This window comes from Somniosus microcephalus, chromosome 8 (assembly GCF_052327205.1).
Source record: "Somniosus microcephalus isolate GS21.2 chromosome 8, FLI_Smic_1.0, whole genome shotgun sequence".
NCBI classification, from domain to species: Eukaryota; Metazoa; Chordata; class Chondrichthyes; order Squaliformes; family Somniosidae; genus Somniosus; species Somniosus microcephalus.
This window is the reverse complement of record NC_140994.1, coordinates 193,763,480-193,835,568: the sequence shown is the minus strand read 5'-3', so window position 1 is coordinate 193,835,568 and position 72,089 is coordinate 193,763,480. Positions and strand designations below refer to the sequence as shown.

The 72,089-nt window shown below is 41.7% G+C and overlaps 1 protein-coding gene across 1 annotated transcript; it reads left to right on the top strand.

The window, feature by feature from the left end:
- The first annotated feature begins 26,425 nt into the window (after nt 1-26,425).
- On the top strand, nt 26,426-55,089 carry emx3 (empty spiracles homeobox 3). The gene is made up of 3 exons (XM_085994053.1): nt 26,426-27,033; nt 41,502-41,686; nt 53,287-55,089. The coding sequence occupies exons 1-3, from the start codon at nt 26,682-26,684 to the stop codon at nt 53,452-53,454; spliced, it is 705 nt and encodes a 234-aa protein (XP_085850179.1). The 5' UTR covers nt 26,426-26,681; the 3' UTR covers nt 53,455-55,089.
- The last annotated feature ends 17,000 nt before the right edge of the window (nt 55,090-72,089 follow it).

Sequence of the window (72,089 nt, the reverse complement as noted above, 5' to 3'; positions counted from 1 at the left end):
GAAGCTGTAGCTCTTTTCTGGTGCCAAGAAACGTGTCAGTGGTTAGCTGCATATCTATATCACTAGATGTAGCCTTCTTGTGCTCCATCATCTTTTGATGGGTCTCTTAGGTCCTCTGAAATAGTCAGGCTGTTGTTAGTAGTTAGATGGCTTGCCTTTCTTTAACAATTTTCTTTCCTCTTCTCCTGGAGTGACACATGTGGAGGTGCGGTTCTGCAGGAAACCCCCGGTACCTCCCCCAAATACCCATTGTTCCTGTGTAATCCCAGACACTGAGTGTTAGCAAGCTTTTGACATGGAACATCACAGATGATCCTGATCTATGTACTTGTTCCTTTTAGCAGGGATCACAGGATCGTGATCAGCATTGGTAATCCTGGCTGATTTTAACTCACTTCCTAGCTGGAGGATGTTGCAGGGGGAGGTAGTGAGCCAAAACGATTAGGGAATTTCCAAGGTTTGACTTCTGGTCTGTCCTGGGTTAGCTGGTCTCTGCTGGGCAACAGTGCAAGGATCGGAAATGCCTTAGTTTACCAGGGTCAAGGAATGGAAGAATCAACCATATTTCCAACTTCTGATCACAATCCAGTGACTTTTACTTGGGTCAACTGGACCAAGGTTGGGTTCATTGCCCGGGCTTGTCCATATAGAATGGCCAGTTCAGCACAGTCTTTGAGAGCTGCCAATGCCCAATGGAGCTGTGGCTTAGCCTGACTCGCTACTTTCAAGAGAGGAGGTAAAGGGAGACAAACGGAGAAGAAAAATGAATTGGAAAGGAGCTGTGCTATTTGAAATACTGACTTTTCATGGTTACATGAGTCACTGGTAGTTATGATAACTCCCAGCAGATGGCAGTCTAGGGCTGTACCTCAGATTCAAAACATCGCTGGGCTCATACCTCAAAATGTTTGCTGACGGTTTTGTTTGTATTTACAGCGGTACATTTTCACCAGCTGTTTCCCATTTTGTACCATTTTTCCACTGGGATATTCTTCAAACGTGGTTGTGGCAGTAACAAAGGTTGCAGGAAAGGAACAGAAAGAACCCTAAACACAAAGTGGAGCTGGTATTGAATTGTCAAAACATTTGTGGCTGTAATTGGAATATTGCAGCCACAACCACCTGGTACTGTACCTCGCTAAGTGACCATTCTTCATCAGTGAGATGGTTGATGAGTGTTGTCAGGTTTATTTGACCATGAAAGGCATCACTGCTAAACCCGGTCTGTTCACCCATCTGCAGTTCCAGCTGGAGTCATTAAATATTTGCAAAGACACTGGGAACCAGTGGAGTTACTATGTGTAGTTTGGTATTTGGGAGATTGGATCTGAGTTTCCATCAGACCTCCCAACACATGCTATTTTATTGCTTCATGTAATGTTATTGTTTATTGGCACTGCAACCAATGTGGAGGCTGTATTTTGGCTATTTTCTTCGTGTTCTAATCCCTCCATGGCATCACCCCTTCCTATCTCTGTAATCTCCTCCAGCCCTACAAAACTCCGAGATCTCTGCATTCCTCCAATACTAGCATCTTATGAATCCCCCACGTCCTTTGCCCCACTATTAGTGGCAGTGCCTTCAGCTGCCTAGGCCCCAAGCTCTGGAATTCCCTCCCTAAACCTCTTTGCCTTTCCACCTCTCCTCCTTAAAGAGGCTGCTTAAAACCTACTTTTCTGACCCAATGTTTGGTCACCTGCCCTAATGTCTCCTTCTTTGGCTCGGTGTCAGTTTTTGTTTGATAACACTCCTATGAAGCACCTTGGGACGTTTTACTACGCTAAAGGTGCTATATAAATGCAAGTTGTTGTTGTTGGTATATTTATTAAAATGATGGACTTGGCTCAGTAATGCATGAGTGATGTGGACCCTTTTCTGAGTCAACCATTCATGTGAAGTTAGAACTAAAGGACCATAAACAGGGATTCATTGATATTTACCTATTATTGAAAGGGCCGTGCTGAGGGAGGGCCTGGTTTTCTGTAATTTTCTGTACTTTTTCCTCAGTTTTCCCTCTTTTCTCCTCCTCTTTTCTTGAAGGCACTGATTGCCATTGCAGTACGCTCTCATGGATTCCAGCAGCCATCCCGTACCTCATCGCACAGCCATTCTTCACATGTGAGCCGACATAACGAGTGTTGACAGGTTAGTGCGACTATGGAAGGCATCACGACTGAGCCAGATCCTGTCCCCAGCTGACCTCTGCACAGAAACGCTTTCCGGAAGTGGTCACTGGACTGTGGTCAGGAGTGGGAACCCTGGCTGACTTTTCCCCCCTTCTCGGCCCGAGGACACTGAGGTCAATTATACCGACCAACCTCTGTCCAGGTTGAGACCAACTATACTCAATAGACCAGAAATTGAACCTGTGACCTTTTAACAGTCACTTCTACTGAAGCCAGGGACAACTAGCACAATGCATTGCACTGCGCACCTTCACAATCGTAGTAAGTGTAAATGCACCATTCGTTCTGGTACTGAGCAATATAGACCAGGAAAGTTCTGGGTTCAGTCCCTGGGCTGTGCTAAGTTAGCTGACCTCAGTTAAGGTGGTAGGTGGATGGCTAAAATTGGTCTTGGGTGGGCTTGGGTTAGGGAGAGAAAAAAATCAGCTTGCGTTTCTGCTCCTGATTGACATCTCGGGACTCCACCCATAAAGTGTCTCCATATGGATGTGAGGTGAGGACAGGAAGGGGCTTGGCATTTGTGGTCTAAGCATTAGCACAAAGTCTGTCAAAGCTCACAAATGAAGTATGCCCACTTGGAGGGTGACTGTGAGCTATGGAACTGAACCCCACCCTGTGTAGGTGCCTTTAGGAGATGTAGTGAGAAAATTAGAGAAAAACAGGTTGGTTTCCAGAGTGTGTCACATCAATTTGATACGCGATGAAGAGCAGTGGTTATTGGGAAATAAACCACATAGCAAGTCAGCACCAAACTTACTCAACCCTGTCACAGTCAAGAGTGATTCAACTTGACATCACTCAGTGGTGATGTCTGATAAATCAGCGCTTCCTGTCATGTCTCCTCTACTTAGAATGAATGGCTATTAAAAAAAAAGTCCTATCATCGGGTATGGTAGAGTAATAGTTATGTTACTGGGCTAGCAATCCAAGGGCCTGGACTAATAATCCAGAGAATCTGAGTTCAAATCCCACCATGGTAGTTTGAGAATTTGAATTCAGTTCTTTTTTTAATCTGGAAATAAAACTGGTATGAGTTTGTAATCAATGAAGCTGTTGGATCGTAAAAACCCAACTGGTTTGCTCGTGCCCTGTAGGGAAGGAAACCTGCCATCCTTACACGGTCTAGCCAACATGTGACTCCAGCCCCACACCAACGTGGTTGATTCTTACCTGCCCTCAGAAGTGGCCTAGCAAGTCACTCAGTTGCATCAGTTCAAGAAGACCCACCACCAACTTTCTCAGGGTAACTAGGGGTAGGCAATAAAATGCCGGCCTTGCCAGCAATGCCCACATCACAAGAATGACATTTTAAAGATCAGCTAATATAACCTATGACATCAAGTGGTATCTCCTGACTGTGCTCAGGTCTTCAGTGCTCTGGGTGTGCTTATGCAAACAGATGCATGTTGTTGCTGGAAGGGGTTAATGACAAAATCCTTGGCAGTTGCCCTCATTTGTTTGCCAGTTACAGGTCCCGTAACTCCTGTAATCTCCTTCTCCATGGCTTCTTGCCACCAAGGGTCTCAGTAATAGCTGTCTAAGGTGTCCTCTTTGTACAGAGACTAAAAGACAGTTAGTTCTGTGAAGCTTTGCTCATACAAGGGGAAATAATTACTTTTAACTGAACCACAGCCTCTGTTCGCCTTTACTTCCCTGCAAAGTCCAACCACTAAACCCCACATAATGCTTTCTTTCAGCACACTACCAGCTCTTCGCTTATAATTAATTGCTGGAGGCAAAAGTAATGAATGTTAATTGATGATTGGGACAATGGCTGATATAAAGCCAGCATGTTAGGTATTAATTAAATACCTGGGAATTAAGGGGATGTGGACAGAGGGAGCCTGCTAGATTGTAATCCTACTCGGTCACCCGGACAATCCCTCTCCTGCCAGGTTCACATGGGATTGCCGAGCCCAAATAGTGATCAACAGCAGGGAGGCGCTTTTCAAGGAAATCATAGCAGTTTGTTCAGAAGAAGAAAAAAAACATTAAAGAAGCCAGATTTCAGAGTGAGCCAAATTAAGGCTGGGCCAACAGATACCAGTGTTTGCTATGACTTAGAATAGTAAATTCTGGGATTGTAGATAAATACAGATTTTGGAGATGGTAGACGACCGGCAGACTCTGGAACTGTTGATATCTCTTCTTAACCAGTTGAGATTTGCAGATTACTGACGCATGCAAATTCTGAAATTGTGTATACTTGCTAGTAACTGGTAATTGCACGCACTCGATCTGAGAGGTTTGTGGTAATTGTAACTCTCTGATTCTAGGAAGTGCCTGTGATTGATCTCAAGCAGCTCAACTAATGATGCAACAATTTTTTACATAGGATTACATAGGATATATGGCACAGAAACAGGCCATTCGGCCCAACCAGTCCATGCTGGTGTTTATGCTCCACTCGAGCCTCCTCCCGTCTTTCCTCATCTAATTCTATCAGCATAACCCTCTATTCCCTTCTCCCTCATATGCTTGTCTAGCCTCCCCTTAAATGCATCTATACTATTCGCTTCAACCACTCCCTGTGGTAATGAGTTCCACATTCTCATCACCCTCTGGGTAAAGAAGTTTCTTCTGAATTCCCCATTTGATTTCTTGGTGATTATCTTATATTGATGGCCTCTAGTTTTGCTCTTCCCCACAAGTGGAAACACTCTCTCCGTATCTACTCTATCAAAACCTTTCATGATTTTAAAGACCTCTATTGGGTCACCCCTCAGTCTTCTCTTTTCAAGAGCAAAGAGACCCAGCCTGTTTATCCTTTCCTGATAGGTATACCCTCACATTTCTGGTATCATCCTTGTAAACCTTCTCTGCACCCTCTCCAGTGCCTCTATATCCTTTCTATAATATGACGACCAGAATTGTACGCAGTACTCCAAGTGTGGTCTAACCAAGGTTTGATACAGGTTTAGCATAACTTCACTACTTTTCAATTCTATCCCTTTAGGAATAAACCCTAGTGCTTGGTTTGCTTTTTTTTATGGCCTTGTTAACCTGTGTTGCCACTTTTAGCAATTTGTGTATTTGTACTCCCAGATCCCTTTGCTCCTCTACCCCACCCAGACTCACACCCTCCAAGTACTAAGTGACCTCCCTATTCTTCCTACCAAAATGTAATACCTCACATTTATCTGTGTTGAAAGTCATTTGCCAATTATATGCCCATTCTGTAAGTTTATTAATGTCCTCCTGTAATTTGTTGCAGTCCTCCTCAGTATTGACTATCCCCCCTCCCACCAATTTGGTGTAATCCGCAAATTTAGAAATTGTGTTTTTGATTCCAAAGTCTAAATCATTAATATAAATTGTGAACAACAGTGGTCCCAGCACTGATCCTTGTGGAACATCACTACCCACCTTCAGCCACTGTGAATAGCTACCCTTTACCCCACTCTCTGCTTTCTGTCTTGAAGCCAGCTAGCTATCCAACCTGCTACTTGTCCCCTGACTCTGCATTCTCTGACATTAATCATTAGTCTATTATGGGGTACCTTATCGAAGGCCTTTTGAAAATCTAGATAAATTACATCTACTGCATTACCCTTGTCTACTCTCTCTGTTACCTCTTCAAAACATTCAATGAGGTTGATCAAGCAAGACTTTCTCTTTTGAAATCCACGCTGGCTATTCATTATTATATTTTTGGCTTCTAGATGTTCTTCTATTTTCTCCTTTAGTAGAGATTCCATTATTTTTCCTACCACCAATGTTAAGCTTACTGTTCTATCTCCCTTCTTAAATATAGGTATTACTTTAGCTATCCACCAGTCCTCTGGCATTACACCTTTTTTTAATGAATTATTAAATCTGTGTAGTAATGTCTCTGCTATCCCTTCCCTAGATTCTTTTAAAATGTGCGGATGTAATCAGTCGGGACCAGGGTTTTTTTCCTCTTTGAGTTTGATTAGTTAACCCAATGAATAGTTGAGCCAATCAAAACAGTATGGGAGGAAGTGGATCCTGCACTGTACCACCTAACTGATGGTGTGGCAAATTCCTTAAGATCGGTCTTGGTAAGGGGGGGGGAGAGAATGACAATGGTCTTGGACTACAATACCAAGTTCAATTTATGGTCTTTGTTGAGTTATCTGATCTCAGCTAGGGCAGTATTAGGGATGCTACAATTGGATTCAGCACCACTGGGTTAGAGAGGGGGAGATCAACTGCTGAGGATTATCCAGAGATCCCTGCTGGAAGTATATGCCTACGGATATTGGATAAGGGCAGGAGTAGGTTCAGTTGTGAAACCCCATGGGATCAGCAGCTGAACCAAGGAGATTCTACTGATTGTCGATTACTGACCCCAGTAGGTTCTACTGATTGTCGATTACTGATCCCAGTAGGTTCTACTGATTGTCGATTACTGATCCCAGTAGGTTCTACTGATTGTCGATTACTGATCCCAGCAGGTTCTACTGATTGTCAATAATTGACCCCAGCAGGTTCTACAGATTGTCAATAATTGACCCCAGCAGGTTCTACAGATTGTCGATAATTGACCCCAGCAGGTTCTACAGATTGTCAATAATTGACCCCAGCAAGTTCTACAGATTGTCAATAACTGACCCCAGCAGGTTCTACTGATTGTTGATAATTGACCCCATCAGGTTCTACAGATTGTCAATAATTGACCCCAGCAGGTTCTACTGATTGTCAATAATTGACCCCAGCAGGTTCTACTGATTGTCGATAATTGACCCCAGCAGGTTCTACAGATTGTCATTAATTAATCCCAGCATTTTCTACTGATTGTCGATAATTGACCCCAGCGGGTTCTACTGATTGTTGATAATTGACCCCAGCAGGTTCTACTGATTGTCGATAATTGACCCCAGCAGGTTCTACTGATTGTCGATAATTGACGCCAGCAGGTTCTACTGATTGTCGATAATTGACTGCAGCAGGTTCTACTGATTGTCAATAATTGACCCCAGCAGGTTCTACTGATTGTCGATAATTGACGCCAGCAGGTTCTACTGATTGTCGATAATTGACTGCAGCAGGTTCTACTGATTGTCAATAATTGACTCCAGCAGGTTCTACTGATTGTCGATAATGGATTTGCACAGGTTCTGCTGATGTTTAGAACTGATAGTTACTGATTGTTGACATCTGACACCCTTAAGTTTTGCTGATTGTTATTGATCCCAGCCGGTTCTGGTGATTTATCATATCTGACTCCCCCCCACCCCCCACCAAGTTTTTCTGATTATGAGCCGATCCCAGCAGGTTCTGCTGATTGTTGATAACTGATCCCAACAGGTCCTACTGGTTATCAATAACTGACCCCAGCATATTCTGCTGATTATTGATAACTATAGGTAATTTGTAGTCAAATTGGAATTTTTCAACAGCAGAATATCTCAGTAATCCGTAAGGTACTGTGTTTGGTCCCCTTAAAGGGCTTAAGATGTGTTTTTTGGCAGCTTGCAGTAAGACTCAGTTCCTGGAAGAGACAGGTCTGCATTAGTCCAAAACTGAGTGCACAACCACTGTGCATAGGCCACAGCAAGTGTGCATAGCAGCAGATGCTATGCCTGGTGTCCAGTACACAGTTTTAATACTGGCTTTGTGTTTATGACATAAAATGTAACACAGTGTTACAGTGATATGATTAATGCAATTAAATATCATTCCACAGATTTACTTAAACAATTATAATTTTCTTGTTCTTATTTATTTCCCCCCACCCCCGTAATTTCCTCCCAATTTTTCCTCGACACACTGACTCAAGCTGGGGTACAATTCCACTGGTGTAAGCCATTCTGCAGTAATCTTGTGCAAGTGGTCATTATTTTACATATGAACTTTAACAGGTTACTTTACCACTGGGTTATCACAGTGTCATCTGACCCTATCCTTACCCAAGTTCTACACACAAATAGATTCCAGCAGCACATGTGTGGATTTTGGGTGAGAACAGGTTTGGTCTTGGCTTCATAGTTAAATAAACATAAAATAGATGGCAGCCATGGGGGTTGTATGAGTCAGTGCATGCAGCAGAGGGAGGGAGAAAGCTGGAGAGGATAAAATAATTGGAAAACAGAGAGCCAGCATCCATTACTAGTATCTTACTGTTGCCTAACATCAATTAACATGCAGTGTTAAGGTGTCTGCATTTGTACTTGTTGATGTGTGTCCTTGTGCCTTTGAATGTAGTGTGTGTAGCTGTGTGATTGTATGTCTGTGTTGATCTGTGTGTGTATGTATATGCAGTTGTATGTCTGTCAGTATATGCATGTGTGTATGAATAATCTCTGCATGTGTTAGTTAGTGTGTGTGCATAATAGTTTTGTGTGTTTATTAATTTCTCTGCAAATGAAAGAGTTTAATTTCCTGATAATTCAAAGCAATAAATAAACGCAATTGAAAAAAGAAAAAGGAATGGATGAAAGTAAAGTACAGGAAAGAATATTTCTGGCATAATCTGAGAATACAATAAATACGAGAAAGAAACAAGAAAAATCCAAAACAGAAAGTGTGAGTGTGTAAAAGACAAAAAAAAGCAATCAAAAGGAACAAAAACTGAACAGGAGTGGAACCAGGACCATTCCGAACTTGAGTCCATTCCACCCATCAGCGTTCAGCCAGCCTTGTGGGCTGGTGCTGCAGATAGCTCCATCCTTTCTGTTTTATCTCACAAATTAACCCGATCTGACTGCATTAAATTCACAGCTATCGTCACTTGAATGGGATACACATGGGATACACTTGCATTGGATATGTTCAGGATACACTTCTTTGGGATACACTTTCATGGGATACACGTGTGAGAATACACTTGGGGTACTTCAGTATGAGATGCACTTCAGTATAGGATATACTCAAGACACATTTTATGGAATACACTTGAGGTATACTTGTGTGGAATACATCTGTACAGGGTACACTTGGGATATGATTGTATGGGGTACATTGGTATGGGAACTTCCAAAGTCAGTTTTTATTGCTAATTTTGGGTGTTTTTTCAGTTTTACTTTGTATTGGAAATTAATGCCCCAAAAACCCCCCAAGGCAAATTCAGAAAAAAAAGCTTTTATTTTAAACATTAAAAACGCAGCGTAAAAGAAGTATAAATGTGCTCCAATGTAATATAAGTTCCTATGATCACATTTTAGCAGCAAAATATAATTATAGTCTTGGTGAACGGATTGTGTGCTGCAATGTGTTGACTGCTTGAAATGTATGTTTGAAGTAGCACATCATCAGCATAATATTGTGAAACACAAATCTTTTTAAAGTGTAGCTGAAATCTGAAATAGTGGGTGTTAAAATTTAATTTTGCATTCTGTGCTATGTACCGTGTATTGGAATCATTGTATGGATTATATTAATTTTATTAATGATATGGCTGTAGTCATTATCAAGGCTCTATACTTAATTTTACTTCAGAGCTTATCATCATTCCACAGCTCTTAACGGACTTATACCTTGATGCAGATTATTATTCCTTTCTTGTTCCATCTCCATTATAAACCATAAATGTTATTACTTTCCTTAAGTGAGTCTCTTGGATGTTGATTGGTGATGTACTTCAATCTAATGCTCAGATGGCCAATTACATAGAATTACATAGAATATACGGCACAGAAACAGGCCTTTTGGCCCAACCAGTCCATGCTGGCATTTATGCTCCACTAGAGCCTCCTCCCATCCTTCCTTATCTAACTCTATCAGCATAACCCATTATTCCATTCTCCCTTCAAATAAATGTGTATTAAATTTTGTTACCTCTTTGAATACCACCCTCATCTTCCTTTTGGCACCACAGGTAAGGTGTAATAGGCATGACAAAACACATGAACTATTGCTCTCTTTCTCAAACTATTCCAAATGCTTAAAGAAATTGACCCCTAATTTCCTTGAGTGTTCTGCTGGACTCCAATTGTAAGTCGAGCGGGAGTCCCACAGACCCACAGAAAAGGGGTCCCTGCCAATTCCGAGAAATCCTGTAAGGAGTGGAACTTCCACTCATCCTTACAAGGCAAAAATGCCAACAGAGCAGAGACTGGGGCAAGGCTCCATGTGTCAGGAGGTCCTAAATACAACAGTGCCTACACTTCAAAAATACTTCATTGGCTGAAAAACACTTTGGGACGTTCTGAGGTTGTGAAAGGTGCTATATAAATGTAAGAATTTATTTTTATTTTTATCTCCCTAGCTCAGAAGGGACCCAGCATAGGACTGGGCCCAGTACACTGACAGAGATGATCCTTTGATTGTTGCAAATGGGCCTCACCCAGTGAAGGGGACGGGGTGTCCAGGTGAGGGGAAATCACTGGATTCCCAAAGAAAGGAAAATATTTAAAACGAAAATGATTTGTCAGTCCCCATATGCAAGGGGGCAAAGGGGAGATGTTGGGGATCTTGGGGAGTGGGCACCACCCCGGATGGTGGGTAGGCAGCAGATATTCTGGCCATGTGGGGTAGGCGGATGCCAGAGCTGAACGTTTGCCTCCCAGCCCAATGCAAATAAGATGCCTGCAAACCCGAGCAGGGTGATTTAGAAGGCACTATCGGGCGTGAACCTGGCTCTTAAGCTGCGATTGTGGCCTACAAATTTTCAGGGCACTTACCTCAAGTGACTTCCCTTTCAGAATTTGGCACTGACAGTCCAGTCCTGGGGTGCATGTGAGTCGCATTAGTAATATAATTATGCATGTTGCGTATACATGTCATCATGCGACTTGTTTGATGATGTCACTAACATGTGCCCTCGGGGGTCCTATAAGTCTTTTTACAGGTTGAAATAGGGTAGAAATCAGTTTCTTACAATCCCCAATCCAGAACTATCTGGGAAGTTATGGTGGAAATTGGTTAAAAAAAACTGATTTGAGCTGTCTTACTTATATAGCATGTACTGGTATTGAATACACTCAAGATACACTGTCTGGGATTCTTATAAGGGATACACTTGGGATAGTCGTTTGGGATACAATTGGGATATACTTGCATGGGATAAAATGGTATGGGATATATATAAGAACATAAGAACATAAGAAATAGGAGCAGGAGTAGGCCAATCGGCCCCTCGAGCCTGCTCCGCCATTCAATAAGATCATGGCTGATCTGATCCTAACCGCCAATCCACTATCACAGAACCATCTCCTGAATCTAACAGAATTAGACACATGAAATAGGAGCAGGATCAGGCTACACGGCCCCTGGGCCCGCTCCGCTACCCACAGGGCCATGACCGATCCGAACCTAGACTCATGTCCAAATTCCTGCCCGCTCCCCGTAACCCTTAATTCCCTTCACTTCTAGGAAACTGTCTATTTCTGTTTTAAATTTATGTAATGATGTAGCTTCTACAGCTTTTTGGGGCAGCATATTCCATGGACCTACCACCCTCTGAGTGAAGTAGTTCCTCCTCATCTCAGTTTTGAAAGAGCAGCCCCTTATTCTAAGACTATGCCCCCTAGTTCTAGTTTCACCCATCATCGGGAACATCCTCCCCGCATCCACCCGATCCAACCCCTTCACAATCTTATATGTTTATACCGGTTTGGCATAAAAATAAACCTAAAAAGGTGACTCAACCGTGGATAACGAGGGAAAGTAGGGACAGCATAAAATCAAAAAAAAGGGCATATCAACTGGCAAAAAAAAGCACCAGACCGGAAGATTGGGGGCAGTACAGGATACAGCAAAAGAGGACAAAGGGATTAATCAGGAAGGGGAAAATAGAATACGAAAGTAAACTTGCAGCAAACATAAAGACAGACTGCAAAAGCTTTTATCGGTATATCAGGAGGAAAAGACTGGTAAAATCCCAAGTCGGTCCCTTGCAGTCCGATTCGGGAGAATATATAATGGAGAATAAGGAAATGGCAGACCAATTAAACTCATACTTTGGTTCTGTATTCACAAAGGAGGACACAAATAACCTCCCAGGAATATCGGCAAACATAGGGACTAATGAGAGGGAGGAGCTGACAGAAATTAGTATCTCTAGGGATATGGTGTTGGGTAAGTTGAGGGGACTGAAGGCCGACAAATCCCCGGGGCCTGATAAACTACATCCTAGGGTACTTAAGGAGGTGGCCCTGGAGATAGCAGATGCTCTAAGGATCATCTTCCGGAACTCCATTGACTCAGGAACAGTACCCGTGGATTGGAGGGTAGCTAATGTTACCCCAATATTTAAAAAGGGGGGTAGAGAGAAAGCAGGGAATTATAGACCAGTAAGCCTTACATCGGTTGTGGGCAAAATGCTAGAGTCCATTATTAAGGATAAAATAGCGGAGCACTTGACAAATGGGGAAAGGATCGGACAGAGTCAACATGGATTTACAAAGGGTAAATCGTGTTTGACTAATCTGCTGGAATTTTTTGAGGAGGTAACTGGTAGAATAGATGGGGGAGAGCCAGTGGATGTGGTGTACCTTGACTTCCAGAAAGCCTTCGATAAGGTTCCACACAAAAGATTATCATGCAAAATTAAGGCTCATGGGATTGGGGGCAAAGTATTAACGTGGATAGAGAACTGGCTGGCGGATAGAAAACAGAGAGTTGGAATAAACGGCTCGTTTTCGGAGTGGCAGGCAGTGACCAGCGGGGTGCCGCAAGGATCTGTCCTGGGACCCCAGCTGTTCACAATATATATAAATGATCTGGATCAGGGAATTGGATGCAATATTTCCAAATTCGCTGACGACACTAAACTAGGAGGAGGGGTGGGCTCTGATGAGGATGTCAGGAGGCTACAGTGTGATTTGGACAGGTTGGGGGAATGGGCGGATACGTGGCAGATGCACTATAATGTGGATAAATGCGAGGTTATCCACTTTGGGGGTAAAAACAGGAGGGTAGATTATTATCTAAATGGCAATAGATTGGGAGATGGGGAAGTGCAGAGGGACCTGGGTGTTCTTGTGCACCAGTCACTGAAGGAGAGCATGCAGGTGCAACAGGCGATTAAGAAGGCAAATGGTATGTTGGCCTTCATATCAAGGGGGTTCGAGTATAGGAATAGGGATACCTTACTACAGCTGTACAAGGTGCTGGTGAGACCGCATCTGGAGTATTGTGTACAGTTTTGGTCGCCCCATCTGCGGAAGGATGTTCTTGCCATGGAAAGAGTGCAACGGCGATTCACCAGGCTGATACCTGGAATGGCGGGAATGACCTACGAAGAGAGATTAAATAGTTTGGGCTTGTACTCACTGGAGTTTAGAAGATTGAGAGGGGATCTCATCGAAACATATAAAATTATGGCAGGCCTGGACAGGCTGAATTCAGAGAGAATGTTTCCAATGGCCGGGGAGCACAGAACCAGGGGCCACAGTCTAAAAATAGCGGGCAAATCATTTAAAACAGAGATGAGGAAGAATTTCTTCACTCAAAGAGTGGTGAGCCTGTGGAATTCCCTGCCACAGAGGGCTGTGAAGGCTAATTCAATAAATATTTTCAAGAGAGAATTGGATATATTTCTGAAGGCTAAGGGGATTAAGGGTTACGGAGAAAAGGCGGGGACGGGGTACTGAACTGGTAAGATCAGCTATGATCTCAGACGAAGATCAGCCATGATCTCATTGAATGGTGGAGCAGGCTCGAAGGGCCGAATGGCCTACTCCTGTTCCTATCTCTATGTATCTATGTATAATAAGATCGCCTCTCATTCTTCTGAACTCCAATGAGTAGAGTCCCAATCTACTCAACCTCTCCTCATATGTCCATCCCCTCATCCCCGGGATTAACCGGGTGAACCTTCTTTGTACTGACTCAAGAGCAAGTATGTCCTTTCTTAAGTATGGACACCAAAACTGTATGCAGTATTCCAGGTGCGGTCTCACCAATACCTTGTACAACTGAAGCAATACCTCCCTATTTTTATATTCTATCCCCCTAGCAATGAAAGCCAACATTCCATTGGCCTTCTTAATCACTTGCTGCACCTACATACTAACCTTTTGAGTTTCGTACACCAGGACCCCCAGACCCCTTTGTACTTCAGTACGTTCCAGTTTCTTGCCATTAAGATAATAACTTGCTCTACGATTTTTCCTGCCAAAGTGCATAACCTCACACTTTCCAGTATTGTATTCCATCTGCCAAATCTCTGCCCACTTACTTAGCCTGTCTATGTTCCCTTGCAGGTTTTTTATGTCCTCCTCACTCACTACTTTCCCTCCCATCTTAGTATCATCTGCAAACTTTGATATGTTACACTCGGTCCCCTCCTCCAAATCGTTAATATAGATTGTAAAGAGTTGGGGACCCAGCACCGACCCATGCGAACACCACTAGTTACTGATTGCCAGTCTGAGAATGAACCATTTATCCCAACTCTCTGCCTTCTGTTAGATAGCCAATCCTCTATCCATGCCAGAATATTACCCCCAATCCCGTGATTTTTTATCTTAAGCAATAATCTTTTGTGTGTATGAGATACACTTGCATGGGATAAGTATAAGATACATGTGATACTCTCAGGATACAGTTGCATGGGATACATTCAGGAGATAATTGCATGGGATGCACTCAGGATACAGTTACACGGGAAACAACTCCTAACTTATTGAGAAAAGAAAATTAAAGGTGAGTAGGTAAAACTGTATCCAATGAACCCAGATAAATGAAATAGTAAAAATATGAGCTGAAATTAATAATAACAAAGAACATAGATTGCAATAAAAAGAAAGGAAACAAATTGCAGGAGAGACGAGACAGGGCAAAGTAAGAGACAGAGAGAAGAACACACCAAACACAAAGAGGGAAGGAAATAAGAGCAGAGATGTGAACAGGACTGAGTTTGGTGAAAAACTTTCCTACAATACTTTGGAACTCAAGGTGTAAGTTGTGTACATTTATGAGATGCTTTGCTTTGTTACCTGTTTTACAGTATTGTCGAATCTCTCATAATAACCGACCTCATTAGTTAAAAGCTGAATTGCAGTACAGCATGTCCTCCTACCCACCAAGTGATTAAAGAAACTTCAAACAGCAGCCAGCTTTCACACCTTTAATCTGAGGCTTGAGAAATGTGATAATTTTGCTGTAATGAGAAAAGATTGTATCTGAATGTGTCATTGACTCACACAGAGACACCACTGCAATGTTCCCAATCGTAGCAGTGCTGTGATTTCACCTCCCCATTAACATTTAAAGCTAATCTGGAAAATGAAGTAACTCGGTTTTATTACTGATGCAATAAATCTAAATGAAACCACAGCTCAAGTACTTATTACTGAGACAGCTGCCGGGAATTTGTTGCTGCTGCTCTATCGGGGGCTAACAGTGGGTTGCCAAATGTTTTGGAGAAATTCTTGCCTTCCCCTTAACCCCCCCCCCCCTCTAATATTGCTGTTTTGAGAAGCATGTGGTAATTGTGCGAACTCTAACTATTGAAGTGTGGCCACGTTTAAATGGCTTAAGCAAGGGGAAATCAGGTTAATATTTCAATATTGTTGTGAAATAGAGGCTTCCTGAGCGAGATCAGTTGGCTCTGATGATCTTGCACTCGAGCTCCTAATGCAGGGAATGTGGGACAGGAGAGCTATCCTGCTACAGCCTGGTACTCTCTTGAAAAGCAGCTGGCCCAGTAAGCATGGCGGAATATAGCATCTATGGCAAGCTGCGTGATTTTACAAAGTGAAACTCCAGCAGTACTCTTGAGCGCACTTGTGGTCCTAAGCCTTGGCGCTGTCAACTTGTGACTAAGCTTGCTGGACTTGGGTAAGTGGGTTGTGTCCCGAGCAGGAGACTACACATTCAATATTGGACAAACAGAAGCCCTCCAGGTAAGGTGTAGATTTTTCAGTAGCTTGATTTGGACACTCTTAAACGTGGTGATAGGTTCCACGTGTGTCAGAGGTGGAAAATGCTACAATCTAGCGGCTCTGGACACCCGTCAAGAGGAAAGTGGTTGGGCTGAAGAAAACTCCTAAAGTAAAATAACAGTTTTCAATGCCAAGTACCTGCCCCAAGAATTATATCACAAAAACGGATTAACACTACTGCAATAAACCCAGAAAATACTAGTGATATAATTAACAAATAGAAAAAAGGCAGGAAAAGACCCTTCAGTCCATCAAGCCGACTCTACCCAAACAATGTGCAGCCAAATACGCCACTTTTAGAGTTTATTCCTGATATAGGGGATGTAAATAACGTTATTGTGCGTTTACTCCTGATATGTGGAATGTAAGTCATTTTGCTGTTTATTTTCCATACGGGGAATGAAGAGGAAGTTACAGTTCATGAGTCTATTTCTGATACAGTCTGTGTAAATGAAGATATCCCTCGCTGATAAGGTAGATGAGAATGATGTCAGTGCCCAGGTGACGATCACTGTTCCCGTTGATATGAATGATGTTACTACTCGAATTCAGAGCCCCCATGTGTGTTACTGGCACTGGATGTAAATTGCCCATGGCGCCTTATTGTTGTTCTAGTATATCTAATAAATACATCTATTAAATTCGTGTGGTCAATATTGGTTTCCCATAATAAATGACGGGACAGTAAGTTTAAGTCTTGCCGCTGGCCTGTTTGTTGCTGGTGTAAGTTTAAATGTTACCGTTCTGGGATTTATTCCAGACACAGCAGATGTGTTGTCAGTGATCTAGTTAATTTCTTCACACTTCCGTCCTCTCTGTTTCTGTTCTAAATCCCATATTATTTGCATTCCGCCCGTCTTTCTATTTTGTTATTTTCTGTTCTCCCATCTGCACCGTTTTTCATTTTCATTATTTTTTGATTTAATGGCTTCACATTTTATTTCACATTTTATTTCACATTTTATTTCTCACTTTCCCTCTTTCTCGCTGTCTTAATTTTTCAGCCATTTGTTTCGGTCTGTCTCTCCTTTTCCTTTTCCAGCATTTTCTTTTCATTCATCTCCTCGCTTTGTGCTTTTTTGCTAATCTTTTCTCTGTATGTTGTCTGCCTCCGTACTTTCTATATCATTCTTTCTTGTAATCTGTTTTCCCTTTTGTTCGCTGCAGAGTTGAATTGTTTGGATGAGTAACTTTCTCCCCCACCTCTTTTTCTCACCAGTTTTCGCTCTTCCCCTCTTCCACCAAGGGCCCTGACTCCTTGCTGGGGTAAGGCTCCAGGACGATCCCAAGTGGATATTATTGATGTGCGAGTCTTGACTAGGAATGTCAGCTCAGCAGATAATTTGACCAATATGGACATCAAATCGAGCCTGGTTCTGTCCTCGCCTGATAACCAACACGGGCCCACTTCAAGCAGCAGAGATTACTAGATAGCAATGGGGAGTGGGAAACCTGGCCGAATTTTCCTCTCTCTAACCCAGTTTAAACATAAAAAACTATTTACAGTTATATCGCACTTTTCCAGAACCCAGGACTCCTAAAGTGCTTTACAGGCAATGAAGTCCTTTTTGAAGTGTAGTCACTGTTGTAATGTAGGAAAATACGGCACCCAATCAGCTCACAGCAAGATCCCACAAACAGCAACGAGATAATGACCAGATCATCTGTTTTAGTAATTTTGGTTGAGGGATAAATATTGACCCCTCTCCTCCTGAAATAGTATCCTGGGATCTTTACCTAGGTTTAACGTCTCGCCTCCGTGCAGCACTCCCTCAGTACTGCACTGAAACGTCAGCCTAGATTATGTGATCAAATCCCTGGCTGGGACTTGAACCACAACCTTTTGCCTCAGAGGCAAGAGCGCTACCATTGAGGTAAGGCTGACACCTAAGCACTTACTTTGCTCCCAGGGCTGAGGCCATTAACCGAGCTTGGGTCCTTCTTGGTTTGGGCTGCATGGTTCAGCTACTCGCTGAGTAGATGAGTAACGTTAAGATTCAGGAGATGGTTCTGTGATAGTGGATTGGCGGTTAGGATCAGATCAGCCATGATCTTATTGAATGGCGGAGCAGGCTCGAGGGGCCGATTGGCCTACTCCTGCTCCTATTTCTTATGTTCTAAGAGCCAATGGCGCTTTTATGCTGCATTTATACTAGTTACTGGTCTTAGACTGGTAGTTACAAAACGGATTCCAGCTAGGCAGTAGCCCATTTAGGCTGACTGGCTAGAACTCCAGCTCTTCTCCCCAGCAGAGAGCACTCCCAGTATTTCAAATATTTTTTTTCTAGATTGTACTTGTGGGAGAGTCAGCAATCTGTAAACACTTAAATTAACTACATCAACTACATAAAGCATCAGGGAGGTCCAATGAACCCCCTGAACATTTTTTCAACCCAGTTTGACACTGGGGTAGTACCCCATATTGTGTCAAACTGAAGCATGCGAAGTTGGGCCAACTCTGATCTCATGCTGTAAATTTTTTATTCGTTCATGGGATGTGGGCGTCGCTGGCAAGGCCAGCATTTATTGCCCATCCCTAATTTCCCTTGAGAAGGTGGTGGTGAGCCACCTTCTTGAACCGCTGCAGTCTGTGTGGTGATGGTACTCCCACAGTGCTGTTAGGTAGGGAGTTGCAGGATTTTGACACATCGACGATGAAGGATCAGTGATATACTTCCAAGTCAGGATGGTGTGTGACTTGGAGGGGAACTTGGAGGTGGTGGTGTTCCCATGCGCCTGCTGCCCTTGTCCTTCTAGGTGGAAGAGGTTGCGGGTTTGGGAGGTGCTGCTGAAGAAGCCTTGGTGAGTTGCTGCAGTGCATCTTGTAGATGGTACACACTGCAGCCATGTAGTACATTGGTGGTGGAGACAGTAAATGTTTAAGGTGGTGGATGGGGTACCAATCAAGCGGGCTTGCTTTGTGCTGAATGGTGTCGAGCTTCTTGAATGTTGTTGGAGCAGCACTCATCCAGGCAAGTAGAAAGTATTCCATCACACTCCTTACTTGTGCCTTGTAGATGGTGGAAAGGCTTTGGGGAGTCAGGAAGTGAGACACTCGCCACAGAATACCCAGCCTCTGACCTGCACCTGTTGCCCCAGTATTTATGTGGATGGCCCATTTAAGTTTAAACAGAAATCATTTTATAGCATATTAAAGTTGTAAACGCTCACTGCCACTTCGACAACTGTACTGGATGGGAATGAGCTTACCCGTTCTATGGCATGAATTCCATTGGTGCCTGTAGTACTGAAATAGCATCTAAAATAGAAATTGTAGCAAAAGTGTACCACTATTATATTGTTAAGAGGATTAACAATATAGAATCCCCAACAGGATTCCTTTTAAAGACGGAGTCAGCCTGGGGATTCCTTTGAGAGGTAAACCAATTGCAGAGTTACATGAACCTTTTTTACTATTTAAATCAATTGCGTTATTACGTTTAAATAGTGAGGGTATTGACATCGTGCGATAAGCAGTTATTGAACTAATAATGCCTTAGAAGTAGAATCACAAATCTACAATAATTTTACCCCTTTATGTAAATTTTAACTCTCAACAGTTAAAGATTGGGGTTTATATATGACCTCAGCAAGCTTTTTACAAACGTCTCAAAGCTCTTCCGACAATGAGTTACTTTGAAGTGCCCTGCCTATTGTTATGTAGCCAAACAGGTCCAATGCTCCCAGTTGCTAACCTATTACATCACCGACTACTTAAACCATTAGAAATACAATTGGAATAGAGATCTTAAACTTAATCAGAATTCAAGCAAACAATTTAATTTTAAGATTGACTTTCCTTCAGCTTGAGATGTTTGTTTCTAAAGGTTTCGATTTATGTGATGTCAAATTTATGTATAAAAAAGTGAATCTAAGATGTTCACGCGTATCACCCTAAATGAGCGGCCCAGCCAAGGCTGGGTAAGAGCGAGTTTGCTGCCGTTTGGAATGCAGTTGCCCACTCAGAGGATGGGGCTTATGGTATCAATCGGGTGTATTTGTGGAAATTTAAATTATACAATCTCGATACTAAACACAGCATGGTGAAAAATATAACATTAAGATATAATTTTATTTTTGCTATTGCAAATAACACGTTCCACGTGATGTTTGTGTACGTTCGGAAATAATAGTACCAACAATTATAACATTTATACACTGTAATTAGATAAGATAGAAATAACTTGGGTTCATGTAGCTCCTTCTCGCATCCTCCGGACGCTCCAAAGCGTGTCATAAGCAATGAACTACAGTTAAGGGCAATTTGCGCATAGCAAGATCCCACAAACAGCAAATCGCAAAACTCAATTTTCTAAATGTCAGTTATCTATTAAATAGAAATTATTGTACTTCGTGTGTGATTTTAAAATTAACCCTTTGAAATGATCTATTTGTTTATTAATTTAGCGACACGACACTTGACAACTGAATCACAGAGAGGTCTTCTAAAGAAAATAATATTGAGCAAAGCCAAATTAATTATGCGTCACATTACTTTGACTGTGCGTGTGTTGATCCATAAAGGTAAGCCTAACCAGAAACAATCGTACATTAACCAGCTGCTACCTAAAACTATACTTCTATTGGCTTCAAGATTTCAAATAGTCTGTAGCCTGAGTTAGCCTTTTCTGGCTGCGAAGAATGTAATGCTGTTGGGGAGTATCAGCAGTTAAAAGCGCATCATTGCACGGTAGATAGTGCTGTAGCTGGCAGTTTCTCCTCTGTTATGTCCTTTCAGGATCTGCGAGTGGTGTTTCAGCGACTCGTTGAATCGCTAATTAATCATCGCTCGAAGTGCCCAGCGCCTGTTTTTAACAGCACGTTATACATTGAAATGTTGATATACAGTGAGAATATATATGCGTGTACACACTGCACCTTGTACTTGACTGTTTACAGAGCACTCACTAAATAACAAACGGCCTGATCTTCACTCAGTTCTCGATGCCCTGTATTAATGCCTTGTCAATAACTGAACTTTCGGCAGTGTTTAAGTCGGTTCCGGATGCCCAGTTTCTGATCGTATTAACCCAACCGACACACGCTTGCGCGCTCGCTCTGATTCCACTATTTATTACACTTCTGGTTCCATCATTGGATTATATACTTTCCTTCTGCCGTTGCATTTTCGAAAACCCGTCCTATCTGTTCTTAGAAACGGCTTAAGATCGTGACCTGGGGCGACGGTTAACCCAAAGTGGCAGTAATAAAGTAACACTTCAATTTGTTAAAGAACAAAACAAAGAAAGCCACGGGACCGCGGTCCAATGTCAGAGTTTTGCGAATATTGCTACACGTCAATAATATGGTAACCTGAACCCAGAGCGTATCATTGATATGTGCAGTGCCCTGACATCCGGCTTTTATATTTAAACAATTCTGACAAACAGAAAAATACAAACTACAGTCGGTTTCCATTCCAAGTGTAAGCGACGTGCCCTTTATGCAAGGATTTTCAGATCGGATCCAATTCATACAAGCAGTTACCTCCAGTATGAGTGAATCTAATGCTTATCGCAAACTCAGATGAGAAATATTCCCTCATCAAGAAGCCGTGCAGAGCTATCTCCGCGCACAGGGCGGTGGTGAATTTGGCGATCTATTTATAATCCAGTACCTATTCTTAAAATCGACTTATTTCTATAACACTATTACTTTGTTGGACAAACAGTAAACACAACAGCAGGCGTTTAGTGCACTGTACTGAAGGAGGGTGCGTGCAATTTCAGTGCGAGTGGGACAAAGGGTGCAACCTGAGCAAAAATGGATTCGCTAAAAGGGGAGTGCAGTTACCTGTAGTAATATTTCACTGAGAGGAGAGTGCAGTTACCTGTAGTAATGTTTCACTGAGAGGGGAGTGCAGTTACCTGTAGTAATGTTTCACTGAGAGGGGAGTGCAGTTACCTGTAGTAATGTTTCACTGAGAGGAAAGTGCAGTTACCTGTAGTAATGTTTCACTGAGAGGAAAGTGCAGTTACCTGCAGTAATGTTTCACTGAGAGGAGAGTGCAGTTACCTGTAGTAATGTTTCACTGAGAGGAAAGTGCAGTTACCTGTAGTAATGTTTCACTGAAAGGAAAGTGCAGTTACCTATAGTAATGTTTCACTGAGAGGAAAGTGCAGTTACCTGTAGTAATGTTTCACTGAGAGGAGAGTGCAGTTACCTGTAGTAATGTTTCACTGAGAGGGGAGTGCAGTTACCTGTAGTAATGTCTCACTGAGAGGAAAGTGCAGTTACCTATAGTAATGTTTTACTGAGAGGAAAGTGCAGTTACCTATAGTAATGTTTCACTGAGAGGGGAGTGCAGTTACCTGTAGTAATGTTTCACTGAGAGGAAAGTGCAGTTACCTGTAGTAATGTTTCACTGAGAGGGGAGTGCAGTTACCTGTAGTAATGTTTCACTGAGAGGAGAGTGCAGTTACCTGTAGTAATGTTTCACTGAGAGGAAAGTGCAGTTACCTGTAGTAATGTTTCACTGAGAGGGGAGTGCAGTTACCTGTAGTAATGTTTCACTGAGAGGAGAGTGCAGTTACCTGTAGTAATGTTTCACTGAGAGGAAAGTGCAGTTACCTGTAGTAATGTTTCACTGAGAGGAGAGTGCAGTTACCTGTAGTAATGTTTCACTGAGAGGAAAGTGCAGTTACCTGTAGTAATGTTTCACTGAGAGGAGAGTGCAGTTACCTGGAGTAATGTTTCACTGAGAGGGGAGTGCAGTTACCTGTAGTAATGTTTCACTGAGAGGGGAGTGCAGTTACCTGTAGTAATGTTTCACTGAGAGGAAAGTGCAGTTACCTGGAGTAATGTTTCACTGAGAGGAGAGTGCAGTTACCTGTAGTAATGTTTCACTGAGAGGAAAGTGCAGTTACCTGTAGTAATGTTTCACTGAGAGGAAAGTGCAGTTACCTGTAGTAGTGTTTCACTGAGAGGAAAGTGCAGTTACCTATAGTAATGTTTCACTGAGAGGAAAGTGCAGTTACCTGTAGTAATGTTTCACTGAGAGGGGAGTGCAGTTACCTGTAGTAATGTTTCACTGAGAGGAAAGTGCAGTTACCTGTAGTAATGTTTCACTGAGAGGGGAGTGCAGTTACCTGTAGTAATGTTTCACTGAGAGGGGAGTGCAGTTACCTGTAGTAATGTTTCACTGAGAGGGGAGTGCAGTTACCTGTAGTAATGTTTCACTGAGAGGAAAGTGCAGTTACCTGTAGTAATGTTTCACTGAGAGGAGAGTGCAGTTACCTGTAGTAATGTTTCACTGAGAGGAGAGTGCAGTTACCTGTAGTAATGTTTCACTGAGAGGGGAGTGCAGTTACCTGTAGTAATGTTTCACTGAGAGGGGAGTGCAGTTACCTGTAGTAATGTTTCACTGAGAGGAAAGTGCAGTTACCTGTAGTAATGTTTCACTGAGAAGGGAGTGCAGTTACCTGTAGTAATGTTTCACTGAGAGGAAAGTGCAGTTACCTGTAGTAATGTTTCACTGAGAGGAAAGTGCAGTTACCTGTAGTAGTGTTTCACTGAGAGGAGAGTGCAGTTACCTGTAGTAATGTTTCACTGAGAGGAGAGTGCAGTTACCTGTAGTAATGTTTCACTGAGAGGAAAGTGCAGTTACCTGTAGTAATGTTTCACTGAGAGGAGAGTGCAGTTACCTGTAGTAATGTTTCACTGAGAGGAGAGTGCAGTTACCTGTAGTAATGTTTCACTGAGAGGAAAGTGCAGTTACCTGTAGTAATGTTTCACTGAAAGGAAAGTGCAGTTACCTACAGTAATGTTTCACTGAGAGGAAAGTGCAGTTACCTGTAGTAATGTTTCACTGAGAGGAGAGTGCAGTTACCTGTAGTAATGTTTCACTGAGAGGGGAGTGCAGTTACCTGTAGTAATGTTTCACTGAGAGGAAAGTGCAGTTACCTATAGTAATGTTTCACTGAGAGGAAAGTGCAGTTACCTGTAGTAATGTTTCACTGAGAGGAAAGTGCAGTTACCTGTAGTAATGTTTCACTGAGAGGAAAGTGCAATTACCTGTAGTAATATTTCACTGAGAGGGGAGTGCAGTTACCTGTAGTAATGTTTCACTGAGAGGAAAGTGCAGTTACCTGTAGTAATGTTTCACTGAGAGGAAAGTGCAATTACCTGTAGTAATATTTCACTGAGAGGGGAGTGCAGTTACCTGTAGTAATGTTTCACTGAGAGGAAAGTGCAGTTACCTGTAGTAATGTTTCACTGAGAGGAAAGTGCAGTTACCTGTAGTAGTGTTTCACTGAGAGGAGAGTGCAGTTACCTGTAGTAATGTTTCACTGAGAGGAAAGTGCAGTTACCTGTAGTAATGTTTCACTGAGAGGAAAGTGCAGTTACCTGTAGTAATGTTTCACTGAGAGGAGAGTGCAGTTACCTGTAGTAATGTTTCACTGAGAGGAAAGTGCAGTTACCTGTAGTAATGTTTCACTGTGAGGGGAGTGCAGTTACCTGTAGTAATGTTTCACTGAGAGGAGAGTGCAGTTACCTGTAGTAATGTTTCACTGAGAGGGGAGTGCAGTTACCTGTAGTAATGTTTCACTGAGAGGAAAGTGCAGTTACCTGTAGTAATGTTTCACTGAGAGGAATGTGCAGTTACCTGTAGTGATGTTTCACTGAGAGGAGAGTGCAGTTACCTGTAGTAATGTTTCACTGAGAGGGGAGTGCAGTTACCTGTAGTAATGTTTCACTGAGAGGAGAGTGCAGTTACCTGTAGTAATGTTTCACTGAGAGGAGAGTGCAGTTACCTGTAGTAATGTTTCACTGAGAGGAGAGTGCAGTTACCTGTAGTAATGTTTCACTGAGAGGAAAGTGCAGTTACCTGTAGTAATGTTTCACTGAGAGGAGAGTGCAGTTACCTGTAGCGGCGTTCCGTGGAGAGGAATGGAGTCCAGAGTTTACTATTTATATACATGTTTACAACAGATAAGACTCGTCCTGCCCGTATTCACACTAGTGGATTGCATTTTCATGTGAGAGCGAAAAGTGATAACATTTTAATGGATATATAAGGAATCACTCCTTGTTATTTAATACCTATATTCTCGCAAAGAGTATTAATCAACGCCATGTTTTTTTGGGTGAAAATATCATGAACGAAATAGGAGAAGGAAGTGCTTTCATCCGCTCCCTGATGAGGTGAACAGACAGGTTCTTCGCGTCTGTACACCTCCCAGTAAATTCATCCCCAGTGTGGGAGCATTGCACATGGAACAATGTTTGCTAGGGATTGCAGGCGATAACGAAAGCGTTCGCAGGTACTTGCGCTCTCAGGCATGATCCTGTGTGTAAGTGATGTCAAGATTAAGAAGAAATGTCTCGTATTAACGATTACAACAACGGATTAAGATCATTAATAGGACATCAATAAGTCAATATTTTTCTTAAAGTAAAACTCGATCAACAAAGCATCATTCTTCGACCAAAACATTTCTGAATAGGGGAACAGTAAAGCTGCACCGCACTGAAACAGATTGTTAAACTGATTAATACTGCAGCTTTCCGGTGGCAACTTTAAAATTACAGTATTTAAATTAGGGAGTGACGTGAGCTCATTGGGACGATGTTCTTAATCTTAATCGCTCTTAATTTCGTTTTGAATCTGGCCAGTGAAATGTGCAGCGCGGCCTGCCTTTCTCCAGCAGGAGGAGGCAAAGGGTTAATTTAAATATATATGGTTAGTTTCAATGGCTTTGAAGGTACTCGGATTCGCGCTGCTTCACCTGCTGAACTGTTCCCAGCCAAGCGTCGACTCTTTCGGCCTGTCTACTCTATCCGTCTATTGCCTCTCTCTCCCTCGGTTCCGAACAGTTCTGTCAAAGTAAGAGTTTCCATTGGGCTCAAGTTCACGGCACGGTACTGTCCTGGCCTTCAAACCAGCTATTGAGATAGATAGATTGATATAGAGAGGTAATTAGACAGATTCCTAGATGGATATAAAGGTAAATATACAGATAAATAATAGATATATATCGGAAAAACAAATATATAGATCGGTTACTAGATAAATAGAGGTAGGCAGATTAATCGATATACAGGTAGATAGATTAATAGATATAAAATGGCAAATATATAGACAGGTTTCTAGAGAAATAGTGATAGATCTCGCGTGATTTTTGTTTCTTCGTCACATTAGTGACACGTAGAAGTGTTTTGTTGTATTTATTTCAAAATAGAAAGTTTTTAATCATTCGAATTATACAGCCCCGATGAGACTGGTGAATTCGGTTGGTACTGAAGGATTTGGTAGTTTTCCAGCGATATTTCACCAGCCTCTGTGGAATGATTCCACACACAGCCCAGACCTGCATTTTTTGGCTTCTCGGTCAGTATTCGATTGGAATAGGTTAGACCTTATTATTGTCTTTCGCATTCTGCGCATGTCCACCACGCCTGTAACTGAGACGAGCAGTAGGGCAGGTAATGGAGCCAATCGGTGAGAAACTGCTGGCAATCAATGAGCTGTTTAGTGTCAGCCCCCTTTTAATTAGATCATACGGCTCCAAATCGTTCACACAAGTTTTCTAAACCGAATCACACATTGCCAGGTACGCATATGGATTGTTTTATGGATTGGAGTCCACATTGGATCTAAGGAATTGTGCCGACTGGGGAAAAAACTTATTTCGACCCTATTTTGGACTTTCTCAAATCTTCTTGATCTTTGCCATCAGAGCCAACGCATTTGGCGAAAGCTATGTTCCAGCCTACGGCCAAGAGATGCTTCACCATCGAGGCTCTGGTAGGCAAAGACAACTCGTCCACACTTGGCGATGAACCCCTTCGACCCACAGCTCTGAGATACGCCGATTCGGTGCACGCTTCTCCGTTTGGAAGCGGCTTTCAGAACGCCGGCAGGACTCTCTACAGCAGCCCCGAGCTCCTGTTTCCCGAGCCGGTGAGCCACGCGGCCAGCCCCGCTCTCTCAATGCACCCGGGCAATCCGCACCATCTCCCCACACAGTCTTTCTTTGCTCCACAGCAGAGGGAAGCGCTGAGTTTTTACCCCTGGGTATTAAGGAACAGATACCTGGGTCACAGGTTTCAAGGTAAATGGATACAATTTTAAGTAAAAATAAGTTTGTAAATATCGTGTCGATACTGTGCTGCAGGGCAAAGAAAGGTGTAAAATATTACCTTGCATCTGATTAAAACTCTGATAAACTCTGGAAATGGAACCAGTCGCCCAGGTTCCAGTAAAACCCATCTTGAAAAATTCAAGTTTCACTTTATTTTCTCTGTTTTCCTCATGTCTATTATTGGTCAATTGTCTATTGCACTGTTTGCCCTTGTTCTCGCTTCTTGAGTGGTTTCTGCATTCTGTAGCTTCATTTTATGTATATTCTGTATGAACAGAAGGATTAGACAAACTCCTAATCTCAGTTACTTACATCCTAAAGCTTGTGTGTAGAAGTTATATTTTAAATACGGAGTGTCTGCTCTTAGTAGTCAAAGATCAGTTTGGAAACAGCGACCACTTTTACCTAACATGAGACTACTGACATATTTTGTGCATGGTCCTTTCTTGATTTTTGTTTCACAAAACATGAATGAGTAGTTAAGTAAGTAAGCGATTTAAAGTGAGTGAGGGACTACCAGGATATGGAGTGTATATTTATTATACGTTCAATTTGGCTGGAACAGAAAGCGAAACTACGGGTCGGTTCAGATGGATGTTTAGTTAAAAAATAAACACTGCACGAAAGAGTAAGGAGACAATTTGAACGGCGATCAGGAGATCATTTTTAAAAACATTATTAAATGACTCTGTGAGAACCAGACTAGCAATAATTCGAGAAAATCGCCGTCGCTTCACGTCGGGAAACTGGGCTCAACTAAAGCAGCGCAGCGCCTTCCGATTGTTGGGACGGAGAGTTTCTGAACTTTTGGCCGTGTTCAAATGGTCAAACGGACACAGGGCTGTGTGGACACAGAGCCCCATTTGTGGATTTCAATCTAAAGTTTATAAAGATAGGCGTGAAAGTTCTGATGTTTCCTACTCAGCGCTCCGAACCTAGTTTGAAAGTTGTTGGATTGATCTAAAAGTAACAAAACTCCATACGGCGATTAGCAACATCTAACCTGGAGTGGAAATACAGAACAGGCAGAAAAGAGCGAGGTCTGTTGGTTTGTAATTCTGTTTTGTGTAGGGTGCACCTTTTGAAAACTGGCTCCATTACAAGCTTTGTATACTGAATTTATCAAGAAGTTGTATTTTTAAAACACCATTTGCAGAAAAGTTTATTTTTCAATGTAAATCGATTTATTTGCCGTAAATTGTAACATGGATCGCGTTAAGTGGCTGGGGAGGACTAACACTGCTGGCTTAATGTGCGTTATTACTCCAGGAAAAGGCGCATCCAGTTTATAGCTCAGAGTCTCTAAGTTCTGGAACGCTGTAACTATCTCTTATAATCAATGTACAGCAAACAGGAGAGGGAAGACACGTTAAATTGTACTACTGATGGTTGTTCCTTTTTACACTTGAATAAAGAGCAACGCGGCTATAAAACGCTCTAATTTAAAAAAAAATCAGACCTGGGTTTAATTGCCCAGTGTCTACTACTGATGGCCTCAATACTTTTACAACCATTACCTGTTAAAACAATTCTTATAAGCGTTCACTATGAAAGTGTTTATGGTATAATATTCTGTGTTGCAAATGTTCGCAGTCTTTTTATCTAGTCCTTGTCTAGAATTAAAAACGACTTGGCGTAAAGCACAGTTTTTTTTAAAACTCTGAATTATACAAGTACATCTCTGACGAAACGCACTGCAAAGACCTTGCTGTAAATGCAGAATATCTGCGCAATGTGCAAATAGCCTGCACTTTCCCACTAGCCTCTCAGGTTAATTCAATCATTTAAAAAATGGCAATATACTGGATTCACGTAATTTATACACACACACACAAAACTGAGCTGCATGAATCTAGCAATGAAGTTTAACACATAAATATTTAATTCCTAGGTAACAGTTTAAATGCGCAGGCGTTTAAAAGATTGTCTTCTGATGTTTATATAACAGAACCATTTAATTTATATTAAAAGTGATACAACATGATCTATATAATTCACTGGAGCTATTCTATTGCACTCAGATCATTAACATAAGAAGTATCATGCATACAGGTCGTGAAAGGCGCTTTATAACTCCAAGTTTTTTCTTAATATAACTTGCATCTCGATTAAATTGACTCTAATATAAACATATTTAAGGGGGAAATGACAGTTAAAACCGCAATCAATGCGACGAACGTAAACAACTCCTTTATATGTGAATGGGGCAACATTCCAATTAATCACTCTTTGAACTTAAAGAAAGTTTCCAGGGACGATGGATGAAGTGGTCCAAATTCGCACTAAGTTGAGGCAATAGTTGGGTCTTAGAGGGAGATGGCGGACAGCATGAAATTGGACCTCAGCTGAATTAGAGAGTGGGGTGGGGTGAAGGGAGAATGCAGCCTCTTTAGAAACGGCATAGATCCAGTAACACTTTGGTTCATCTCCCCCATTCTATAATTTTAAAGCGAGGAATACAACCGAACAGAAATAGACACCGAAATAAAGTATCGCTGCTCTAGAGTACTTAAGTTGTGCCTTCAACCGCAGATATAAACTCGCGTTAACGCTAACTTTATCACAAGCATCATACAAAGTAAAACAACAAAATAACTACTTGTAGGGCCCATGCGCGCAGTACAGCATGGAGACCGTGCACAGCACACGCTTATCCTGCAGAGCATGTTACAGGCCGTGCAGAGCGTGTCAGAGAGTATGCTAACCATGGAGACATGCTATAGACTGTCTATTGCAGATACTTAATCTGCGGAGCATGTTATGCATAACATAAATGTACCATGCAGAGCACATCTAGGCTGTGCATAGCAGACAGTTCATGCGGAGTATATTACATATTGGGCAGAGCGTGTTACGTTTCTAGAATACGTTACACACATGCAAAGCACGTTAGAAACATGTAGAGCATATTACATGCGTAAAGAGCCTGTTACTTGTATATCGTGCACATTACTGACCGCGCACAGCATGTTAGATTCATAGAGAGCTTACAACGCAGAGCATGTTAAATACATGTAAAGTACATTACACATAAGCAGAGAATGTTACAGAGTATGTAGATACTGCGCTAATCATATGACGAAGACTATGCACAGACCGATCTGTGACATGAATTGTAAACACGTTAAAATGGACAACCTATCATGAACGGTTAGGGCTGTAGTTCGTGTACCCGACTTACTATGTCAGACCTAAATGCAGTTTCTTTAACGTATAAATCCATTTGAAGTATGATATGAGCCGTATAGTTTCAGAAGTACTTAAGTATTTATGAGATGGAAATAAAAATATGTACCATCAAAATGTTAATGTTCAGATCCATGACTTGCACTCGCACACATAATAGGAGCAATGCGATGATGCAATTGCAAACATAATTCTTATATACAAAAAAACCCTGAATTTAAATATTGTTTAATTTGATAAGAGGCTGCAGTAATGATGCTCCAAAGCTGAAGGCCCGACAATACTGGAAGTGAGAAATGTTTATCATTCTGCTGTTTATGACATAACCTAGACACCTTGATTAACTAAGTGCCGTGCTACATAACCTCAACCCTGATGACTATTTTCATATACATGTTATTATTTATAGGTAACATTTAGATGCAGAAATGACTCTCCAATATCAAACATGATTGCCTGAAACTACATTTTTGAAATACTATATTAAATGTCTTTTAAATATGTTATTAATTGTTGCCCCGTATTTGCCAATCTAACTCGTAAGCAAATTAATCAGAAAGCTACAGCATCGAGGTCATTCTGAGTAATCCTTTAATATGGGTGGAGTAGTCTTGTTTTACATAATTAACCCACATCATTTATACAATTGTTTCACATATGCAACATATGTAAGTTGCAGACAATTTATTGAAGGAGAAATGTCCTTAAATTGTCTTTTGTACAGTAGCTGGTTTAAACAGACTGTTAGAAGTTCCCTGCAGCATCAAAGTTGGATCATGCATGGCAGTGTATGTGACTTGCATAGATTTCATATCTCTAGGCCACACATGACAGTGCATGGTAACTCTTGCAGGCTTTTTGTCACTAGTAGGCCACAAGTGACAATGCATAGTAATTCTGACTGGCTTTCTGTTACTGGTAGGCCATGTGTGACCATATAGTGTAACCTCTACAGGCTTTCTGCCACAGGTAGGCTGCATTTGTCAGTATATGGTAACTCCATAGAAATCTTTGCAATATTAAACACTGTGCAGAGATGGTGTAGTTTAAGTCATCTAAAAACACAATTATAAAGTCATGCCTAAGCAAATTATTTTTTCCTACAATTTCCTTAAATGTCTAGTCCTATAGCCCTTTGATTAAATGCCACTCTTTTAGTATAAGGTCTGAAAACATGAAAGTCTTTCATTGAAAGATGCTGCAATTGACAATAACATTCATGGAACATTTATTTTTAAAGCATCACCAATGGCTATTGGCAATTACCTCTACTGTTGCTCCTGTCTGGATCTTCATGTTAAAGAGACAGAGTCCAAATCTTGATGATTTAAACAAGTCTAACTTCTTAAAATGAAATTGTGTAATATGCTCATCAGCTGAAGATTCAACTTGGTGAATCGTATTAGATAACTTTACAATGTTAATATTTTTAATAAATGAGGTGTTATTTATAACAATTTAAACATATAACAGGACCATTAGACACCTATTCACATTTTTATGGTTTACAAATAAGGACATAGAATACAAAAACAAAGAGTAATGATAAATTTGTAGAAGGCAATGGTTAGGTCATAGCTAGAGGATTGTGTGCAATTTTGGATGTCCCTTTATAGAAAGGACATAAAGTCATAGAGAGCATACAGCGTAGATTCACCGGGATGATACCAGAAATGAGAAGCTATAGCTATGACCAGAGATTTGAAATATTGGGACTATTTCCACTGGAGCTGAGAAGGCTATGAGGAGATTTAATAGGGGCTTTTAAAATCATTAAACATTTTGATAAGATGAAGGAGTATTTTCTCCAGTAGGGGAGTTAGAGATGAGGGATTATCAATTTAAAATGGCCAGTAAGAGATTGAGGTGAGAAGTTAGGAGAAATGTCTTTACACAGAGAGTTATTAGAGCTTTGCCTTATGAAACAGTTGAAGCAGAGACTATTGCATATCTTAAGGGAAGAGTAGATAAACTTTTAAAGCAGAAGAAGATACCGAGCTATAGGGAAGGAGCAGGGCAGTGGGATTGCTTTGGTAAAGAGCCAACATCGACACAGGTGGCTGAATGTTCACCTTCTGAAGTGTAAACTTCTATGTTTCCAAGTAAAGGAAATGAGATGCTTTATAATAGAATATGGTTCAGTTAGATGTTTAGAGTTTCCACCTTTACAATTCTCTTGAAACTAGCTTTTTATAGAAAGCATGTCAGAGGCACTGCCCCCAGGAGCTAGAATCTATTTGAGGAATAGTCGCTCTTCTTGGGATTGAGGGTCCATTTAAGGCATAAACACTGTACTTGGGATTGATGATTCAATTAAGGAATAGTCACTCTTCCTGGGATTGAGGGTCCATTTTAAGAATAGCCATTCTTCCTGGGATTGAGAATCCATTTAAAGAATAGCCATTCTTCCTGTGATTGAGGGCCCATTTAAAGAATAGCCATTCTTCCTGGGATTGAGGGTCCATTTAAGGAATAGCCATTCTTCCTGGGATTGAGGGTCCATTTAAGGAATAGTCACTCTTCCTGGGATTGAGGGTGCATTTAAGGAATAGTCACTCTTCCTGGGATTGAGGGTCCATTTAAAGAATAGCCATTCTTCCTGGGATTGAGGGTCCATTTAAAGAATAGCCATTCTTCCTGGGATTGAGAATCCATTTAAAGAATAGCCATTCTTCCTGTGATTGAGGGCCCATTTAAAGAATAGCCATTCTTCCTGGGATTGAGGGTCCATTTAAGGAATAGCCATTCTTCCTGGGATTGAGGGTCCATTTAAGGAATAGTCACTCTTCCTGGGATTGAGGGTGCATTTAAGGAATAGTCACTCTTCCTGGCATTGAGGGTCCATTTAAAGAATAGCCATTCTTCCTGGGATTGAGGGTCCATTTAAAGAATAGCCATTCTTCCTGGGATTGAGAATCCATTTAAAGAATAGCCATTCTTCCTGGGATTGAGGGTCCATTTAAGGAATAGTACTGTCCTATCCCCTGAATTAAAAAAGGCACTGTCTCAATTGTGAGGAATGTATAGTAATGTTTTTGGAGGGAAGGTAATGAGTCTGCTAGTGATGTGCAGTGCTGGTTAACTCCCACACAGTTATGCATTCTGTCTGTAAATAGGAATTACGGTGGTGCAACAAATTCACTTGGCTACCTCCATTGAACAGTCATCTCTCTTAAACAGCCATTTCCTCTGTAATCTAGTTAAGTAGGGCACCTGCCTGAATAAAACTGTAGTCACTTTGTATAAACTTTGGGATAGTACTGTACCATAATAGTGAATGACCCCAGCATCTGGATTCAACCCTCGCTCGTTCCAAAAGACCAGCTTGATAGCCCTAAGCATAGATCTCCTTTTGTTATCCCATCAGGCACATCTTGCTGCAAATAAATATGTCAACTGCAAAATACCTGCTTCGAGATCGCCTGAGACACTTCTAAAAATGCACACCTAAACGAAAAATAAATCCAAGGGAGATTTGAAGATATTGTGGCTTTAGTTCAAACAATTATTCTCATAATGTGAATGTGGACCATGAGTATAATTTTAACCAGATAAACTGCAAACATGCAACCCTTCCTATTTCTATAGTGAATAGAGCAAAGTAAAGTATCACAGGAGGAGAGCATGGAAGGGCTCCAAATTACTGAGTTAATATGCAAACTTGGTTTAAATAGCCACAGATGCTTTCAGATCCTACTCTTCAATAGGTAATTTACTATTAGTGTCATCACTGAAACACACCACTTCTACACCAATATATATGTATGTTACAGATGTATAGAATAAAGCATTTATTGTTGCATTAACAAGGATGCATAGTGGGTTTACACAGAGGGATAATTTTCAGAATATAAAATAACAGTGAGGAACTTCACTCATCACCAGTGCATATTGAAAATTTGAGGGCACATGCCTGGGATTTTTCAATATACACTGATGGCAGGTGAGGCTCCCTGTCACCCCCATATACTTGTAAAATTACCACCAGTGAATAATAGAGTCCTCCAAATCAGGAAGATCCCAGGTTCAGTCTGGCTTTTACCTGATCTTAACCAGGTGTTTGTAGGGGCACTGAATAAGCCTTAGCACTATTACATTAAGGAAAGGAAAAGTAGCCAGAGTTTACTCTCCTGAAGTCTGTGTTATTGGATATCAGGTGACAACAGAATTGGGTTTGGTTATGATGTCTTCTGTAGTTGAATAGCCTGCAGACTCTTGCTGTCAATGATCACACATGAGTAATGACTACTTGGTTGATGTACCGAAGGGAATGGTATCCTAACAAGGACTTAGCATCTTCAGGAGAGGAGGGAAAAGAAGGCAGAAAACTGATGAGAAAAAGAATAATGCACAGCAAATTATGTAGCTAATAGGCATGGCAGGAGGAGTGCTGGTTTAGGGTTGGTCCTTCAGTAGATATTTAGATTAAGTCATTTGGCTCAGTTAGAATTTTAAGAACATCAATAGACATTCCATCCACTTGTATTCAGTAGAAAATAAAAATATAGCCCAATGTTCTGTCACTATCTTCCCATAGTTGGACTAAAGGCCATATGTTCCTCTCTTCATTAACTTCAGCAAAATTGTAGTAGTGAGTAAAAAGCTGTGTACTGTAAGTAAAAAGTGCTTGTGGGCTATTTGTCTCTTTAGTGTTGCTCTTATATTTCTGCTCTTCCAAAGTAATATTAACAAATAGTAGAAAAGAATTGAGAGAAAATGCTGATTTTTACATGTTAAAGTTTTGTTAGTTTCATTAGTAATGAACGCACACAGGATTCTGCAGTTGTACAGTCAAATTGAGAAGTGGGTATTTTACTCCAGCTCAGACTTGGAGTTAGTGAGCTTACTAAAGGAGAAAATGTCAAAGTATCAACAAGCAATAGCAGAAGTGAAAGATAAACAGGGTGTTTTTTTGTCATACAGCAAAGCTGCATTTGCCATTGGCAGCTGTATTGCGATGGAATAAAATGAAAAAGAGGAGCACAAAGTGTGTAAGAGACATAGGATTCACAGTGAGTACCAGCCTGGGGAGTGAGCCTATCGCATTTAGAGGACCACTACAGAAAGAGGCTCAGGCTCATGGGGGAGCCGACGATTTAGATGGTCCACAAAGACATGAGGAACAATCAGCTATCTGAAATTTTCTACCAGCGAAGGTCACCATTCCCCTCAACAAGCACCCTCAGGAGTCAGCCACTTTGTCTTTTGGACAACTGTTACTTTCTTTACTACACAGTTATCGAATTGTAGACTGCAAGATAAAGTAAAATTGAATTAATTTGATTCAGTTATGCAGTATGGTTTATGTGTGCTTGTCTTTTCTGTATTGTGAACTTCCTCTCGCTGGTTGTGCAAATGTTCTAATTTTAAGTAGTTGAAGGGAAGGGCTGGTGTGTGGGGACATAGCCCATGATGAGATATAATGGATGCAGAAGGCATCCTATCTGTCCGACCTGACCAATCCTGAAACATCTATATCAGTGATGGGGCTCTTCTTTGCTGGAGTTGCTGTGATCCCCATGCTTTCAGAGGTGGTACCTACCATTACTTGTGCAGGACTATATGATGTGGTTGATATGAGTACCAACCAGTCACTTTAAACTACTCCTCACATGCATCTCCTGAAGCGTATCTCTTAATGAAGTTCACCACCATGTCTGAGATAGAATAGTGGACATCTATGACATCTTGATATTTGTTGTCTGAAACCATTCTTCAAAGAAATACATAAATCCAGCCATTACTGTATCTTGGTCTTTGGACACCTAGGCCTCCAAAGCAGCAGTGGGAACATACATGAGAGATGCTTCTGCTGTGCTTATGACCTGTATAACTGAGGTCTCTGCAGATGTCACATGCTCAGTGGCAGTCTGTAGTGCAGCCAATTGTTGTTCCATGTCATCACTCATAGGAAATGGCACAACTGCATGTTGCACTCTCCCACACTATCTAGACCACCTTCCAATGTAGTATGCAAGGAGGTACAGGACTTCTCAATATGGCTGGTGCTGCATCAGTCTGTGTTGGAAGGTGTCTCACTAAAATATGTTTCCCCATACAGCTCAGGAGAGGTGCTCAGCAAGATCAGCCTCTGTTCTAGATCAGCTGACCACTCTTCAGCCACACCACTGCTATCCTTTCCTCACCAATGCTTGTTGACTCATCCTGTGTTTCCTCCTCAGTCATTAGTTATTAGCATTGTGTATATATTTGTGCTGGTGCCTACTTCACATAAGGTCATGATGTATGCTGTTGGGTAGTACTATTCAGGTGTGACTGGAGAGCAACTGGGTTCTTCTTGTTGTGTAAAAACAACAGATGGTACATTATGAGTAAATAAGCATATTTGTCCATTTTGGTACTATTATCATTAAGTATAGTATCTTGAGTTTGTGCATAATCACTGTGTCTGGAGATGTTACTATTAAGCAAATCATAGAATATCCACATAATATGGTACATACTATAAGTTCTGAGCTCTCCTATTTTCACAGACCCATCATTTTCAAAACTCTTCCTCCTGAACAGATGTACAGTATCTTGCTCCTAAGGAATGAACTATTTTGTATCTCGGTGTCCACCACTTGCTCCATGCTGCAACTTCTGTTTTTATGCATGTTTAAACATAAAGGCAGCAAGGAATAGGACAGGGTGATTTAGAGCCATGGAAATGAATAGAAAACAATCAAAGACATTTACGGCAGAATGAGGCCATTTGGTCCATCGTGCCTGTGCAGGCTGAAAAAGAGCTATCCAGCCTAATCCCAATTTCCAGCTCTTGGTCCGTAGCCTTGTAGGTTACTGCACTTCAAGTGCATATCCAAATACTTTTTAAATGCAATGAGGGTTTCTGCCTCTACCACCCTTTCAGGGAGTGAGTTCCAGATCCCTACCACCCTCTGGGTGAAAAAAGTTTGCCTCAACTCCCCTTTAATCCTTCTACCCATTACTTTAAATCTAAGCCCCCTGATTATTGACCTCTCTGCTAGGGGAAATAGATCCTTCCTATCCACTTTATCTAGGCCCTGCATAATTTTATATACCTCAATCAAGTCTCCCCTCAGCCTCCTCTGTTCCAAAGAAAACAGCCCCAGCCTGTTCAATCTTTCCTCATAGCTAAAATTCTCCACTCCTGGCAACGTCCTCGTAAATCTCCTCTGTACCCTCTCTAGTGCTTCTTGTACTATATACTCTCTCCCATCATGACATGTATTGTAATTTTCAAACGCTTGCTATTTTATTTAATTCCTATATCCTTGCTAACATTTCTCTGTGTCAGTGAAGCACTTCCCTTATATAGTACTGTTGCTTTACAGTACTACTCATGCCTTTGTGCTCTTTCTTCAATCTTATAACTTCATTTGAACCTCCCGCAGGAACTCAGTGTCGCTGGCACCACCTTCATTCTTTCACTTACACACTGGCACCCTATTCCCCTGTCATGTTTGGGAGTCATCCCCTCCTCCCACCAAAATATGAGCTCGCATTTCTCCATAACATCGATTACTAGGATTCCAGAACCTGGTTGATAAAATGGGCTGTTCTCAAATTTTCCTGCGTCATTTTCTTCGAAAACTGCATTGCACAACTGCATTAACGAATGGTCATTCTGTTTGAACGGCTTGAAAACTGGTTGAGAAGCTTTAAAGACTCATTATTACAGATGGCCATGGCTATTGACCATTGGCTATTATCGTCACATTGCCATTGGCCAAACGGCAGTTTCAGGAATGATCAGAAACATGCCCTTTCACGATTTCGTTAGCAGGCCACAAATGATTAAGAAATGGTATGTCTCCCATCCAATTCTCAAAAGCAAAGATGTTCCTGAGATGCGTATGAATTCCTGACGTATTTCTATGTAATGAACGGTATTTGGTCCCACGTGCAATTACCAGCAGTTGTTCTTGGCTGCTTAAATAGACAAGGGTGGCTTGGCAAGCAAATCAAAAAACCTAACGCGATAAAAGTTTGCACACGATGCGTGCATATGCTGCACATGCGATTTTATGTACACAGTATCCGAGTCTGTGAGCGGACGTTTGAAAACTAAACTGTGCCGAGCAAAACTCAATTTAAAAAAGCGTAGGACGTTTGTACTGGATGGATACGTATGTAGTTGGATAATGTATATATATGGATTAGTGTATAGATTAATAAATGTATAGATGATAGACCTATCATAGATACAAAGACATAAATACAAAAGGAAAAGGGAGACGAAAACAGACGCAGATACCATGGTGTCCATATCATAAAGTAAATAAATGTTTTTTTAATGTATACATCTGAATTTCGTTTTTCTTCTGCGAAGCTTCGGCCTCTGACTTCCGAAATAACAAAAGGAAATCAGACCCAGGAGCGGCCCAGGTTTACCGAAAAGGGTTTCCCACTCAGAGCCACGCTCTGCTTCTTTTCACTCAACAAAACCTAACAATCGCTCTGCTGGTTTTGTATCAGATTCCGTCACAGAACCTCAGCCTAGCGAAAATCGCCGTTTAACATTTTTTGAAGAACAGTAATAGTTTTAACTAGCTATATAAATTAGTGGGTTGCCGAATTATCCCGCATTGCACAATTTGTGTTCCCAGCGTGTGCTTATTGTGCGGGAGAAAGGATGACAGCTTCCTTCATTGGCAGATATAGTTTCAACACAAGGATAAAGCATTCATCAGAATACAACCATCGCTTCTCACACTTCTTGTTTTTTTGTTGTTGAGTATGGAAAAGGCTGCCGTTTCTGCTAACCATAAACCAAGCCCCAACACCAACCCTCAAATCAAGCCCTAAGCCTAACCCTTAAACCAAACCCTACCCCTGAAAACAAACCCTAACCCTAACTCTTAAATCAAGCCCTACCCCTTAAAACAAACCCAAACCCTGACCCTAACCCTTAAACCAAACCCTAACGCTCAAACCAAGCCTTATACCTAACCCTTAAACCAAACCCTACCCCTTAAAACAAACCCAAACCCTAACCTGAACCCTTAAAACAAACCCAAACCCTAACCTGAACCCTTAAAACAAACCCTAATCCTAACTCTTAAACCAAACCTTAACCCTAACTCTTAAACCAAACCCTAACACCAACCCTTAAACCAAACCCTAACACCAACCCTTAAACCAAACCCTAACACCAACCCTTAAACCAAACCCTAACACCAACCCTTAAACCAAATCCTATCCCTAACTCTTAAACCAAACCCTATCCCTAACCCTTAAACCAAACCCTAACCCTTAAACCAAACCCTAACCCTTAAACCAAACCCTAACCCTTAAACCAAACCCTAACCCTTAAACCAAACCCTAACCCTAACTCTTAAACCAAACCCTATCCCTAACTCTTAAACCAAACCCAATCCCAACTCTTAAACCAAACCCTAACCCTAACTCTTAAACCAAACCCTAATCCTAACTCTTAAACCAAACCCTAATCCTAACTCTTAAACCAAACCCTAATCCTAACTCTTAAACCAAACCCTAACCCTAACTCTTAAACCAAACCCTAATCCTAACCCTTAAACCAAACCTTATCCCTAACTCTTAAACCAAACCCTATCCCTAACTCTTAAACCAAACCCTAACCCTAACTCTTAAACCAAACCCTAACACCAACCCTTAAACCAAACCTTATCCCTAACTCTTAAACCAAACCCTATCCCTAACTCTTAAACCAAACCCTAACCCTAACTCTTAAACCAAACCCTAACTCTAACTCTTAAACCAAACCCTATCCCTAACTCTTAAACCAAACCCTATCCCTAACTCTTAAACCAAACCCTATCCCTAACTCTTAAACCAAACCCTAACCCTAACTCTTAAACCAAACTCTAACACCAACCTTTAAACCAAGCCCTACCCCTTAAAACAAACTCTAACCCTAACTCTTAAACCAAACCCTATCCCTCACTCTTAAACCAAACCCTAACCCTAACTCTTAAACCAACTCTAACACCAACCCTTAAACCAAACTCTAACACCAACCGTTAAACCAAGCCTACCCCTTAAAACAAACCCAAACCCTAACCTGAACCGTTAAACCAAACCCTATCCATTAAACGAAACTCAAACTCTAACCCCAACTGTAAACCCAAAACAACACTATAGTTTCTGCTAACGCTAAATCAAAGCCTAACAAACTCCAAACAAGGCAGCAGTTTCTGTTCATCCTAACTCCAAAACAAGGCTGTCATTTTTTCTAACCTTCACCATAATCTCAATGCAATCCTTTGGTTTCTGATAGCTCTAACCGAGATAACTCAAAACTCAAAAACGGGGACGCAATTTATACTAATCCTAAACCGAACCTTAACCACATTATCTAAACAAAAGATTACGGTTTTAATTAAGTTCAGGCCCAAAATAAGACTACAGTTTCTGCTAATCCTAACTCTGGTAGTGATGTTGTTGATTAAATGGGAACCATGCCAATGCCAGTGTTCTTTTTCTTTTCCTTTTAAGGTGTGAATTTTGTTGGCACATTGCAGTGTAATAGTGTTTAATTACACTGCGCATATATAATATATAACACTTTTATACTCGTACAGCAACGACTCAGATATTAATAGCTGTACAGTTAATATTCATTCTTATTTAATGGTAATTGCTTTGTTGCAAAAATAATGTTGGTTGGACCCGTTTCGTTTCCGTCTCATCCACATACTAGCTAAATACATTGCCACGTAAATAAACTTAATAGTTTAAAGTTCATACTTACACTTTGATATCAGGTATATCGTGCAGATAGTTATATCAGTATTGTCGCTAATATTTCAGTGAAGTGTAATAGTAGACGCATGAAAGTTCGGTACTACGGCCACTTAACACTGTGAAAAAGACTTAACGATGTAATTACAGATATTGTCCTTCCAAAGGTGGTTTGTATCTGGAGAGAGCAGTTTGAACTATACAACACTAGGGCGATGTATTGCTGTTAACAGGTCTGTCATTAATGATGGTTGTGGAGCAATTTGAGGTGATAAATTAAAAGTATCACGCGTATTGGCACAGAAATAAAACATATTGGCTAAAGTGCGATTTTTGCTAGTGTACTGCTACCAATATGTTAAAGTGTAGTAACAGCAGTGTGTGTGTAATTACAATCACTTGTGAGTACAGAACACACAATATACAGTTATTATTCTAGATGATATTTATTAAGCAATACCAAAATAATCATGCTCGAGTAATGGAGTACTAATCGGAAACGAATTCCTACTAACAAATTTGCTCTTGTTATTTTCTGTTTGTAGGTGGTGAGGGGGGAGCGGAGGGTTTGCTCCTTCACGGGCCCTTTACCAGGAAACCTAAGCGGATTCGAACAGCCTTCTCCCCGTCCCAGCTCCTGAGATTAGAGAGAGCCTTCGAGAAAAATCACTATGTGGTGGGAGCCGAGAGAAAACAATTAGCAAACAGCTTGTGTCTTACAGAAACCCAGGTAAGAATATGGAACTAGATAGATAGGCAGAGGGGAGAGAGATACCTGAGAGACATGGGTGGGGGGGGGGGGGGGGCGGTGAAGGTGAGAAGAATGTTTTCATGCAGCGATTTGTTATGATTTAGAATGCATTGTCTGAAAGGGTGGTGCAAGCACATTCAACAGTAACTTTCAAAGGGAAATTGGATACATACTTGAAAAGGAAAAATTTGCAGGGCTATGGGAAAAGAGCGGGGAGTGGGACTAATTGGATAGCTCTGTCAAAGAGGCGACAGGGGCACGAAGGGCCGATTGGCCTCCTTCTGTGATGTTTGATTCTATACAGAGAAAAACACCCCAAGTAGGATTTTTATGTTGTATCTGTGTGAGGTGAGACAGGTGTTGTATGATTGAGTAAAAATTCCGCCATACTTCTCTGTCTTCGCAAATAACAATCCTTCATTCCGTGTGTGCAGACTGCTTACTCTGGACCGCCGTTTAACTCATCAAATAGTCATACATTAAGCAGAATAAAAAATATCCAAACAATTCAAGGAAGCTTTGATTGACCAAGTACCTCACGGGGTTTCTTCTCTGCTAAATCAAGGGAAATTTCCGCAAGTATTCAGAACATTTCTGTTCAGTGAAATGATCAGAAGAAAAGGGAGGAGGAAAATATAGAACTAACCCAATATGCACAGAACCGTCTTTCAGTCCGACGGTAATTTGTCAAAATGCCAGGCAACCAGTTTATTGTTGTACCGGTGCATCGCCTGGGCACCTGGGGTCTTTAAGACTGTTGCATATACCCAGAAAAAAGTGCTAGAGACACTTTTTATTCCCTGTCATAAAGACACCTCCATTTTAAACTAGGGAGAGGAAGGTGTATCGTGTTTAATCGTGGACACTGTGTTGTGGTTACAAGAAAGACAAATGACATGGAGGTGGTAATAAATGGAACATTCTGTCGACATGTACGAGTGTTGCTGTAGCATGGATTTCTTGTGATTATTGTGCCATTCCCATACTCGGTCTGGTGTAAAATGGAAACTATCACATTTTACTAATGTAACAGGTCACATGTTCCAAAATAAGAAGACAGTAACAACAAAAATGAACAAGCAGGAACTATTCACTGCTTATTGTGGACCAAATATTAGAACACGAAACCCGAACGAAATATTATAAAGAGAATTATACAGTTAGATCTAGATCCCAAGAATTGTACAATGCTGACAAAAACAATGTCAGTATTTGTCAGTTGGCTTGGCGTTTGGACAGACTGAATATGAACAAATACATGTGTTAGAATGTACTCCTCAGCCTGTTTAAACAGCGATTCTGCAACAAGGTCTGAATCAAAACTGTAGTGTGATAAAATGATCCAAAAGGAGGATAAGTTACAGAAGGCGCTAATGTGCAAATATATTAGGTACTGTAGTATTTGCGTGAAGCAGTGGAGGGGGAGGACTGGCAATATTCAGTGTGCTGAGTACTGTAAACATGAATAATCAGGAGGTATGTTTGTATCCAGACTATGCGTTAAAATGCTTAGCTCAAATGTTCTCTACAATGGAAGTGGATGGGAAAGTGTTTTTATTGCAATTTAATACAGCAATTGATTTTGCCCTGTAATTCTGCATAATGCAATGTGGTATGACCCATTTGGATTTTGTTTAATCAAAGATGCCGCGGTCCTTTGCGAGATCACGGTTGCCTGTGTTTGGAGTGAGCTATATTGATAATTAATATAATCTGGTGACATTTGGGTTCCCATGTAAAACTTTGGTTGAACGATTGAAATAGGTAATCTTTCTCCTTACGACCTACAATTCTACAGTGATAAATTGGTCGAATCGTATGTAACTTTAGTAGTGCACTTTGGTATTGCAATAAAACTGAAGGATGTAAAGTTTGCAGTCCTATAGGCTGTTTAACACGGCTGTAGTCCCAAGCCAGTTAGTACCACACAAATCAACTTGGGTAAGGAACCTGATCCAGTAGTTGCTTGATTCTGGCTGTAATATTAATAGGGACGTTCCACACACAATGAAGTAACAATAGTCTCAGCGCCAACTACATGGAAACCTTTATATATTAATACAGGTACTTCAGTATTTAGAAAGGCAATATGAACGGGTTATTCATGCTCTGTTTAATTATTCACCCATTATCTTTTGTTGATCAATCGAACAATGCATACACACAGCAAATTACTCCCACCCTCTACAAGTATGTATCACCAACAATAATCAGGTTTAAAGTAATCTAACTGAAGGAGTGTTTAAGTCAGTAGTGCAAATGATCTCATGCATCTTTTAGAGCGTTTCCGTATCCGCTCTGTCCCGAACAAAATGAATACATGACACGCAGGGCTCGTCCGATGAAACACTTCCGAGATAAGTATTCAGCTGCAACTATCAAGGATGCGACGGGTTAGGCGAGAAGACAGTAAAGAAAGGGGACATCCTCCCACGTCTGTCGGTGGTCTATTTAAATTGCCGTCGAGCCCTTTGGTTAAGGTGTGTACACAAGTTCAGCTTTTGACAACAGCTTTCAGAATGAAGGTCCCATGAACTGGCCCAAGCTGAATCTCCAGCCGCCCTGTGAAGGAGGTGTGAGCGGGGTTTAACCGCCCCTTGTCGATGAACAGAACAACAGGAAGAGAAAATAGAATAAAGGGCAAAGTTATAGGCAAATATTGACCAACTCCCAACCTGTTTTACAAAGAAATTAAAATTCATTACAGAATTCCGGTTTGACCACAGTTCCAAGGATGCCTAATTGAAAAAAACCCAAAATGTTGGAAGTGTGCCGATTGAGAGGGCTGTGCTGCATAGAAAGAGTTTAGGAAGAAAATATAAATTAAGTGGAACACGAATTGATTATTTTTGAGGTTCATTTAACGCCATCCAAATGGATATTGTCAGTGTAGAGAGGTTTACGAAAAGCCATTCTCTCACAATGACAAACACATTCATATAGACAACGGCAGAAAGAGAGACACACAGACACATACAGATCTATAGACACAAACACACACATAGACACAGGCACAAAGAGAGACACATAAACAGACACACACACACACACACGCAATCACACTCTCGGCGTAATCTACTTTGACAGTGGATAATTTTAGTTTGTTCTCGGCTGTTTGAATGTTAGGTTACAGAAACTGCTCGATCATTCACCGAATCTTCAAATCGGATTTGAATAATCTAGTTTTGGAGGAGCCTATTGTGCAATGTACAAGTTTAAAAGAAATAACTTTCGTTTTAACATTTACAAAAAAATGAGTGTGCATTGGAAGTAGGTGTGTCGTGAGCAAAGAGTACAAGAATTCAGATGATGAAAGTTGGACAGTGAACCCTCGGTCAGTACTTGATTAAATCATCGTCCATGACTATTCCTTCCCTCCTTTTGCAGACTTTAATTATACCATATTTATTCTGGTTAAACCCATTTGTTCTCACTTGCATTATACGAGGCTGCATCTCAAATCACTTCATATTCATCTTAGGTTGGACTAGAAAAAGGAGAAAATGGTTTTCCGTTAACTTGCATTATGAGGAATTCTAACTCAGCCCAAACCCGTTTCAGTTTAAGGCTAACTCCTGCTTTCCAGTGTTTAGTACGGATCAAACACGCATCTGTCAATCGAGTGTCTTTTGTATCGAGTGTTACAAATCTAGTTATTGGCCCATTAGTACTTTCTTATCATTTATTTTTGTTAATTAGCTATAATAATTTCCTCTGGAATTAGTGCCAGGGAAAATGAATCGTACTGGATTACGAACTGTTCATTTGAATAGGAGGGAGAGAAAATCCGATCTCGCAGGTATTTCACGAACAATTTGCCCAGGTGTAAGGGAAAAAATATATTACCCAAAAATAAAACCACTCCCATCCTGTCACAGATTTTACTTTTGGAATTCAGACACTCTAGAACCACCGTGTCTGCACTAAATATCCGACGTTATTATAATACTATAAGTGAAACAACAGCATATTTAAACATGCATTAATGATAATAAAATTGAACTTTCCCGGTGTCACCTATCCCGTGGCTGGTGTTACAAGATATCTGATGATGGAAAATACTGTGTTCTTGGTGTAAATTTGATTCACTTTCTGCCGTGGTTAGTTACAAAGGTAAAATGTTTGGAGTTTTTAAAAACGAATTAAGCTCCCAATTCTTAATATTGTTCGGGCGTATTAAAACGGCAACGGTTACATGTCTGGTCTGGTCAAGTATTTACTGAACAGATCTCCTAATCCCCTTTAAATGGACTGTTGCCATATGCAGCCGCACTTTGAAACTATTTGAGAAATATAAATATGCAAAAAAACACCCACGGACAGTCTGCCCTGTGGCCAGTATTGTACTGATTCTCTAATCTAGGTTTCTGTCCAAGCGCAGTCAATCATTTTATTTTTGCTAACTTCTCACCGATCAACCGAACAGGGCTAATAGTACAATACTTCAGAAAGAAAATACCTCACCTCGGCTTTCAAACTTTCGGTGTGTGTGTGTGTGTGCGGTATGTGTAAGTAACACCGTATCAAGATGGATGTGAGCTCATTAGTTTTAAAGAATACTACCTTAATGCTGTCTTTCAGCATTAGTTCCATGTCATACTGTTTAGAGCAGTACCTGGGGCCCATATTTTGTCATATATCGTACAGACATATTACACCCGCCGGGTAATATGCCGCAAAGAACTGGGGCATGGAGCTGTAGTTGGATATTAGACCAGGGGAGTTAGGGCCCTAGAAGGGCAACTTTCTTGGGACAAATCGGGGTTTCTTGTCCCTGATGGTTTTATGTTTTAATCTGATTTTCTGGGGCAAGTCATTTTTTTTAAAACAACTGGGATTCCGTCTGGAATATTCAGATGAGATGAACGGATACTATAGGCGTAGATAGAAATGGGGTTGGTGGCTTTCACTGGGTATGAATTTACTCTCACTTTACGCGGTGTGTGTGTGTACCCCAAGGGAATAGAAGAGTCCACTCACCACAGTGTGCCAATAGCCTCAGAGACTGTGCCAAGGGCACCGTCAACCAGCTCACAAGCCGGGGCTCAGCTCACACTACTGACTGCGAACACATTCACACTTCACCTATTCCAGAGATGTGCAATTTCAGACACACACAAACTAAATGACCCGCCGAGGTGGCTTCGATTTGCTTAAGTCTGGGGCTGGGAGGCCGATCAACTTCTAGCAACAACAAAAAGTTGTGCATGAGTGCTGGGGATTCAAAGAGCTCCTCGGTGTAGTGTGTGAAATAAAGATCTATTCGGCAATGAAAGTAAGACGGGGTTGTGGCTAATCCCCTTCACTATTCACTCGATTTAATGGTAATGTGCCCTTCTTCAAATAAAACGCCGGGGTCCCCTACAGTTCAATTCCTTTAGAACACGGGCACTACGGAGGGGGGAAGATCCTGTGAATGAATAGGATAAAGCAGAGTTAAAAGGCACAGAGGTGGGAGAATGTATTTTTGGTTGGGTTTGATGGAAAATTGTCCGAGAAATTCTGTGTGTCATAAAAAGTATTTAATAGGAAAGAAGGGTGAAGGTAGATCGAATAAAGTTGGAGGGTCCTTGTAAAATCGTCTGCTACTGCCCGATTCCCCATTCTCAGTACTCGGTGTTGGTTCGATGTTACCGCTCGCTGCTATTTCAGAGCTGGGCTTCCACCAAGTTCCATGTCCAAATATTACAGTATATTTTCCCACCCAGCTGGCCTCAGCTTTCCCAGAACCACGGGCTGTGAAAGAAAAGAAAATAGTCTGTAGGGAATGAACTCTGTAACCGTGGAATTAAGCGTTAAAACCAGTCAGCTCCCAAAATAATGAATTAAACGTGTCTACATCAATTCGACAGTTGAGTGATTCTGCTAAACTAACGAACAATAAACTTGAACATATACACTCAATCTTTTTGCAACTGGGAAGAAAATATTCTTAAAAGGAGTGCTACAGAAATGTTCCAATGACGAAACACTCTGAACGCCTCTTATGAACGTCTCAAAGCTCTTCACATATAATTAACTCAAAATGTTTCATTTGATTGACGCAAACAAAAATAATAAATGTGTAATCATATATATATTTATTAATGTGTTCAATGTTTATAATTTATATATATAATAAAACAAATCTATACAAGTCGATTCTAAATAATTCAGGCATCACGTCGCTTTTTTGGGTCCCTCTCGTTTAATCTTTATCCGAAGAAAACCGGCCCGTACAGTTATTCCGCGTTACACTTAAGAAACCAGGGAAGGAGCGAAGTGTACTGGGCGCGTCCAGCCGTCCCTCTCACAGACCGTGCGTAGTTTGCAGCGACATCGGCTCCTCCCTGGTTGTTTGAAAGTTTTAATCTCTCCAGGTAAACGACAAGGTAACATTTACAGGATTAATTTGGGTCTGAATTAATTTGGACACGCTGGTTTAAATCGGATGTTCTCTGAAATGAGCGTGATGTCTGAGTGCACTGTGTTCACTCGCTGGCTGATCCACTGTTGGCCAAATTGCCTGAACTCAAATTGTTGAAATCAGATGTAAAGGTCGCTAAATTCAAAGTGGCGCACACGCACACAATTCAAACTAATGTAGCCCCTGTTTTACAGAACACTTCATCCAGATATAGCACATTCATCATCCTGCTACCAGTTAAAACATTGCCCCAGTTATTCCCAATTGGCGTTCTCAGCACAGGCAAGTGCCCGCTCCCTGCTTCCATTGAAGCCGCTTCAAATGATTCCGTACTACACCGCCTTTGAATGGCATTCTGCTGGGAGTTTTCGTTACGGTAAGGAGTTTTGCGTTACTGTACGGATTGGGCGGCACGATGCTCCTTCGGTAGATCGCGTTCGGTAGCAAACCCGATTAAACGACGCCCCCCTCCCCCCCGATCTCAGCGATGCTAACATTATATATAAGCACTGTTCGGTACTGTTTCAGGATTCGGCACAATTTCCTCCACAACTTTTGTCTAATGGAGACCCCGAGCCAATTATCGCACCAACGGGCAGATACAATGCCAAATGCCAGAGTGTTTTATATCCCGTAAACTAAACACAAACGGTGCAGGCAAACTGTCCAGTTAACAAGGAACTTCCAGGGTAAGTCAGATTAACTGGGGGGACATTCGATGCACGGAGACAGAATGCACGTGTTGGATTTTCTGTTTAAGAAAATAAATAAACTGGCCTGTATTCATCTGGTTGTCATGTTGAATAATCCTCGGTGCAGTATTTTCTCTGATTATCATAACTGGGTGTTGATGCCCCGGGTTCTATGTGCAAATGAAGCAGGGAAGATGTCTGTTTGCTATTAATTAAAATGTACTTGCGGGTCTGAGTGAGGTGTTTGTACAGAAGATAAATGGTATTTCTGTTTCAGAAAACTCGAGAGTTTAGCAAGACCCGGTTTATTGTAGTTATGATTAACACTTTCAGTTTCCGAGGGAAGAGGAGGAACCGTACATTTCCTTTGCAGAATTAAAAAAGGCCGAAATCTGGAGATTATATTAGACACAAAGAAGGACTAGTCATTTCTCACGTGATTGAAGTTGAAATGATACTTGGATTATTTTTTGAACGTGGCGTCAGAGCGGAATTTAGAGCGTTAGCAGCAATGAGGCCATTCTCATGAGAAGAAGCAAAGCTCTGAGCGAAGGACGGGAGAGGGGATGGGGGCTGTTCGTTTTTAGCTGCCGTTTACTTAATATTGTGTTGATCATGAAAGTGTCTCAGACTGGTCAACAATGAAGGGATGAGACCTCCCCCCGCCCCACTTATTTAAATTTCCTGATCCGTGTTCATTTTCACATTAGACTGGCCTGGGGAGGAGGGTAATGAATAGATCGTCAACTTTCCAGGGAAAGTTATACCTAAAACCCGCCTTCTGTAAACGGCATGTAAAAATAATCAGATTAACCTCTGTACTAAAGCCAAGGGAGACATTCGTTCTGTATCTTAATCCAGGTTATTTCTTTTAGAAAGGTATTACTGCAGGCACGATGCACTTCTAAATATATATACAGCAGCCATTTCCGCGAGGGGTCTTCCAGTTTACGGCGTTTCTCTGGGGTTTCCGCCGAAGTTACGTTGGGAGCAGTGGATCGATTATTTCCAGCGTACTGGGCATTGAAAAGGGAATTGTGTAAACATTTTTGTACCGAGTGGGATCTGATCTGTGTCGAATATTGTTTACAATGGAAGTGATTATCTGGTCATTATTACATTGGTGTTTGTGGGAGCTTGCTGTGCGCAAATTGGCTGGGGGCTTCGTACATTAGAACAGTGACTACACTTCAAAAAGTACTCATTGGCTGTAAAGCGCTTTGGGACGTCCGGTGGTCGTGAAAGGCGCGCGATATAAATGCAAGTCTTTCTTTTGAATGAGAAACGATTTGAAGTATTTGATTTTCTGTACGAGAAGCAATGAGAACGGACGTGGTACATTGGGATCTTTACAATGATAATAGAAGTGAATGGAAAACGTGTTGGAACATTAGGATTACAGTGTATGTATTTCTATCAGTTCAGGATTGCTGTTACAGTAAACTGCCTAATTTTAGTTTATTCTCTAGTGCTTGACTAAACCCATTAAATTAAATGAGTTATTTAGCTCCATATGTATAAGGAAAACGAACAATACAGGGGCAGTAGCAACGTTGATGTTCCAGAATAGATTGAGGTGTGTAATGCGATTAATCTTAATACTGAGTTAGTGACTGGATATTTGAATAACGTCTAAGATAATGAATGTGCCAACAGAAATATAAGCAGAAATAATTAGAGATTGGTTAGAAAAGGGGTGGTAGTACACGACTGGAGAATGACAAATGCACTGCCCTCGTTTAAAAAGAGTGGGGAGGGCGGGATTTGGGTTGCTATAGACCGGTTAGTTTCACATCAGTACCAGGGAACTTCTAGAATCAATAATCAAGGACAAGGCAGTGGAATAATTAGAGAGCTATAAACTGATTGGTAAGAGTTGAAATGGAACTCATGTCAGAGCAATGTAATAGACATTTTGATAAAGTAACAAAAGATATAGTTAAGGGCAAGAATGTAGATCGATATACTTGGCTTATTAGTAAAGATTTTTATATGGTCGCATAGAAAACCAATTCAGAAAATGAGCACAATGGTATTCGCAGCAGTGTGTTAAAATAAATTGATGGCTATAGGAAACAGGGTGTGCGAATGAGAAGCATTCTGGATGTAGGGGTATGACTCAGGCATAATTGTTTAGACCAATACTTCATCATTTTTATAAACGATTTGGAAAAATATGCCTTAGTAGGTCAATCTGCACCTGTGGAGAAAACAGTCGAGTTGACATTTTGGGTGGAGACACTTCTTCACAATTGGCGAATAAGCATATTGAAAACAATCAGAAAAAGAGAAGATTATATATATATATATTTATATGAAAAACAGAGCATTTCAGAGGGGAATGATGAGTGGAATGATGTAGCACATCATCCTCAGTCAAATAACGGAAAGAAACATTAAAGAAAGAAAGGGTTTATAAATAGCTAAGGGAGGGAGAGGCCTAGGGAAATGAGAGATGGAAAACTAGGGGTCAAGAATGAAATTGAAACAGGGTTGATAATGAGGATATAACTAAGGTTTGAAAGTCAGTGCTTAGTCCAGAGGACTGTAGGGTACCTAAGACAAAGATAAGACATTGTTTTTGAAGTTTGCTACATATAGCATTTATTCCTAACCAACATTGCTAAAAACAGATGATCTGGTGATTTATCTCATTGCTGTGTGTGGGACCTTGCTGTGCACAAATTAGTTCCATATTTTCTATATTACAACAGTGACTACACCTCAAAAGTATTTAATTGACTGTAAAATGCTTTGGGCAGCCCTGAGGTTGCAAAAGGCGCTATATAAATGCAAGTCTATTCCTTTCCTTTCCTTATAGCTCGGGAAACACCTGCAGACAGAATGGAGGTGTTCGACAAAGTAGCCACCAAATCTTCAAAAATATCAGGGCTGGTTAATATGGTGGAAGATAAGGAAAATCAACAGGGGATTCAGACTTTGTGGGGAGTGGAGGATTGGAGAGTTTAATGTTGATAAGTAAAGTCTTGCACTTAGGCAAAGGGGTTGCAGGATTAATGGGAAAATATACTTGACCAAGAAAAGGATCTGAAAGTGATAGTAGATCGATCCATCAATATGCCAAGCCAATGTCTGGCTGCTATCAAAAAAGCAAATGGGATGTTAGGTTGTGTCAGCCGTGGTTCAGTTGGTAGCACCCTCGCCTCTGAAGGTTGTGGGTTCAAGTTGTACTCCAGGTACATGAGTACAAAAATTTAGGCTGACACTCCAGTGCAGTACTGAGGGAGTGTTGGAGGTGCTGTCTTTTGGATGAGACATTAAACCGAGGTCCCGTCTGCTCTCTCAGGTGAACGTAAAATGATACTTCAAAGAATAAAGGTCCTAGCCAATATTTATCCCTCAATCAACATCTGGTCATTATCACATTGCTGTTTGTGGGACCTTGTTGTGCCCAAATTGGCTGCCGTGTTTCCTACATTACAACAGTGACAACACTTTAAGAAGTACTTCATTGGCTGTAAAATGCTTTGGGACGTCCAGTTGTCGTGAAAGGTGCTATAAATGCAAGTGTTTCTTTTTTTCGTTTCTTTCAATTTTTTTATCTTTTAATACTCCTGTGAAGCACCTTGGGACGTTTTACTATGTTAAAGGCGCTATATAAATACAAGTTGTTGTTGTTGTTTTATATAAAAGAAGATAAATTGAGCGTAGCCGAAGGGGAGTAAACCTGTCACTATATAAAGCATTGATCAGGCCACACTTGGAGTATTGTGTGCAGTTCTGGAACCCACGCTGCAGGAAGGATGTAGCCGAACAAGAAAAGGCATACAGAAAAGTCACTTAAATGCTAAGGGAACTAGAGAACAAAACACGAGGAGAGGCTTGAAGAACTGGGACTCTTGCTTGGAGAGAAGACGGGGAGGGGAAGGTGTGATTGAGGTTTTCAAGTTAATAAGACTCAGGTGTGTGGAGAAGGAGTCAGGACTATTGGTATTGGTAGGCGATTGTAGGAGACTTGCGTATAAATTAAGAAAAAGTAGGCCTAGGGTTAAGGAAATATTACTTTACTGAGAGGGCGGCCAGTTTCTGGATTAGTTCACCAAAGATGGTTGTGGGGCAAGTAGCTTAGAGCTCTTCAAAGTAAAATTGGACAAGTACCTTGAAGAGAAGCACATGGTAGGTTACAACCGCCAGGACAGTGGGAAGGTGGGGCTGGAGATTGTGGCTAGGGCTTTCCACTTCTGCCCTCTTCAAACCACGATTTTCCTCCCATTAAAGTGACCGGGTGGAATGTCGTGAGCAGTTGAGATTAGAAACAGGCAAACCAAGTCTGTGAACGTATTTAGGTAAACATAACACACGAGGTTGTACATCCGCACACACAGTGCCGCCCCATAGATATTTTTGAGACGTGGTCTCCATGACACTATTCCTGGGTTATCCAGATTTCGTGTAATATTATTTTACTTGGAATAAAAGAAAATGGAAAGTCTCACACATCTTCCTGTTTCTCTCGCCAGGTAAAAGTGTGGTTTCAGAACAGAAGGACTAAATACAAGCGACAGAAACTGGAAGAAGAGAGCCCCGACACACAGCAAAAACGGAAAGGGACACAGCACGTTAACAGGTGGAGAATGGCCACCAGGCAGACCAGCCCTGAGGACATTGATGTGATTTCAGAAGATTAGAGGCAGTTTGGATGTTTCAAAACAACGATACAAACTTTTCAGTATAATTCGTGCAATGGTCACCCCGAGCAGCCGGACACATGGACTGAGATCATTAAACATACAGATATATATAAATATTATATCTATATATATATCTTCACCACGTTTTATTATACTGGCCCATTGTGGAATTATCGAGTCCACTTCTGATCAAGTCACTGGACACAAGATGGACTAAAAAAACTTCAACCGTGTGATTATACTTTAATTAAAGAGAATGTTTGTTTAAAAAAAAGTTCGACTGCAGCAATTTGAAGACGGATCGTCCTCGCTTGAAATGACCTTGGGATTAGGAGGCCAATCATGGAAAGAGCCCGCCTCGCCGCTCGCTATACTGAGAATTTAATTCTTTTAAGACGGATTTGATTAAAGGTGACTAGTAGCATCCAGTGTGTCCGCAGATAGAGCTACGGGGATGGTGTTTTTCACGTCTTAGGTCGGAGGATTAAAAAAAAATTCAAGTGCTCGCAAGGCCCGGGCAGCTTTGCGCTCTGCCTGAACACACGGGAGTGTGTGTGAGTGAGAAAGGCTTATTTGCAAGTTTCTACGGGTTTTTAAACAGAGAAAAGGACGGTCTGTAGGAGTTTAGCGCCGAGGACCTCGTGTATGTGAATGACACTGTGTGATCCCTGTTCTTGATGTACCTGTTGATGTCTTATCTCGCCCCTCCCCATAGATCTGTTTTATAATGGTCTTCATTGTCGGTCGATTGTAAATATATGTGTGTCACGAATGGCGTGTCTGTACTACAGAATAATAAGGAAATATTTTTTCCACAATAAAATATATTAAAAAAGACCTTGCTTTCTAAAGGCTAGGTATTGCAAACAAGTCTTCTGAATATGCACACAAAGTACAGGGCGGCTTAGGCTGCTGCCGTCAGGTGGGGTTACTCCAGACTCTGTTTAACAGGAGGTCATTCCTCTCCGCGGTTGGGAATGTGCGGGGATTCTGCGACAGGTTTGCGGCGATTGCAATGATCATAAAACTGCCGCGATTTTACTTCCTCCATGAAGTTGCAGAGACACTACTCACACACCACACACACGGACTCACACACACCACACACTCAAACTCACACACACAGACACACACACAGACACACAAGCACACACACAGGCACAGACTCACACTCACACACACTCACAGACACACACACAGACTCACAGACTCGCATACACACAGACACTCAGACACACACAGACTCACACTCACACACACGCAGACTCACACAGACACACCACACACAGACACAGACACACACACAGCACACATACACACACAGGCTCACAGACACACACAGACACACTGAAACACACACAGACTCACTGAAACACAAACAGACACACTCATACAGACTCACAGAAACACACACACACAGACACAAACAGACTCACAGACACACATACACGCGAAATAAATTGGATCATGAAAACAAGAAACCTCGTGGTTGTAGGTTATTTTGGGGAACCTCCAACATTTATAGTGGTCACGTTGCAGCGGATTCAAAATCCGACAGAACGTTATCTTAGAATCAGTAGTCCACTGACAGAAAGGGATGGCAGTTTGGTAAATCGCGAGCTGTGGATTATAATAAATACACACAAAAAAGAACAAAACTAATATTGTAGATGGCCAGATAATTACAGGGACTCACAAAATGTCAAAATTACAAAATGTCCCCCTAAAGTCCCCTATTGCCGCATTGAATTGGTTCTTAAATGATTACAGAGTTTTGGCCTCCAACAACAACAACCTGCATTTATTTAGCGCCTTTAATGTTGTTAAATGTCCTACGGCAGAGTTTAATCAGATAATAATTGACATGGAGCCAAAGAAGGAGACATTAGGACAGGTAACCAATGGCTTGGTCAAAGAGGTAGGATTGAACCAGCGTCTTAAAAGAGAGACACGGAGAGGCAAAGAGGTTTGGGGAGGGAATTCCAGAACTTAGGGCCTAGGCAGCTGAAGGAACGCAGGGTTCTCCGAGGGTGGTAGGGCTGGAGGAGATTACAGAGATAGGGAGTGGAGTGGCCATGGAGGGATTTGTACAGGACCCTATGCAGTAGCCACTTCCATGTGATAAGAAGAACCTTCTGTAACAGTGCTAAATTTGCCTTTTACTAGTTTGAACTTGTGACCTCTTGTTCTTCTCTTGCAATTTAAAGTAACAGTTTAGAATGCTCTTTCCCGTACCATTTACTATCTTATATTATCTCTATATAAGACCACCTCTCAGGTGCAATTTTTGAAGGCTGCAAAGCCCAAGTTTTTCAGTCTTTTCTTATGACCCAGATCTCTAACACTAGGATCAGTCTTGTGGTTCTTCTTTGTACCAACTCCGGGGCTTAAATTTCTCTTTCGATGACCAGAACTTTACAATGTACTCAAAGTAGGGACTGACGAGAGCAGTGTGATGATGACATCCTCTGCCAAGTTTACGATTCTATTGGCTTTGTTGATTGCTGCTTTCAGTGGTAAAATAAAAGAACCCTCCCTCCTACACAGGGGTACACGCACTAATGCACACGACACATTCATACACATAAATATCTACAGAAACATGCAAATAAACACATGCACAAGTAACACAGGGATGCAGCCAGAAGCAATAATATACTGCAGCCAATCCCATACCAAAGTTACTGTAGCTAGTGCAAAGCCAAAGTGGTGTGAGATTGGCATTGGACTACCACTAAGCAAAAGAGTTTTGGATGTGAATGGATACAAAGTGTAACTAACGAGTGAGGTCCTGATCACCCAGAAGCCAGGAGGTGTGAGTTCATTTCCAGAAGGCAGTCTCACACCACACTGGGCTACATGGTAACTGTTTAAACTTAGTATGGAATCTTTTTAATGTTTAGAGACAGTGGACTCTCCCAGATCCACTTTTCATAGCATTAAGAATTAGTTATCCACAGGAGAAAGCGCTGCAAATACATGTGGGCAGAAGCTCTTTGTCACTGAGCTCGGTGCATTCTGCAGCCGGTGGCACTGTTTGTGCCTGCCTGCTGCCTATCACACTACACAAAGACAAATATCTGTAGCCTGGCAGCGCCAACACTAGCTCCTCGAAGTGGTCACACACATTCGATTCAGCCGACTTCACACTTGAATTACACTGCACAGTTTGTGCTGACGGGAAACCGAAAGCACTTTGCAGTGGTGCAAGCTATGTTCTATAAATGGCTTGCAAAGAGTGAGACAGAAACAAACAGATAGGAAAGAGAAGTTTACTTTAGCTATTATGTTATTTTGAGTTTTTTCTTCAGAATATTTCCACTTGCTTATTGCACCTTTTTTACAGTTCCTTTTTTATATTAAAAAATCTATGGCTTTCAGTAGAGAAGAGTGATAACTACAATGTGATACCTGGTTGTGTGACTAACATCCTGACTCGCGAAACAATTAGTGAAAAGTGGTATCACATTGGTAGTTTCAATGTATAAAACTATACACAAATCAAATAATTGTTGAGCAATGTCTTCAATTAACATGTAAACTCTTGTTTTATTCCATACAAATTATTGGCTGAAGGAAGAAAATAATAAACATTTCTCCTTCACACATTTCAGTCTAAGTGCACTGTGATTACTGCTTTCCCCCTACTTTATGGACCTCTCATAAGAAATAATTTGTTTTTTTCTTTTGTGGTTGCTTTATTCCTAATTGTATACCCCCACACCCCAGTTTACTGTCTATCTTATTTTTAATCAGGCTACAATTACTGTTGGCAATATTAATGGAGAACACTTACCACATTCATGTAACATTTCTTTGTCAGCTATTTTAAAGCAGGTGTTCACCTGTTTATTTTAAATGGGTTATTGCCTCTGCTAAAATATTGGACAAAGGAATATCATATGAATACATTAAGCATTCATCCACTAATATTGCAAACAATAATTTCTAGGCTATATTTACTTTTTTTCTCTGCATAAATTTTCATTTCTCTTTCGCTTTTCAGCACATCCTTCTGTACCTACACAAACCTTTCCTTATGTTCTTTTTCAGGTTACATTTCCTAGTGCCTCCTTTGCTTCTTTTTGTACTAGCTTTTAATAATTCTTGTAGTCTGGCTTCTGTGGGGAGCCCAAAAATCTTCTATCTTTGATTGGACTTCAGGGGACCTTACTGAACAACCTGACATCCTCAAAGCCCTGTCTCAAGCGCCTTGGGATGTTTTACTATGTTAAAGGCACTATATAAATGCAAGCTGTTGTTGTCTCATTTTTGTTGGGTAACTTCTCAGTTCTCCCATTCTCCCCTCATGATATCTGTCTTTCACTCTTCCTCTGGCCCCTTACAAGTCTGTACAACACTATCAGCTTCAGGCTCAGGCCTCACGTGTTTGTGCTCTTTCTTTCATCAATCTGCTCCTCTCTCCCCATTGATTGCAACCAACTTCCTTATCTTTTCCTGAATTTGATCCCCCTGTAATAAGCCTCTTTCTTTGATGTGTTCCTCCTGTGTGCTCTCCGACACACCCAAATGGTCATTCCAGTCCTAGAGGAGATTCTACCAGTATATTAATAGTCCAGTCATGCTCCATCTGCTGTTGGGTCCCAACATCTGCCAGGTATAGTTCAACTACTGGAAATCCAGTGCAGTTACATATGCAAATAAAATAAATGCAGTTATAATTGATGCTCAGTGATAACTGTGGATCTAAACACATTAATCATTGCCTGCATTATACACGTGTATTTTACTAGCAACCATTTCTCATTAGGCTGGTAACATTGTTTATGTAAAATATACCAATTTTTAATTTCAATTTCCACAACACTTAATTATAACATTCAAACCCTGTGAGTGCTGAAGTTAGAGATTATTTCCTGTATATTCTGCTCCGTGTATGGCCTCCAGCCAGAGTTGTACATCATTAAACATTTTTGTTCAGATTCCAAGAGACTCCTCTGCTATTGCTGAAAATGTGTAGTTGCTGTTGTTCTCTGGGTCGAAGTACAACAGCTCCACCAGGAAAACTGGTTTAGAATAGCAAAACTTTTCAATTATTTCATGGCAAAGGTTTACATCCCAGTTTGATAAATTGAAAGAAATACATGACTAGAAAAAAGTCAAGGGATTCAAGAGTCTACATAACCAGGGCCTTGGTTTTTGTAAACACTCCTCCTCAGACCCTCATTAGGTATTGTGTGCTTTGTGTGGTTGTGGCAGCCAGGAATCTCATAAAAGAAAAAGACACACTTGCATTTATATAGCGCCTTTCACAACCTCAAGACGTCCCAAAGTGCTTTACAACTAAAGTACTTTTGAAGTGTAGTCTCTGTTGTAATGTAAGAAACACAGCAGCCAATTTTCACACAGCAAGATCCCAGAAAACAACAATGAAATACAATACCTGATCACCTGTTTTAGGCGTTGGTTTAGGGATAAATATTGGCTAGGACACCAGGAGAACTACCCTGCTTTTCTTCAAAATTGTGCCATGGGATTTTTTACCGTCCACCTGAGAGGGGAGACGGGTCTCGGTTTAACATCTTATCTGGGAGGCGGTACCTCCAACAGTGCAGCACTCCCTCAGTACTGCACTGGAGTTTCGGCCTAGATTATGGCGTCAAGTCTCCTTTATGTCCACATGAGAGGGCAGATGAGGCTTCAATTTAGCATCTCCATGGCGAGAGGCCAGTGAGAGGAGTGGTGAGAGGCCAGCAAGAGGAGCAGGAGCAGCAGTGCTATAAAGAGCGTGAAAGCAGCGGCGAGAGGAGCAGGAGCAGTGGTACTGTAAAGAGCATGAGAGCAGTGGCGAGAGGAGCGGCAAGAGGAGCGAGAGCAGCGGCGCTATAAAGAGTGCGAGAGGAAGAGGAGGCAGCGGACCTGAGCGGGAGCAGAGCAAGAGAGGCAGCAACTCAACAGAAGCAGTATCCGAAAGAGTGATATCAGAGTAGAAAAAGTGACGTTGGCATAAGGGAAAGAGCTGATTGGTGTGTAGCTGGTGAGTGTTTTTTTTTTAAGTTTTAAGTTTATTTCTTCTAAGTTAGTTCTTAGCCTATTAAATAGAGGCATGGCAGGGCAGCTCAGCCCCATGGAGTGCACATCCTGTGCCATGTGGGAAGTCCTGGTCGCTTCGCGTAGCCTCGATGACCACATGTGCAGGAAGTGTCACCAACTACGGCAGTTCGAGATCCGTGTTTGAGAGCTTGAGTGGCAGCTGGAGTCACTGCGGTGCATCCGCGAGGCTGAGAGTTACATGGATAGCACATCTCTGGAGGTGGTCACCCTGCAGCTTAAAGTATGCAGGCAGAGAGGGAATGGGTTACCACCAGACAGAAGAGAAGGACCAGGCAGGTAGTGCAGGAGTCCGCGGAGTGCATCTCACTCTCCAACCAGTATTCTGTTCTGAGTACTGGTGGGGGCGATGGTTTCCCTGTGGAGTGCAATCAGAGACAAATCCACGGCACCATGGGTGGCTCAGCTGCACAGGGAGGGAGGAAAAAGAGCAATAGTACTAGGGGATTCGATAGTTAGGGGAGCAGACAGGCGTTTCTGCGGCCACAGACGTGACTCCTGGATGGTCTATTGCCTACCTGGTGCCAGGGTCAAGGATGTCACTGAGCAGATGCAGGACACTCTGAGGGGGGAGGGTGAACAGCCAGAGGTCATTGTCCATATCGGTAACAATGACATAGGCAGAAAGAGGGATGAGGTCCTGCAGGCAGAGTTTAGGGAGCTAGGAGAGAGATTAAAAAACAGGACCTCAAAGGTAATAATCTCTGGATTACTCCCGGTGCCACGTACTAGTGAGTACAGGAATAGGAGGATAGAACAGATGAATGCGTGGCTGGAGAAATGGTGCAGGAGGGAGGGCTTTAGATTCCTGAGGCATTGGGACCATTTCTGGGGAAGATGGGACCTGTACAAGCCGGATGGGTTACACCTCAACAGAGTCGGGACCAATATTCTCGCAGGGAGGTTTGCTAGTGCAGTTGGGGAGGGTTTAAACTAGCTTGGCAGGGGGATGGGTACCAGCATATAGGAGTAGAAAAGATGAATAAGGTGCATAAAAGAGTGAGTGTGTTAGATAGTACTAGAGAAGAAAGTAGTACTAGAGGTGGAAGTAGTACCATATTAGAGAGGAGCAGACTAAGAAAGACTATGAAAAATTCAAAAATGGGTTTCGAATGCATGTACGTAAATGCACAAAGTGTGGTGAATAAGCTTGGAGAGCTACAAGCAAAATTAGCCGCGTGGCAATATGATGTTGTGGCGATAACGGAAACATGGCTTAAAAACGGTGAGGACTAGGCACTTAACATTCAATGGTACAAGGTGTTCAGAAAAGATAGATAAACGGGTCTTTTTCAGGATGGCAGGCTGTGACTAGTGGGGTACGGCAAGGAGTGGTGCTTGGGCCCCAGCTATTCACAATCTATATCAATGATTTGGATGAGGGGACTAAATGTAACATTACCAAATTTGCTTATGACACAAAGCTAGGTGGCAGTGTCAGTTGTGAAGAGGATGTGAAGAGGCTTCAAGGGGATCTTGACAGGCTCAGTGAGTGGGCGAGAACATGGCAGATGGAATATAATGTGGATAAATGTGAAGTTATCCACTTTGGTAGAAAAAACAGAAAGGCAGTGTATTTCCTAAATGGTGAAAGATTGGGGAATGCAGATGCTCAAAGGAACCTGGGTGTCCTTGTACATGGGTCACTGAAAGTGAATGTGCAGGTGCAGCAAGCCATTAGGAAGGCAAATGATATGCTGGCCTTCATTACAAGAGGATTTGAGAACAAGAGTAAAGGAGTCTTACTCCAATTATATAGGGCCTTGGTGAGACCACACCTGGAGTACTGTGTACAATTTTGGTCTCCTTACCTAAGGAAGGATATACTTGCCATAGAGGGAGTACATAAGAACATAAGAAATAGGAGCAGGAGTAGGCCAATCGGCCCCTCGAGCCTGCTCCACCATTCAATAAGATCATGGCTGATCTGATCCTAACCTCAAATCTACTATCACTCTACATCCCTCCCGAACCCATGTGATCTCCTGGGAGAGGCGAAAAACCAGATAAAAAACTCAATGGCCAATTTGGGAGAAAAAAATCTGGGAAATTCCTCTCTGACCCATCTAGGCGATCGAAACTCATCCAGGAGATCACTGTCCCTATATTTTCTACTGTACTTACCTTCTGTAAAAGGTGATCTCCACCCCAGCCAGGAACAGGAATAGAACCATCTCCTGAAATCTAACACATAAATAGAACACAAGAAGTAGGAGCAGAACCAGGCTACATGGCCCCTGGGCCCGCTCCGTTACCCACAGGGCCATGACCGTTCCGAACATAGACTCATGTCCAATTTCCTGCCCGCTCCCCGTAACCCCTAATTCCCTTTACTTCTAAGAAACTGTCTATTTCTGTTTTAAATTTATTTAATGATGTAGCTTCCACAGCTTTCTGGGGCAGAAAATTCCACAGACCTACTACCCTCTGAGTGAAGAAGTTTCTCCTCATCTCAGTTTGGAAAGAACAGCCCCTTATTCTAAGGTTATGCCCCCTAGTTCTAGTTTCACCCGTCATTGGCTACATCCTCACCACATCCACCCGATCAAGCCCCTTCACAATCTTATATGTTTCAATAAGATCGCCTCTCATTCTTCTGAACTCCAATGAGTAGAGTCCCAATCTACTCAACCTCTCCTCATATGTCCACCCCCTCATCCCCGGGATTAACCGAGTGAACCTTCTTTGTACTGACTCGAGAGCAAGTATGTCTTTTCTTAAGTATGGACACCAAAACTGTATGCAGAATTCCAGGTGCGGTCTCACCAATACCTTGTACAACTGCAACAATACCTCCCTGTTTTTATATTCTATCCCCCTAGCAATAAAAGCCAACATTCCATTGGCCTTCTTGATCACTTGCTGCACCTGCATACTAACTTTTTGAGTTTCGTGCACCAGGACCCCCAGGTCCCTTTGTACTACAGTACTTTCCAGTTTCTTGCCATTAAGATAATAACTTGCTCTATGATTTTTCCTGCCAAAGTGCATAACCTCACACTTTCCAGTATTGTATTCCATCTGCCAAATCTCCGCCCACTTACTTAGCCTGTCTATGTCCCTTTGCAGGTTTTTTATGTCCTCCTCACTCACTACTTTCCTTCCCATCTTTGTATCATCTGCAAACTTTGATATGTTACACTCGGTCCCCTCCTCCAAATCATTAATATAGATTGTAAAGAGTTGGGGACCCAGCACTGACCCCTGCGGAACACCACTAGTTACTGATTGCCATTCTGAGAATGAACCATTTATCCCAACTCTCTGCTTTCTGTTAGATAGCCAATCTTCCACCCATGCCAGAATATTACCCCCAATCCCATGATTTTTTATCTTGAGCAATAATCCTTTGTGTGGCACCTTGCCAAATGCCTTTTGGAAGTCTAAATACACTACGTCCACTGGTTCCCCTTTATCCACCCTGTATGTTACTTCCTCAAAGAACTCAAGCAAATTTGTCAAACATGACTTCCCCTTCATAAAACCATGCTGACTTTGTCCTATTAAATTATGTTTATCCAAATGTCCCGTTACTATCTCCTTAATAATGGACTCTAAAATTTTACCAACCACAGATGCTAGGCTAACAGGTCTATAGTTTCCAGCCTTCTGCCTACTACCCTTTTTAAATAAGGGTGTTACATTAGCAGTTTTCCAATCTGCCGGGACCTTTGCTGAGTCCGGGGAGTTTTGGAAAATTATTACCAATGCATCCACAATCCCTACCGCCACTTCCCTCAAGACCCTAGGATGTAAGCCATCAGGCCCATTGGATTTATCCGCCTTGAGTTCCATTATTTTACCAAGTACCACTTCCTTAGTGATTTTAATCGTATTTAGCTCCTCCCCCCCCTAGAGCCCCCTGTTTGTCCAGTGTTGGGATATTCTTAGTGTCCTCTACCGTAAAGACTGACATAAAATAATTGTTCAGCGTTTTTGCCATCTCCATGTTTCCCACCATTAATTTACCGGTCTCATCCTCTAAGGGACCAACATTTACTTTAGCCACCCTTTTTCTTTTTATATAACTATAGAAACTTTTGCTATCTGTTTTTATATTTTTTGCTAATTTATTTTCATAATCTATCTTCCCTTTCTTAATCAATCTTTTAGTTATTTTTTGCTGTCTTTTAAAGACTTCCCAATCTTCTATCCTCCCACTAGATTTGGCTACCTTATATGCCCTTGTTTTTAGTCGGATACTATCCTTAATTACTTTACTTAGCCACGGGTGGCTATCTTTTCTTTTACACCCTTTTTTCCTCAGTGGAATATATATTTTTTGGAAGTTGTAAAATAACTCCTTAAATGTACACCACTGATCATGTACCGCCTTACCCTTTAATCTATTTTCTCAGTCCACTCTAATCAATTCCCCTCTCATACCTTCATAGTCTCCTTTATTCAAGCTCAGCATGCTTGTTTGAGATCCAACCTTCTCACCCTCTAATTGAATATGGAATTCATCCATGTTATGGTCACTCATTCCAAGGGGATCCTTTACTAGGACATTTTTAATTAATCCTGTCTCATTACACAGGACCAAATCTAAGGTTGCTTGCCCCCTGGTCGGTTCAGTTACATACTGCTCAAGAAACCCATCCCTAATACACTCAATGAACTCATCCTCAAGGCTGCCCTGCCCAATTTGATTTGTCCAGTTAATATGATAGTTAATATCCCCCATAATTATAGCTGTTCCCTTATTACAAGCCTCAACTATTTCCTGATTAATACTCCGTCCAACAGAGTTGCAACTGTTCGGAGGCCTGTAGACTACGCCCACTAGTGTTTTTTTCCCCTTATTATTCCGTATCTCCACCCAAACTGTTTCACTATCCTGATCCTTTGACCCAATATCATTTCTCTGTATTACAGTGATTCCTTCCTTTATTAACATAGCCACCCCACCTCCCCTTCCTTCCTGCCTGTCCGAAGGTTCACAAGATTGATTCCTGGGATGGCTGGACTGTCATATGAGAAGAGATTGAGTAAACTAGGCCTTTATTCTCTTGAATTCAGAAGAATGAGAGGGGATCTCATTGAAGCATACAAAATTATTACAGGGCTTGATAGGGTGGATGCTGGGAGAATGTTTCCCTTGGCTGGGGAGTTTAGAACCAGGGGCCACAGCTCAGGATAAAGGGTAGGCCATTCAGGACTGAGATGAGAAGAAATTTCTTCACGCAGAGGGTGGTGAATCTTTGGAATTCTCTACCCCAGAGGGCTATGGAGGCTCAGTCATTGGGTATATTCAAAACAGAAGTCGATAGATTTCTGACTAGTAAGGGCATCAAGGGATATGGCGATAGGGCCGGTGAATGGAGTTGAGGCAGAAGATCAGCCATGATCTCATTGAATGGCGGAGCAGGCTCAAAAGGCCGAATGGCCTACTCCTGCTCCTATTTCTTATGTTCTTATGATAGGGAATGAAAAATGGGAGGTGGGGTGGTAGTGCTGATTAAGGAAGACATTGTAGTTTTGGAAAGGGAGGATGTTCTTGAGGGGACAAGGACAGAATCCATTTGATTAGAGTTGAGGAACAAAAAGGGTATGATCACACTATTGGGGGTATTCTATAGGCCTCCAAATAGTGAGAGGGAGGTAGAGGTGCAAATCTGCAGGGAAATCGCAGAGATATGCAAGAGCTATAGAGTGGTGATACTGGGGGACTTTAATTACCCAAATATCGATTGGGATAATGCTAGGGTAAAGGAAAAATAAGGGGAGGAATTTCTGAAATGTGTTCGGGAGAATTTCCTTGACCAGTATATTCTTGGCCCAACTAGGAATGAGGCATTGCTGGATCTGGTGCTGGGGAATGAGGTGGGTCAGGCGATCAAGTGTCTGTGGGGGAATACTTGGGTATGAGTGATCATCGTATCATAAGATTTATATCAGCAATGGAGAGGAGCAAGGAACAATCTAGAGTGGAACTTCTAAACTGGAATAGGGCTAACTTCAATGGGATGTGAAAAGATCTAGCCAGGATTAAATGGAACCAAAGACTGACAGGAAAAACTCTACTGGAACAATGGATGATCTTTAAGGAGGAGATGTTCCAAGTACAGGCTAGGTACATTCCAACAAGAAGGGTAACGGAACCAAAGCAAGGGCTCCTTGGATGACGAGGGAGATTGTGAAGATGATGAAACAAAAAAAGGTGTATGATGCATGTCAGGTGAATTCTTCAAGGGAGAACCACACCAAATATATTGGCTCGTATTTTCCGATGCCTACGGGTGTGTACGAGCTGTGTACACACCCGTAGGGACACCGGAAATGCCGGTTTCAGGCATGTGAAGATCGGACGCCTGCCCTAGAGAAGGGCCTCTGCGGGTGGAGAGTTCCTCCGCCCACTGAAAACACTTAGAAGCAGGTGTAAGGCCTGCTTTTACCAGCATAAACATTAAAAAAAAAAAAAACAACATTTTTTTTCACTCATTTATAATTTAAAAATACTTTTAAAAAGGTAAGTTTATTTTTAGCCCCGTAAAAACTTTAATTATTTTTTTCAAAAAATTAAATTTTTGTTTAAAATGTTTTAATTAATATAATTTTAACTCCTTTTAAAAATGTGGTGGTATTTTAAAATTTATTTAATGTTTTAGTGTCTTTTTTCAGTGATCCCCATTCATACTTTTGACAGTTCTATCTGTCATACGTATGAAGGGGGATTCCCTTCTTTCATTGGCTCACCTGGCCCACGTAATCCCAGGGACGCTTGTGAATCACATGCGCCCCTGGGATAGGTGGGCCCTGCGCATTTCGACTGCGGACAGGCCCAGGATTGGAAGTGTCTGGAACTCGGGAGCCCTCAGGTAAGTGCATAGATTTTTTTTCCAATAGAAGGCATCCACACGCAGGAAATAAGATTGTCAAAGAGAGAATATGGAAGTAGAATGGCGGTTAACATAAACGAGAATCCAAAAATCTTCTACCGACATGTAAACAGTAAGCGGGTAGTAAGAGGCGGGGTAGGGCCTATTAGTGATAAAGAAGGTGTTATGTACTTAGAGGCGCAGGGCAAGGCTAGAATGCTCAATGAGTACTTTGTATCGGTGTTTACTAAGGAGGTGGATGCTGACAAAATATTGGTAGAAGTGGAAAAGGGAGAAGCAATGGAAGGGGTGAAAATTGATAGACAGGATGTACTAGAATGGCTGGGTATGCTTAGAGTGGATAAGTCACCTGGTCCAGATGGCTTGCATCCCAGATTGCTAAGGGAATTGGATGAGGAGATAACGGAAGGGCTTGCCATAATTTTCCAATCTTCCCTAGATGTGGGGGAGGTGCCTGAGGATTGGAAAGAGGCAATTGTTCAAGAAAGGGTGTAAGGACAATTCTAGTAATGATAGGCTGGTCAGTTTAACATCAGTGATGGATACAGTTTTAGAAACAATAATCAAGGAAACAATTAACAGGCACTTGGAGAAGTTTAAGCTAATTACGGAGAGCCAACATGGATTTGTAAAAGGCAGATCATGTTTGACTAATCCAATTGAATTTTTTGATGAAGTAACAGGGAGGATCGATGAAGGGAATGCAATGGATGTTGTCTACATTGATATTTGGAAGGCATTTGACGAAGTACCACGTAGAAGGCTGGTTAACAAAATTGAGGCTCATGGAATAGGTGGGTCAGTGGCAACTTGGAAAAGGAATTGGCTTAAGGACAGAAAACAGCGAGTTGCGGTAAATGACTGTTTTTCAAACTGGAGGATGGCAGACAGTGGTGTTCCCCAAGGGTCAGTGCTGGGACCACTGCTTTTTTGATATATAGAAATGACCTGGATATTGGAATACAGAGTAGAATTTCTAAATTTGCAGATGACACCAAACTGTGGCAAACAGTAAGGATGATACCAATCGACTGCAACAGGACATAGAAAGACTAGCAGAATGGGCAGACAAGTGGCAGATGGAATTTAATACAGAGAAGTGTGAGGTGATGCATTTTGGCAGAAGGAAAATGGAGAGCCAATATACACTTAATGGCACAGTTTTAAAGAGTGTGCAGGGACAGAGGGACCTGGGAGTTAATGTGCATAGGTCCCTCAAGGTGGCAGGACATATTGAGAGAATGGTTAGCAAAGCATATGGGATCTTGGGTTTCATAAATAGACATATTGGGCTCAAATTTCATTGGGCCATTGAGGTGAGATTGGAGGCATGTGGGGGGTTAAAATCGCGAAATCGCGCTGCATTAACCCATCCCGCCCCCAACCCGCCTCCATGACCATTTCACAGGAGGCGGGTCCCTGACCTGTGTTGGGAGCCGCCTCCCTGAGGCGGGGAAGGGGATTAGTGCCAATTAACTGCCTGTTAACAGGTGGTTAACAGGCAGTTTTTAGCCTAATCCCTATTTTTATCCCTGAAGTGTGGGCTTCCCGATGGCTCCAAACCATGCCAAGTTAGCAAGGTGGACCGTCGGGCTGAAGGACTTGGAGGGTTCGAGATGTCCGGTGTTCAGGTGAGTGATGGGTGCATGAGTGCAGAGGTAAGTGTGTTTGGTATGTGTAAAGTGTTTAAAGAAGTTTTACTTACCTTTACAGCCTTCCTTCCTTCAGGTCTTGGGAGTCCCTCATCTCACCGGCACAGAAAGCAGAATGGCCGCGAGCTGTCAAAATCTGCAGCATTCTGCTTTCTGTTCTGGAGAGATCTCTAAATCAGCCTGAGAGGAAGGAATTAACTTAGAGTACAGATTGTCAGTGTTTGACAGCTTCACAGAGCTGTCAAACGCTGATATTTCATCTGTCAAAAGCTCTTGATTGAATAATGTCAATCTGTGACGTCACCTGTTAATGGGTGGCCCTTAATTGACCTGCTGAGCTCGCTGGGTGGGCTCAACAAGGTCAATCAAGTGATAATCGCGTGGGTTGGCCATAACTCGATGGAGGCGGGACTACAACCCCAAAAGTTGTAGTCCCGCCTCCTTCACGCCTCCATTGATAAAATCCAACCCATTGAGTACAAAAGTAGAGAAGTTATGCTGAACCTTTATAAAGCGCTGGTTAGGCCACAACTGGAGTATTGCATCCAGTTCTGGTCACCACACTTTAGGAAGGATGTGAAGTCCCTTGAGAGGGTGCAGAGGAGATTTACCAGGATGGTTCTGGGGATGGGGGACCTTAGCTACAAGGACAGGTTGGGGAAGCTGGATTTGTTTTCATTAGAGCAATGGAGGTTGAGGAGTGATTTGATAGAAGTGTACAAGATTATGATGGGTTTGGCTAGGCTAGATGCGGAAAGGCTGTTCCCACTAGTTGATGATACAAGGACTAGGGGACACAGATTTATGTTTTTGGGTAAGAAGTACAGGGGGGGCGTGAGGAAAAACTTTTTTACGTAGTGAATGGTGAGGACCTGGAACTCGCTGGCCATGGAAGTGGTGGAAGGGGAGACACTCAATGTTTTCAAGGGGATACTGGATAGGCACTTGAGGGAAAAAAATTGCAGGGCTACGGGGATAGAGCGGGGGAATGGGACTGACTGGATTGCTCTGAATGGCCTCCTTCTGTGCCGTTATGACTCTGAAAGATGGCACTGGAGTGTCAGCCAAGATTGTGTGGTTAAGTCTTGGAGTGGAACTTGAACCCACAACTTTCTGACTCAAGAGGTGAGTGCTACCATGGAACCAAGGCTAACACTTTTGTCAGGAAGCAAAAAAAAGTTGCTTAGAATAAACAGCAGTAACAATCACCAACTATCTGATTGTGTTTTCTTACTTTTTAAACAACGTTGGCCCGGAATATGTGGTTGTAATGATGATGAAACTGTCAGCGTTCACCGTCATTACTGTGAAAAACTGGCAGCAACTTCTGGCATCTGCACATGCGCAGTTAAACGTGGAAGTTTGGAAGTTGCTGTCAGTGATATCCTGCTCATCCACAGGGTTTGCTACTGCAGTATTCGCAGATGCAATCGATACAGAATCAATGATTTAATGTGAACTTCAACTTTCTATGCACTAGTCTCACTGTAAAAACCATTGATAAAAGTAAGCCTTGTTGAATGAGGTGTAACTGAGTTTTTAATGACATATTAAATCATAATAATTGCTGAACAACTTCTCTGGCTTTGAATAACTAATTTTATAAGCATGGAGTGTCATTCCCTCCATTCCATGATAAAAATTCCATGGATTTTTTAAATAATAAAAAATAATTTTTGTTTTATTTTTTAAAAGTTTGTTTATGATATTTCAGCTTCTACCTTAATCCCATGTGTATGTCCCAATCTTTATTTCGCTCTCTGTAAAATGATTAAAACGTGAATGATAATCAGTGCTTTCTACTTCCTGGTTTGCTGTCTGTGAGAATTCTTCAACCTGATTGGCTGCTCACCCTGCTTGATGACTTTACAGATGTTATGCCAAGATCCTCTTTTGATAGTACCAGATTGAAACTGATGTCAGAATAGGGGAAATCAATGTCACAGAGCCAGCTAAATCTTTGTGGGTAGCTTTCTTCTAGATCAGCAAGGAGCGCTGTCCCTTCACCACTGTCTGCAAAATCCGGGCCAATGGATTCCATTAAGTCTCCTCTCCTTAAGCCATTGAGTCCTTGCTGAGGTACAGTTCCACACCCTCTGGTATCTCACCCAAGTGGATAATAATCGTGGATGAACCTTGATGATCATAGTTGTCAGGCTGTTGACTACGGTGGAGACACAAAGGCAACGTGGCCCAGCTTGATTCTGTTCTTATCTGCTATCCACATAAATGCACTTCCATCAAGGGCCACTAGAAGTCAAATACAGGAACTATAGCTGATTGCCTCCTTCCTAACTCAGGTGTTGAGGCTAATTGTAGGGCCCCTTACTCTGTTCTGACTGAGATCAGCTGAGGCAGCACAGACCGGGACTCAAACCTGGAACCTTCCTGGTTTGTATAATTCAGCCACTCGCCATAAGAAGAGCGGAGGCCTAATTTCCATGTCAAACATGTCTCAAGCTCCCAGGACAGGGCTTGGCTGTAGAGCTGTAAAGAGAAGGGGTTAAAACGAGTGCTGAAACTGGAAGGAAAACTGATTTTCTAACATAATGATCATTTAAATGGTAATCTATAGCACACAGATTAAAGACTTACTTATGCAAAGACTCACGCTGCAGATACTGGCCTCAGACAGGTATCAGTAAAGTGTGACATTCAGTTGGAAGACTTGATTTATGCTGTCAGCTGCATTTTGCTGCAGGTCACATTGTGACAAAAAGCTCAGTACGTACATGCTTGGAATCATGCATAGAGTTCTGCTTCCCCAAAAGACTAATTTTTAATGTTACTGGGAGAGTGTGAGGGAGCACATGCTTTCCACGTAAGCTAAGTATATAAAGCCTCCAAAGAGGTCCGATACATTCCTACTCACCAGGTTGGAGGTATACCACACCCAGCGCAAAATTGAAGCATCGTGAAGCATGTTTTAGTGCACCTGGAGCCAGATTGCCAGTCTGACTTTAGAGTTATACAGTAACTTTCACAGTCAAAACCACTTTGCATTGAAAGTGACACTATAACTGCGCCCTAAATTGCTCATCATACACAACAGTTTCAAAAGTTGCAGCTACTTAGATTTTATGTTTGCATCAGCTTTTTTTCAATTGATATAATTAGTTTTCTTTAATTAATACTTAGAATGTAATGAGAAAAATCAGCCGTTTCCTGGACAACATTAGCACTTTGATGCAGAGTGTTGTTCATATCATACTTTATATGCACTTGCTATGTGTATTTTGCAAATATGTGTTAATTATATGTACTATATAAATGCCTCTGCACATGTGCGTCCATGGGGTCTGTATTTATGTCTCACTGTATTTATGCATATATATGGTGAGCTCTGTTCTGGAGCTTTAGTTGTAGCAGGTTATTAGATCCAGATCAGATTTCTGATACTTTACAAGTAACAATACATTTTAGAAACAAAACAAAATTTAGGTTCTGTAAAACACCAAAAGGAAACATTTCTAAAAACAAACTATTCTGTCAGTGGGCTCAGTAAATGTCCAAGATTCCATCACATGTGTAAAGCAAAGTCATTTCTAAATACTGGACCCAACCAATTGGTTATTTTAAGAACATAAGAAATAGGAGCAGGAGTAGGCCATATGGCCCCTCGATCCTGCTCTGCCATTCAATAAGATCATGGCTGATCATCGACCTCAACTCCACTTTCCCGCCCAATCTCCATATCCCTTGATTTCCCTAGAGTCCAAAAATCTATCTATCTCAGCCTTGAATACACTCAAAGACTCAGCATTCACAGCCCTCTGGAGCAGATAATTCCAAAGATTCACAACCCTCTGAGTGAAGAAATTCCTCCTCATCTCAGTCTTAAATGGCCTACCCCTTATCCTGAGACTATGCCCCCTACTCTAGACATTCCAGCCAGTGGAAACAACCTCTCAGCATCTACCCTGTCAATCCCCTTCAGAACCTTGTATGTTTCAAGGAGTTCACCTCTCATTCTTCTAAACTCCAGAGAGTATAGGCCCATTCTACACAATCTCTCATCATAGGACAGCCCTCTCATCCCAGGGATCAATCTAGTGAACCTTTGTTG

What these genes read in the sequence shown, in the direction of transcription:
- emx3 (XM_085994053.1), top strand. Translation starts at nt 26,682, where the DNA reads ATGTTCCAGCCTACGGCCAAGAGATGCTTCACCATCGAGGCTCTGGTA. An exon ending in CCTGGGTCACAGGTTTCAAG is followed by an intron (nt 27,034 to 41,501) that starts GTAAATGGATAC and finishes TTCTGTTTGTAG; the next exon opens with GTGGTGAGGGGGGAGCGGAG. An exon ending in TGTGTCTTACAGAAACCCAG is followed by an intron (nt 41,687 to 53,286) that starts GTAAGAATATGG and finishes TTCTCTCGCCAG; the next exon opens with GTAAAAGTGTGGTTTCAGAA.